The sequence below is a fragment of the Odocoileus virginianus genome, chromosome 16, assembly GCF_023699985.2.
Source record: "Odocoileus virginianus isolate 20LAN1187 ecotype Illinois chromosome 16, Ovbor_1.2, whole genome shotgun sequence".
NCBI lineage: Eukaryota > Metazoa > Chordata > Mammalia > Artiodactyla > Cervidae > Odocoileus > Odocoileus virginianus.
Genome location: NC_069689.1, coordinates 7,546,011 through 7,602,736, shown reverse-complemented (window position 1 = coordinate 7,602,736; position 56,726 = coordinate 7,546,011). Strand labels below are relative to the sequence as shown.

The 56,726-nt window shown below is 61.8% G+C and overlaps 2 protein-coding genes across 2 annotated transcripts; one reads left to right on the top strand and one right to left on the bottom strand.

The window, feature by feature from the left end:
* Positions 1–9,936: 9,936 nt before the first annotated feature.
* On the top strand, positions 9,937–17,135 carry PLD4 (phospholipase D family member 4). The gene is made up of 10 exons (XM_070477711.1): positions 9,937–10,078; positions 12,246–12,451; positions 13,295–13,478; positions 13,662–13,782; positions 14,193–14,320; positions 14,867–15,067; positions 15,695–15,834; positions 15,950–16,115; positions 16,190–16,286; positions 16,676–17,135. Exons 1-10 carry the CDS (start codon positions 10,010–10,012, stop codon positions 16,876–16,878), a joined length of 1,515 nt encoding a protein of 504 aa, XP_070333812.1. The 5' UTR covers positions 9,937–10,009; the 3' UTR covers positions 16,879–17,135.
* A 2,769-nt stretch (positions 17,136–19,904) lies between these two features.
* Positions 19,905–55,736, bottom strand: AHNAK2 (AHNAK nucleoprotein 2). Its single transcript, XM_070477710.1, is given in 8 exon segments — positions 19,905–22,874; positions 22,876–34,279; positions 34,400–34,584; positions 34,982–35,132; positions 37,959–38,042; positions 38,618–38,716; positions 38,826–38,884; positions 55,537–55,736. Coding segments are annotated over 8 exon segments (14,427 nt in total). The 5' UTR covers positions 55,592–55,736; the 3' UTR covers positions 19,905–20,484.
* Positions 55,737–56,726: the final 990 nt, after the last annotated feature.

Genomic DNA, 56,726 nt, shown 5'->3' with positions numbered 1-56,726 from the left:
CCCTGCCGTAGCCAGAGTTCAGGAGGGACCCAGGCCCTGGGTGCTGGGCGTCTGCTGCTCCCAGTCCGTCCCCCTCCTCAGGGCTCAGAGGGGCCTCTGAGCTTACTTGCTGACCCTCCCGCCCAGGAGTGATATGTGCCCACCTACAGGGAGGACTCGGAGAAGGCACTGGCACCCCACTCCAGTGCTCTTGCCTGGAAGGTCCCATGGACGGAGGAGCCTGGTAGGCTGCAGTCCACGAGGTCGCTAAGAGTCAGACACGACTGAGCGACTTCACTTTCACTTCTCACTTTCATGCGCTGAGAAGGAAATGGCAACTGACTCCAGTGTTCTTGCCTGGAGACTCCCAGGGACGGGGGAGCCTGGTGGGCTGCCGTCTATGGGGTCGCACAGTTGGACACGACTGACGCGACTCAGCAGCAGCAGTAGCCATGTCTCTTATGCTCTTTTCTATATTTCCTATACATTTTTTCTCTTTGTGCTTCAGTCTTTATTTCTACTGCCCTAAATTACGGTTCAGGTGTCCCAGGTGGCACCAGGGGTAAAGAACCCACCTGAAATTGCAGGAGACAAGAGACATGGGTTCGATCCCTGAGTCGGGAAGATCCCCTGGAGGAGGGAATGGCAATGCACCCCAGTGTTCTTGCCTCGAGAATCCCACGGAGCCTGGTGGGCTGCCGTCCATAGGGTCACAAAGAGTCGGACATGACTGAAGTGACTTGGCACAAATTGCAGTTCACCAGTCCTCTCTTAATTTCTCTTCAGCTGTCCAGTAGCCCGTCTCTTGCTCTATTTACTTTATTTATTTTATTTTTAGTTCTAGAATTTCCATTTAATTCGTAAAAAAATAATTTCACATCTCTAAGTAAAAATTCCTGACTTGTCATTTATTGTTCTGAACATATTGGTCGTGTGTTTATCTCGGAGGTTGTGTTCAATAGCTCCAGAGCCTGGATCGCCTGCTTTTATGCTTGGTTCTATTTCTTGATGTGCCTGGTGACTCTTGACATAAAAAAAAGTGAAGTAAAGTAAAACAGTGAAATAAAGGGACAGATATTGTGAGTGGAAAAAAAGCGCAGAGGGACTTGCCTTGTGGTCTGTGGCTCCACGTCCCTACTGCAGGTTTGAGCCCTGGTTGGGGAACTAGATCCCACATGCCGCAACTAAGAGTTCACATGCCATCACTGAACATCCCATGTGCGGCAACCAAGACTCAGTTCAGCCACGTAAACGTATAAATAAAAATAAATAGGGACTTCCCTGGTGGTCCAGTGCTGAGAATCTGCCGGCCGATGCGGGGGATACTGATTTGATCCCTGGTCCGGGAAGATGCCACGTGCCGTGGGGCAGCTGAGCCCGGGACCCACAACCACTGAAGCCCACGTGCCCTGGAGCCCGTGCTCCGCAAGGAGAAACCCCCACAGCGAGCAGCCCGCGCACCGCTCCTGGAGGGTAGCCCCCGCTCGGCAGCCGGAGAACGCCCTCGTGCGGCGGCAAAGAACCTATGCACCATAGCAGGGACCCAGCACAGCCAAACCGTTTTTGTTAATTTAAAAATAAAGATTTTTTTTTTGAGGAAAGTACAGCCTCTAAACAATGCTATATGTGATCAGTGAGGATCACCCTGTCCTATGCTGGAGGGACTGAGCTGGCCTGAAGCTGGATTGAGATGCACTCAGGCCGGTCCACGTCCTGATTGCCGGTGGTTCTGGCCTCACCTCCTGGGATCCCAGTGGAGAGTCAGGTGAGCGACCAGCTTTCTCCTCCTCTGACGAAGGTCCCGAGCTCAGGTTTGTCTTCCTGGAACGATAATATTACTGTGCTTGGTTCAGCTTTGCATCCACTCCAGGCTCAGCCTTGGAGCCCTGTGTGGCGGGAAAGTCAGCAGTGCCGTAGGAGGACAGCGCAGAGTGCCAGCTCTCTCCCCAGCTGTCCCTGCTCCTAGGAATCTCGGCCCGGCAAGCCCTGGTGGCCCTGGCAGGCCTGAAGGCTGGTGCCCTGCTAGCTTTGCGAGTCTGCACAGACCCAGCCTGTCCACTCTGAATCTTTGCAGCCACCCTCGCCCAGCTGCTCCGCCTCTGCCTCACAGCTTCTCTACCAACTGGCAAGCCCAGAAGTACTGCTGAAAATAAAATGAAAATTAGACACAAAGCTGAGATAAGAAGACAGAAGGGAAAGACCCCATGCCCCAGAAGTTAGGTGGGAAACAAAAGGCAGAATGGATAAAGAAACGGATAGCGCACCGCTTCCAGGGGGCCGTTAAGGTCCATAAAAACCCCTAATGTTGAAGCAGGTGATGTTTTCTGTCCATACAGAGTCAGAAGATAAGGCTTGTGCCTGGTAGGAGGAGAGTTGATATTAAGAATCCTGTTCAGAGCTGGGTGTTCAAAAGTTTGTACACAGAGGGAAAGGGACCAGAAAAACTCTCCCCATGGCCCCAGTGACAGGGCAAGGAGGCTTGTCTGTTCTCAGGTTCTGGGTGAGAGGTGGGGAAAGTCTGCAGTAAGGAGCTGAGACCTTGGGGAAAGTTGACCAGCTGATAAACAGAGCTTAGAAACAGTAAATGGGAAAGTTGGTCACTGGAAATCAGCCAGATTCAGAAAAGGAGAAGGATAGATTTAGCGTGTAACAGGAGATTGTGAGGCATGAAAGCTACAATGTAAAGCTTCTGCATACAATTAATCTGAGTTTCAGTGTGAGGGTAAAGAAAATACAGAGCAGGGATATTCAAAGAGACAGTGGCTGAGAACTTTCCAGAAATGATCAAAGGCATAAATTCTCACAGGTCCCAAGAGGGATGTATAAGAATAAACGTTGGTGACTTCCCTGGTGGTCTAGTGGTTAAGAATCTGCCTCCCAGTGCAGGGGACACAGGTTTGACCCCTGGTCAGGGGAGATTCCACATTCCGCGGGGCGACAAAGCCTGTGTGCCACAAGTACTGAACCCACATCACTGCAGTGACTGAAGGTCGTGGGCCTGGAGCCCGCGCTCCTCGGGAGGAGTCACAGTCGCGAGAAGCCCAAGCCCCACAGCTGGAGAGAAGCCCCCTGCTCTCCACGACTGGGGGAAGCCCTTGAAGCAGTGAAGGCCCCGTTAGCAAAATATACACGTATATATTAAAAATAAGTTAAAGCCAACATATTCAAACTATTGAAAGAAAAGGATTGTCAGCCAACAACTTTGTACCCAGAGAAACTACCCTTTGAGACTGAGAGAGAAAGAAATGGTTTCTGACAATAAAGCTTGAAGATTTGCTACTCTTAGTGCCACGGTGAAAGAACTCTTTAAAGATAATTTTAGGAATAAAAAACTGAGCTCAGAAGGAAGACGTGGCATACAAGAAAAAATAGTAAATAAATTGGCAAACATGCAGTAAATCTAACTAATTGTTGACAACTAAAAAATTATAGTGATTGTGAAGGGTTACCTCAAAAAGAGGAAACTAAAATACTAGAGAATAAGTAAAACGGAATCCTTGAAGAAATAGTTGGAAGAAAAAATTCCCAATCTCATTTTCTTGTTCAAAAAGGTGGAGGGATCAATGAATTCTAGACTTGAAGTCAAGTACTGTGTGAAATATTTAAGGCAGCCACAAGAAGAATAGGGGGCTTCCCAGCTGGCACTAGTGGTAAAGAACCTGCCTGCAAATGCAGGAGATGCAAGAGATGCAGGTCTGATCCCTGGGTCAGGAAGATGCCCTGGAGGAGGGCATGACAACCCACTCCAGTGTTCTTGCCTGAAGACTCCCACGGACAGAGGTGCCTGGTGGGCTAAGTCCATGGGGTCTCAGAGTTAGGCACAACTGAGGCGACCTAGCATGCACAGGATAGGACGATGAGGGAGCTTTTCTTTCAGCTGCTTGGTGGATTAAGAAAGTAGAAGTCAAGATGTTGGATCAATGACAACAAAAATATTTTTAAATGTTTCGCTGAATGCCAAGGAACATACTCAGCTGCAGTTGGCCTATGGCTTGATGACCTCTGACCCGAGGATGACCTCTGACCCAAGGCTTGATGACCTCTGACCCAAGGCTTGATAACCTCTGGCCCAAGGCTTGATGGCCTCTGGCTCAAGGCCTGATGACCTCTGGCCCATGGCTTGATGACCTCTGGCCTAAGGCCTGATGACCTCTGACCCAAGGCCTGATGACCTCTGGCCCACGGCCTGATGACCTCTGGCCCACGGCTTGATGGCCTCTGGCCCATGGCTTGATGACCTCTGGCTTAAGGCCTGATGACCTCTGACCCAAGGCCTGATGACCTCTGGCCCACGGCTTGATGACCTCTGGCCCAAGGCTTGATGGCCTCTGGCTCAAGGCCTGATGACCTCTGGCCCATGGCTTGATGACCTCTGACCCAAGGCCTGATGACCTCTGGCCCACGGAATCACAACGCAACGAGGTAAACACACTCATCATATTAACAGCATCTCACCCTCCTTCACACGAGAAAATGCTCTCATATCATTACCCATCCTACCTCTACTACTACTATCACTAAACCCAAAAATTATCCTAGGACCCTTGTACTGTAAATATAGTTTAAAGAAAACATTAGATTGTGAATCTAACAATACCTGATGGCCTCTGGCCCAGGCCCTGGCCTGCCCAGGTGGGGCGGGGGTGCACAAAGCCGGGCCCTCTGTAGGGGCGACATGCTTTGTGTCAGGCTGCAAAGGCGGAAACCCGCCCATCTTCAATGTTGAAGAAACCTCTCTGTCTCTGCCCCAGCTTTGGATGGGAAAAAACAGAAACCCGAAACGCTCTTGTGTAGATGGAGTCAGACGGAAAGTCTCAGGCCCTGCCTGGTACGTGCGGGAGACGGTGGAAACCGGGACAAACACACGCAAGGAGGAACACGGCAGCCCGTCCTGCAGGCGCCGCAGACCTGCGGAGAGGCGAGCTCGGTGGGCACTGCCGGGCTGCTGTGCTGGAGAGCGGGGTCTAACAGCCCGCGGAGGGTGTGAGCCGCACATCGCTGTCTGTGAGCTGATGCTTCTTCATCCCGCTGAGGGCCTATCAGCCATCTCTGAGCACAGGAAGACTCGCCTGAGGGTACCTGGGATCCTCACACGGCTGCAAAGTGTACACTCATCTCACTCACCTGAACCCACTTCCGGGCTGGGCCCTTGCAGACACGACTGGCCTGAACCTGCCTGCTCTGCCTCACCCCTCCGACTGCAGAAGCTGCAATCACGGCTCTTCTCACAGTTCACTCCCTGCCTGTGACTGGCTGGGTGCCCTCTGGGGCATGCTTTCCTTGCCCCAGGGAGCTGGGGGCATAGGTGCGAGCTGCTGGGTATAAAATAAGTAAGTTATGAGACTTCCTGGTGGCCCAGTAGTTAAGACTCAGCGCTCGCAATGCAGGGGGCCCAGGTTGAATCCCTGGTCAGAGACCTAGATCCTTTACACTGCAACTAAAACTTCACGTGCCACAACTAAGACCCAGCACAGCCAAATAAATACTTTTAATAAAAGTATAATAAAATGAATAAGTTATAGGGATGTAATGTACAGCACAGAGAATTATGTTACATTGTAATAACTTTATATGGAGTGTAATCTATAGACTTATTGAATCACTATGTCATACACCTAAAATTAATGTAACATTACGAGTCAACCACACTTCAATTGAAAGGTGACTGCAGCCATAAAATTAAAAGATGTTTTCTCTTGGAAGAATATCCATGACAAACCTAGACAATGTATTAAAAAACAGAGACATTACTTTGCTGACAAAAGTGCAAATAGCTATGGTTTTTCCAGTAGTCATGTAAGGATGTGAGAGCTGGAGAATAAAAAAGGCTGAGTGCGGAAGAACTGATGCCTTTGAACTGTAGTATTGGAGAAGATTTTTTTTTTTTTTTGAGAAGATTCTTGAGAACCCCTTAGACTAAACAAACAAAAGTGGGGGAAAATAATACAAGAAAAAAGAAAAAAAAGACGACCTTGTGATGTCACGTATGAGTGGGAATAATCAACAGGAACTTCCTTACAGAGGACTGTCAGGAGTAACATAGAAGAATGATAAACTCAGAAGACCAAAGGGTCTGAAGCCGCCTGACACAGCTGGAGCATGGGAACTGCGGGGCACCCGAGTGCTCACCCTCAGGATGCTCACCAAGGGCAAGGAAGGAGGTCCAGTCTGATGACCACCAGGCTTCGTGCCACTGATGGCGTGGGAGCCGGACCCCGAGGGGACGCCGAGCTCGGGGACGGCGTCACGCAGCACCTCCCGCTGGCATCCTCGCCAGGGCTCCGCCGCCTGAGACTGGAAGTGGTAGATGAGAAGTGACTTGTTGAATAGGACGCTTGTGCGGCCGGTGAGCAGGAGGGCGAGGAGTGCCGAGCCCCGAGCACTTACTGGGCTGCAGTTTTATCATCAAAGGAAGAGTGGGGAGGGGAGAAGACCGTCTTTGTCTTTCTGAGTAGACGTCATGCTTCCATTATTGGCTCTGCCTCCAGGTTGAGCAGGGGAGTTTTCCTGTCCCTACATGGTCAAGCTAGGTCCACAAATTACCAGTTTTCATGGGTGGAAAGAGCACGTCCTAGGGCTCATTAACTGACTGAGCTCCCTGGCAGGATGTGGGCCTCAGGCCACCGTGTTTTATTGTGTGAGGGCCTGTCCCGGGCTTCTGCTGAGTGGTTTTGTTGCTAAGCCAGCCTGCTTGGTTCTGTGGTTAAGAAACCCTGCTTTCTCGGTTATCATTAACTTACAGGGGTCTCTCAAGTTTCCTATTTACACTTCCCTAGTGGGAGTAACTATTTAATCACCCATTTTGTCCCTTCATTCTATCCCTGTCATAACCAGGCTTTACAACTCACTTCTTGGTAGAGGAGCCCGGGCAAGAGGAACAGAGACTCCATGAGCGGAAGGGGAGGCGGTGGAAAGGTTGTCTCAGGTGGGGTGAGGGTGAGGAAGTGATTTAAGGGACGTAAAAACCAAACTCAGTGTGGGGACCTCAGCTGGATGCAATAACAAGTCAGCTATAAATGACAACTTGGTGACAATTAGTGAAAGTTGGTGAAAGTTTTAACATCACTATAGACGGATGTCTAGCGTCCCCCCAAATTCCTGTCTTTAAAACCTAACCCCCAATGTGATGCTATTAGGAAGTGGGGTCTTGGAGAGGTGATTATGTTATGAGGCTGGAGCCCCTGGGAATGGGATTAGTGCCCTCAAAAAGAAACCCAGGGAGCTCCCTGGCCCCTCCCACCAGGAAGGAGGAAGACAGTGAGAAGTCCAGCCACCCACCATGCAGCAGCCAGAACCAGACACCAGATCAGCCAGTGTCTTGACACTGGACTTTCAGCCCCCAGAACTGTACAAGCACCTCAGTCTGTTACAGCAGCCGGGACGGATGAAGACAAGAATGAACCATGAAATTGATAAAATTAAGGAATTGTTGATTTTTTTAGGAGTGATCCTGTAGGAAATTTGTTTACTTAGAAAGGCACACTGAAGTATTTAGAAGTGAAATGTTCCCCATGTCCTCTGTTCATTTATTTACTTTTATTGAAGTATAGTTGATTTATAATACAATATTACATAAGTTATGGGCTTCCCTGATAGCTCAGTTGGTAAAGAATCTGCCTGCAATGCAGGAGACACCAGTTCAATTCCTGGGTCAGGAAGATCCCCTGGAAAAGGGAATTCATTATTCTTAGGCTTCCCCTGTGGCTCAGCTGGTAAAGAATCCTCCTGCAATGTGGGGGAGACCTGGGTTTGATCCCTGGGTGGGGAAGATCCCCTGGAGAAGGGAAAGACTACCCACTCCAGTGTTCTGGCCTGGAGAATTCCATGGACTGTATAGTCCATGAGGTCACAAAGAGTCGGACACAATTGAACAACTTTCACTTCATTATATAAGTTGCAGGTGAACAATATAGTGATTCACAACATTTAATGGTTATACTCCACTTGTGTTTATAAAAATTTGACTCTAGTCCCTGTGTTGTATAATTCCTCTTTAATTTAAAATTCCTTCCTGGGGGCTTCCCTGCTGGCTCAGTGGTAGAGAATCCGCCTGCCAATGCAGAAGACATGGGTTTGGCCCCTGGGAGGCTCCCACATGCCATGGAGCAACTCAGCCCGGGTGCCACGACTCCTGAGACTGTGCCGCAGAGCCCGGGAGCTGCAGCTACCGAAGCCCGCGCACCTTAGGGGCCCTGCTCCACAGTAAGAGAGGCCACCACGATGAGAAGCCGCGCACTGCAACGAGAAAGCAGCCTCACTTGCTGCAGCTGGAGAAAGACCCAGCACAGCCTCAAATAAAGAATAAAATAAATAAGCAAATAAAATGAAAACTCCCTCCTGACACAGAGGTGGTGTGTGTCGGCAGTTGTGGAGTCTTAGCTGCACATCACGGCTGCTCGCTACGCTCTCCCCTCCAGTGTGCGTGTCTGAGACTTTCTGCAGAGAAAAAGTCTAATGAAGCAGCAGAGAAGAGAAGACGCTGCTACACTTATAAGACTGATGACTCAGAGGATACGGCAAGCCCTTCAAACCAATGAGACAACGTCAACAAATCTTCATTAAAAACAGCAAAAATACAAGCAAGGCTTCACAGAGGAGGAGATCTCGTGACTGGCAAGCGTGCTTCGTCTTCAGGGGCCTGCAAGCTGCAGCCACACTCGATGCCACTGTGTCTCCAGATGCAATAACCAGAGAGCACGGTGGGAAACACTTCTGAAAATACCCAGCATGGTCTTGGAAAGTGAAGATATTACTGAAGGAAAATGGGCCAGTAGACTCAGGTGTCCAGTGACCCCACCCGGGAGCAGAGGCCACCTCGGCTGTGGTCTGGAGAGGAGGGCAGACCCCCAGGCTGAACTGGGACGGGGTATCTGGAAGAAAGCTCAGAGGCCTGGGGGCAGCCAGTGGCATCTTCCCCTTTCACCTCTCAGCCCACTCACACCAGCCCCAGGACTCTGCCCAGGAACCGATACCCTCTGCCTGGTCACCCGAAGGTCAGCACCCTGGACAGGGCCCCTGCGGCCCTGTCCTGCTGGGGTCTTAGAGGCAGGGCCTGGGCACCCACCCAGTCCAAAGAGGACTTTGAATGAAGGCGTGGGAAAGGGTCCTGTCCTCAGAGACTCCCAGGCAGACGGGAGAGGGGGTGGGGCGAAGGAGGCAGACACCCGCGCTGGGAACCCAGGCCGAGCAAACTACAGCCAGCCTGCCTTTTCAGACAGCCCAGGGAGTGGCCAACCTGCATTCTCCAGCACGGAGGTCCCACCTGCCTCCATTTCCCAGACTCCCTTGAGGCTAGATGCAGCCATGTGACTAGGTTCTGAATCATGAGACATGAGTGGAAGTGCCCTGTGAGACTTCCAGGATGTCTTCCAGGATGTCTGCCCTTACATCCTGTTCTGCTAGGAACAGGAGGCGATGACTGAGCTCCGGCAGTCACTGTGCGGCCATGAGGCTGCCCGTTAACCCTAGGGATTGGGAACTGAGAGCTGCAGGGACCTGGTTCCCAGTGGCTGCAAGGCCAATACCATCCCTAGGCGGCCAGTACTATGGAGAAATAAACAATGTTGCTCAAGACCTGGTTCTTTGAGTCTCGATGCATGTGTGCATGCCAAGTCACTTCAGTCATGTCCAAGTCTGTGCAACCCATGGGCTGTAGCCTGCCAGACTCCTCTGTCCATAGGATTCTCCAGGCAAGAATCCTGGAGTGGGTTGCCATTCCCTTCTCCAGGAGATCTTCCCAACCCGGGGATCGAACCCACATCTCTTAAGCCCTGGCTTTAGCAGGCAAAACACTAGCGCCACATGGTTTGCACCAAACCTAACTTGGATGCACAGGCCTGTGACTTGGGGGTGGGAGGTGGGGAGGGATTTTCTCCGGCTGTGAAAGTTCTCAGCCCCACCCTCTAGCTGGCTCACCCGGCTCCAGATGTCTGTCAAGGGTGCAGAGGGAGGTATGCAGGATGAAGAGGAAGTGGCCAGAAGGGGAAGCAGCAAGCTGCAGAGCGGAGGCAGGTGGGAGGTGATCGCAGTAATGGCCTGCAAGCTGAGGGCCTGCGTCTGTGGTGAAGCCAAGATGAACACCAAGGCGGGACCCTCGGAGGTAAGAGCCAGCGAAGCCAGATGGGAGGGCCAGACCGAGGGCCCTGAGAGGGGGGGGCTTCTGTCCACTGCCTCCTGACCGGCGCTGCCAGCTGCCTGGGCCCAAAGCACCACGAAGCTCCCGCGGGGCCTGCGGACCAGCCCTCCCTCTGCTGGTTTCTGCAGCTGGGCCCGCCAGGGTCTGGGGTCTCCCGGCGAGCTCAGCCTGGAGTGAGCCTGCCCAGCACAGGGCGTGGGGAGCTCGGAGCTGCCCCCCGGGGGTCTCCCAGCCCAACACAGCCTTGAGATGCCGGCGCTGGTGGGTCACCCTCTCCCAACAGCCAGTCCTACCCCTGGACACACGGGGTCCTCAGGGTCGAGCTGCCCAGAACCCCCTGAATGGCGAGCCTCCCCAAGCCCTTGTAGTTCCCAAGGGGGTAGGTGGCCTGGCAGGCGCCTCAGCTGGGCACGCCTTGGATGGGGCTGCGGGGGCAGGGCACGCCCACCTTCTCCTGAGCCTGGAGCCCCCCCGGCGCTGTAGCAGGGCACACGGCCCTGGGCCCAGTGCAGGACTGCACCCCGATCGCCTCTCCCGAGCGTCAGGGAAGGGTCTGGGGAGCCCACACTGGGGCAGGGAAGGGGGTGGCAGGCCCCCAAGCTCCCCTCTGCAGGGTGCAGGTGAGGACCCAGACTCCCATCTGAAGGGGCCCCTGAGTTCTGAGCCCCCTCTCTCACTCCGGGGCCCCCACCACCCGTGATGGTTCTGCTCAAGGCAGACCGCCGCCCTCACTCCCCAGGCCCGGCTCCCAAGGCTGCCCCTCCCCCATGGAGGCCGGCCGGGGGCCCTGCGGGAGGGCACCCCCAGAGCCCGGGGACAGCCTGGCTCCCTGGCCCCGGTGCCCAGCCGAGCTGTGCTCACAGGCGGGCAGCGTGACCCCAGCCCCAGGCCCCGGGCGGCGGGGTCCCCTCGCCATCAAGGCCGGGAGGGAGGGCTGCACCTGCCCCTGACGGGAGCCTCGGAAGTTGGCTGGTGGTGGGCGTGGGGGAGCGGGGTTGGGAGGACCACGTCACTGTGCACGGACCCCGCCCCGCACTCCAGGGAAGGCAGCCTCACTCAGAGCTGGGGAGCATCCCGTTCAGGGTGGCCACTGAGTCTGCTTTGGGGACCAACTCCAACCAGGGTCCAGTCCACCTGGCCCCCAGCTCCTCGTGAGAGTGACCACTCTGAGGGGGCAAGACCTCCATCCCCAGCTGGCTGCAGGGTTCTGGGACAGAGGGAGACCCCCGCCAGCCTCAAGGGGTCCTGACTCAGCCCTCAGCCCAGGGCCCAGCTCAGCCCCTAGCCCCTGGCCCCCAGAGAAACAACACTCTCTCTGTACCAGGCCCCCCATCCAGGACCAGGGTCATTGCCCAGCTCCCAGGAGGGGCCAGCATAGGGCCAGGATGGGGGGCCCAGCCCGGGAAGGGAAGCAGCTATTTATGAACCACCCTCGAGAGGACCCAGCCTGAAAGCAGAAATGACGGCAAACTCGCTGTGGTTGAAACGAGGAACTGAGATTCAGACGCCCACACGGCCCTGGGGGGTTGCCAAGAGGGGAACCAGCAGGTCATACGTGCCCCGGGCACACACCGGACACATGTGTACATGCACACGCAGTAGTGGTGGGTGACGGACTCAACAGTGTCAGGCCAGGCCAGGGTGAGGCCCCACCAGGAATGAGGTCTGCAGGGTCCCCGCGAGGTGGCCCCCCTGGTGCCCAGCTGCCCGGGAGCGTGGGGTTCACCGCGCCCAGGCCCAGAGCTGCAGGTGATGCCGGTCACCCCGCCCAGGGGCTGAGGCCTCTGCTGAGCACACGGGTGGCCTCGGCGTGGCCTGGCTCCACACTGCCCCGCGGCCTGCGGGACAGGGCAGTCAGCACTGCGAGGCTGGGGGCCCATGGGAGGGGCTGAGCCGCGGCAAAGGACCCCCGGGCCAGAGCAGCAGGGGCAGAAGGAGCCACGAGGGGCCAGGACTCCCCGCCCAGGGGCTGCTGGCGCCTGTCTGGAGGAGCCGGGGACGCGGCCAGTCCCTAGGCCATGGCCTCAGGCCTGCCCTGGCCAGCCAGGGGAGGTCTGTCTCAGCACTAGAGTGGCCAGGACCGGCTCAGGAGAGTGTGGCCCCTGGGGACCCAGGTGATGTCTTCCTCCAGCTGCAGGTGCGGGGGATGCTCGTGCTGCTGTGCCTGGGTGCTGTGACCCTCACCTGCCTCCTGGGGCTGGGGTCCTCCCCTTCCGCCTGGAGCCGGAGCTGCCTTGAGGAAGGGCCCGCCAGGCCTGGGGGCCTTGGCTCCCCTGTGGACTGGGATCCCCCAGGAGGGGAGGCCTGGCGGCGGCATCAGCAGAACGACTCCTGCCGGTGAGCAAGCCGTGCGCTCCGTGGGGCGGCAGCCGGGCAAGCCCGCGAGGCTCTGCCCCGGGCGCCCCCTGCCTTCCCAGCCTGGGTCTCCCCCGAGGGACAAGCACCGCCCTTGGTCCCCTCCTCTGGGAAGAGGCAGGTTCTGGGAGGGTGGGCTGGAGGCAGGGGGAGTGGTCTGGGAAGGGGGGGCCCTGATGGTAAGCGCGGGATGGGGATGCTCTTGACAGCAGACACAGGCTGTCACCTGGGACTTGGACGAGGTGGTCATCGCAGCCCTCCCACCCGGGGTGGGGTCACAGGGCCAGCCCCTCCCGCCCCCTGCAGGGCCTGGAGCCTCAGAGACCCCCAGCACACCCCCTGACCCAGCCCCTCCCGCCCCCTGCAGGGCCTGGAGCCTCAGAGACCCCCAGCACACCCCCTGACCCAGCCCCTCCCGCCCCCTGCAGGGTCTGGAGCCTCAGAACCCCCCAGCGCACCCCCTGACCCAGCCCCTCCCGCCCCCTGCAGGGCCTGGAGCCTCAGAGCCCCCCAGCGCACCCCCTGACCCAGCCCCTCCCTCTGGATCAGCCGTGGTGACTCCAAGGGCCTCCACACCCACAGGAGCCCAGAGCCAACAGCTCCGGAGGGAGCGTGCCGGGCTTGGGTGGGGGTGGGGACTGGGCACCAACCCCCCACTCAGGCAGGCGCCCTGGGGCACTCCTGGTGTCAGGCCCACCTGCTCCGTCCAGCCTGCGGCCCGGCCCCTTGGCCTGGGCTCTGCGTCCCGCTTGCTGACCGGGACTGCGCGGGTGACGTGAGGCTGGCCGGCCGCTCCTGCGCTCACACCCGGCCCCTCCTCTGCAGGGTCGTCCTCGTGGAGAGCATCCCCCAGGACCTGTGGTCGGCAGCAGGCAGCCCGGCTGCCCAGCCCCTGGCCCAGGCCTGGATGCAGCTGCTGGACGCCGCCCGAGAGAGCGTCCACGTGGCCTCCTTCTACTGGTCCCTCACGGGGCCCGACATCGGGGTCAACGACTCGTCTTCCCAGCTGGTGCGTGGCCCTCGCCCCTGACCCGGAGCCTGCGGGCTGTGCCTGGGTCAGGCACACAGAAAGGCCAGCAGGCTGCCCGTCTGTCTGGCCGAGCTGTGGGCAGTTGGGGCCGCCTCGGGGGAGATCTGGGCCCCTCCTTGTGGGATGGGGTAATCTCTCTCTCATCCTGGCCTGCTCTCACAGGGCGAGGCCCTCCTGCAAAAGCTGCAGCAGCTGCTGGACAGAAACGTGTCCCTGGCTGTGGCCACCAGCACCCCGACCCCGGCCAAGAACTCCACTGATTTGCAGGTCCTGGAAACCCGAGGTGGGTGGGTGCCTGCTGTCCTGGGCCCGGGGACCAGCAAGAGCTGTGGGGCTGCCTGGGGGGAGGCTGGGAGCCTGGGGCTGCAAGCGCCTCTGAGTGGGCCTCCCTGGGGGCCGGTTCCAGGGGCCAGATGTGTCGTTTCCCACGGGGCAGAGCACACGGTGGCCTCTGGGGCCTGCTGCGTCCAGCGCTCTGAGCTGTGGGTGGAGGCTCAGCGGGGAGCCAGAGGCCACGGGGACAGTCCCCACAGGGCCAGACCGACTGGGGGGGCCCTGGGCCGACTGACGCCTCCGTCTTCCCACCTGTAAAGTGGGGGTGAGGACACCATCCATGAGGAGGACTGCCGTGAGGAGGAAGGAACTGGGCTCAGCCCGCTTCGGGCTCAGCCCACCTCCCTGCACCCTTGCCAGGCGCCCAGGTGCGACGTGTGCCCATGGGAAGACTCACTGGCGGCGTTCTGCACTCCAAGTTCTGGGTGGTGGACGGGCAGCACGTCTATGTGGGCAGTGCCAACATGGACTGGCGGTCCCTGACACAGGTGAGTCCCCGCGCCCCGGGAGGGGAGGCCCTCCGGAGCTCGTCCACCCTGGCGCCCCTGACATCCCCTTGTGGGCAGTCATCCTGGGGGAACGCAGCCAGGTCTGTAACGCCCCCGCGGTAGAAACACCCAGAGACTGGTTACGGGACTCTAAAGGCACTGAACTCCCGGTGCAGAAGGTCGCTTACCCGCCCAGAAACATGGTCAGGTCACCGTGTCCAAGGGGCCCTGCGGACAAAGCAGGAACCCTTCCAGGAAAAGCAGCGCTTCAGCCATCAGTCAAAAGGCTGGCAGCGGTTGTCGATTACCAGTGAAGAACGACTTGTTTTCCTTTGAGCGTTGATGCTTTCTATTGTTTTTGGGCAATGAACATGTATTGCCCTTGGAACATAATGTCTAAGAAAAGCAGGGACCCGCTGGGCTCCCCTCCAGACTGGCTGCCCAGGAAGGCGTGTGCCTCCCCGGCAGCCCTGGGCCAGGGTGGGGTGGGGGGTCCGCCCAGCCCCGCAGAGGGCCCGTCCCGCAGCACGACCCGGGTGCACACAGGTGAAGGAGCTCGGGGCCGTCATCTACAACTGCAGCCGCCTGGCCCAGGACCTGGAGAAGACCTTCCAGACCTACTGGGTGCTGGGGGCACCCAGGGCCGTCCTCCCCAAGCCCTGGCCTCGGAACTTCTCCTCCCACATCAACCGCTTCCAGCCACTCCGGGATCGCTTTGACGGGGTGCCCACCACTGCCTACTTCTCGGTAAGGGTGGACAGGCCCGGAGGCCCTTCTGAGCCCCTGCTCTCTGGCCGGCCATGCCCACAGGAAGTCCCACCCACCCCAGCCCTGCCCTGCAGACCCCGGCATCTGCAAGGTCCGGGGCTGTGGTCCTGGGGTGACCCCAGTAGAAGACGTGGCCGTCGTAATCCATGGGAGACAGGCAGCCTGGGTGGCAGGGGATGCCCCATGGCCCTGGAGCCTCCACGCACATCGCTGGCTGGGGTCTGACTCAGGACCAGGAAGGGTCTGGGGGAGGACCAGGGCATCAGCAATGTTGTCGCTCCGCCGGAGGGGGGAGGGAACTGGGGGGCGGGCGGCCACAGCCACCAGCCGGGAACCTTCCTTGGGGTATGGGCAGCTACCCCAGGGCTCAGTTACAGTGGGGACCTGGCCTCAGAGGCAGGGGCACGTCCCCAGATGTGGGGGTCCGGCCGAGCCCCCCAGGGAGCTTCCTCCAGGGTCAGGCCAGCTCAGGGCCCCAGCCCTGCGGGCTGCGCCTCCTGCCTTCATCCTGGTGCCCGGGGCTGGAGGGTGGTACGTGCTGGGGTCGCAGGCCCAGTAACCAAGCAGCTCAGAGCCAGGCCTCTCAGGAACCTCTCTGGCCCACAGGCGTCGCCGCCTGCTCTCTGCCCCCACGGCCGCACCCGCGACCTGGATGCGCTGCTGGCAGTCATGGGGGCCGCCCAGGAGTTCCTTTACGCCTCGGTGATGGAGTACTTCCCCACCACGCGCTTCAGACACCCTGCCAGGTGGGCCGGCTGGGGGCCGGGCTGCCGTCTTCTCACCTGTGGGGACCCCCTCGGGGCAGGCCGGCAGGGCCCCCACTGGCCCAAGGACCCTGACCCTGCCGTGCCCCTCCCCCAGGTACTGGCCAGTGCTGGACACGGCGCTGCGGGTGGCGGCCTTCAGCAGGGGGGTGCGCGTGCGCCTACTGGTCAGCTGCTGGCTCAACACGGACCCCAGGATGTTCCCCTTTCTGCGGTCCCTGCAGGCGCTCAGCAACCCTGCGGCCAACGTGTCCCTGGACGTGGTGAGAACGCGCCCCTGGGCCGGGTGGGGCAGCGACCTCTCCACCCCCTGACACGCCCTTTCTGTCCCCCCAAGAAAGTCTTCATCGTGCCCGTGGGGAACCACTCCAACATCCCCTTCAGCAGGGTGAACCACAGCAAGTTCATGGTCACGGAGAAGGCGGCCTACATAGGTGAGCCTGGCGGCGGCCCGCGTCCTCCTGGGCTCCAGGCACAGCCACCCCAGCCTGCATGGGGCTCCTGTCCTTCAGGCGGGGGCCGCGGCGCTGGAGGGGGCTGGGCTCTCCCCCTCAGCGTGGACCCCCAGGCAGGGGGCCTGCATGCGGAAGGGCTCAGGACCCACGGAGGAGGCCAGCCCAGTGGTCAGCCGGCCCCACAGGGCGGGTGGGGAATCCCCGTACAGAGTCCCCCGAGTCCCGAGTTTGCAGGCGGGCAGGGGTGCGGCCCCTCCGGTGTAGAGCTGGTCGCATTCCTCAGCGGCCACAGGGGCCACCGGGCTGGGCGGGGCAGCAGAGGGACCCGTGCGGCCCCGGCCCCAGCCTCCCACACCCGCCGCCCGCAGGCACGTCCAACTGGTCAGAAGATTACTTCAGTAGCACCTCGGGTGTGGGCCTGGTGGTCAGCCAGAGGGCCCCCGGCACCCCGCCACGAGTGAGCACCGTGCAGGAGCAGCTACGGCAGCTGTTCGAGCGAGACTGGAACTCCCACTACGCCGTGGGCCTCGACGGACAGGCCCAGGGCCAGGACTGTGTTTGGCAGGGCTGAGGTTCGGCCCTTCCTGCCAGCAGGGTGGGGCCTCCTTGCCTTGCCTGGCCCCCAGCCTGGACTCCAAGCAGCTTCACCTGCACCAGCCCTGGTCGGGTTGCAGGGCGGACACAGACTGCTTGCTCTCCAAATCTAGCCCCTTTGAAATCCCCCCCCCCACCTCCTCCAGGGAGCCCTCCGGGACACCCCTCCCTGACTCCCACGGAGCCGCCACTCCTGTCCACAAGTGGGGCCTCGAGAACACGCGTGTGCCAGTCTCTTGTGTGTGTCCGCTGTGGGGCCGCGCCCGCTTCTGCTCGGCCTCAATCCACGTGCGAGGGGTCTGTGTCTGTGAGGCCACACCAAGGCGATGCCAGGCGTCTACCGTGGGAGCCTCTGACTCTCGAGGGTGTGCAGTCCTGGGACCGCAGGAACCCGAGGACGGGTTCAGCAAGAAGCGGGGGACAGGGGCCTGTGGGGGTGGGGCTGTGCCCAGGCGGGGGCCCCAGGCCTGTGGAGGCCACGCTACTGTGGCACCCCGTCCTGGTACGTGGGACCAGGACCGGTGGGTAGTCGGGAAGACCCAGGTGTGAGCTGGAACAGAGGGTGACACCAGGCTGGTTGCAGCTTGATGCAGCCCCACAGAGCTCATCCTCCCCGGGCCTCGCCCGTACCTGCCCTGCAGAGGCGGGACCGGAATCCTAGCTCGACGACTCGCTTCTGCCCTTCTGCTAGGAGTGCTGGGTCAGAGGCCTGTCTCAGCCTCAGCTCACCACCTCCTGGTTTCTGACCTTGGCTTCAGAGCCCACCTGCCCTGGCAGAGGCCCCCAGGCCGCCTGAGGCTAGAGCTGTGGGCTGGTTCAATGTCCAAGAGACCCTGGCAGCCGAGGGGGCCATCGAGGGGACGCCAGGCCCACCCCGAGCTGCCACCCCCGGGCCCTGAGTCCTCACGATCTCAGAGAGAGCCAGCGGGGTGCCTGTTGACCCGTGGGGGTCGGGAGATGATGCCACAGCTCCACGCGGGCCTCCCAGGCGTCCAGCGTGCCCGGGAGCTGGTCTGTGTGTGAGCTGCCCCCGGTGCCCGCCCCCCCGCCCCCCACCCCAGCTGTGCCCCAGGAGCAGTGGAGCCCAGAACCGCCCTGCTCCCCTGGCCGCTCGGCCATGGTCCAGGCCGTGATGGGGAGACAGCAAAGGCCCACAGCCAGGGCAAGGCCTGCCCTACATATGCCAGGTCTGGTGACCAGCTGCGGAGGCCTGCTCCAAAGCACGATCCTCTCTCCGCCCGGGAGACCCAGCGTGATGAGGCTCGAGAGGCCTGGGGGCTCCTTCCAGGTGTGGGGGACAGAGCCTGCCCCCGAGGACCCTGGACCCAGGCCCTTGTGTGGACAGCTCTGCTTCCTGGACGGGGGGCATGTCCGCCTCACTTGAATGGGTGGGATGAACAGGCGGTTAGTGGTACAGGGTGCTCACATCTCTCGCCGGGGGCCGACCCCCGCTGCAGGACACAGGAAGGTGCTGTGAGCTGTCCGTCAGCCAAGCCCGAGGCAGTGCCGCGAGAGCAGCCTCCAGCCAGTGAGGAACGGGGCCCTGAGCCACCCAGCCGGCAAGGATCTGACCACCGGGGGCTGCTCCGTGAGTTTGTGAGACGGCTCCTCCAAAGGTTGCATCTGGAGATGAGACAGGGGCCTCGTGGGACCCGACTGAGCTGAGGCTGGACCCCCGACCCACAGAGACGGGGGCACGGAGGCGCGGGGCTTCAAGCCCATCGTGTGTGGTGCTGTCACACCGCATAGGCGACACACTCACGCTGTCAGAACGGAGGCCGCCCGCACGGCAGAGGGCTCCCCAGGGCCTCCAGCACCACGGCCCCGATAAGTCAGACGTGACTGTGGGCACAGAGGCGTGAAGCCCACGAGCCAGGCTGACCCCCACCACGGTGTTTCCCGGGGGCTGGGCTCCCCTGTCTTCTCCCCCGGGGCCAGGAGAGGCTCCTGTAGCCTCCTGGACTGTGAGACCAAGTCCCCACTGAGTCCCCCCTCCCCAGCTTCCAGAGGGTTCCACATCTCTGACTGGGGGGCCCTTCCCTGCCGGCCCCCACTGGAGTTGTGACTTCCCTCCGGAGGGAGGGCGGGCGGGGGAGGGGAGCGGGCAGCGCTCTGGGCCCGGAGTCCTGCAGCTTCCCCGCCCCGCCCTCAGTGTTTACAACAGGTGTCCCTCTCGGAGCAGAAGGAGGCGTCTCCAGGGACCTCCCCGGGGCAGCAGAGAGGTGCCCAGGCTCCAGGGGCCTTGCCTGGGCAGCAGGGAGGGGGCCAGCCTCCAGGGACCTTCCCGGGGCAGCAGAGAGGGGGCCAGGCTCCAGGGACCTCCCCCGGGCAGCAGGGAGGGGGCCAGGCTCCAGGGACCTTCCCCGGGCAGCAGGGAGGGGGCCAGGCTCCAGGGACCTCCCCCGGGCAGCAGTGAGGTGCCCAGGCTCCAGGGACCTCCCCCGGGCAGCAGGGAGGTGCCCAGGCTCCAGGGACCTCCCCCGGGCAGCAGGGAGGGGGCCAGGCTCCAGGCCCCCCATGGAGCGCTGCACGCTCACGGGCCCAGGAAGGGCCTCTGAAGGCCATGGGGAGGAGTTGCGACCCTGAAGGGGTGTAGGACGCTCCCTTGACCTTGTTCTGCGTCCTGCTCCTGTGGGCAGCTGGCGAGGACGGCTGCCGTGGTCCAGCGAGCCCTGAGCCGGGCCGCTGTGGTGGCTGAGGACCAGTGAAGCCTCCGGGCCAGGGCCCTCCGCCCCTTGGGCCACCCCTGCGCTGCCCACGGCCCTGGCCTGGCGCAGCCTCCCAGCTCAGGGCAGCCTGTCCCCGGCCTCGTGGTGGAGCCCTGGGTCCGCACCTTCCTCCTCGGTCTCTCAGAGCGGCGGGCGGGGAGGAGGCCCCAAGCAGACAGGCGGTGGGGGAGCCGCCCTGACTCTGCCCGGCAGAGCAACCTAGCAGCCGTTAGGCGGTGTGTGCGGGGGAGCAGAGATGAGCTCCACCCAGAACAGAACACTCGCAGCCGTCACGGGAGGGGGGCAGCGCTTTATTTATGGCCCGTTCGGGGTCCAGGGAGCAGCCAAGTGGGTCCCATCTTCAGGCACAGAGAGGCTGGGGGCCACGCACGCCAGAGAGGGCAAGTGGATGCCCACGGGCATCTAGAGGGCACTCACGGATGGACGCCTGGACCACTCAGCGGCCTGCTGCGCCCAGCCCAGCACGGGCATCACTCAAAGCATCCCAGGGCTTGCCTCGGCGAGACGGCCCCTGAAGAGTGGGCCAGCTCTAAGCGGGCAGGGAGACGGTCTCCTGGACTGTGGCAGACTGCCGGCAACAGGGAAATAGCCTTCACCAGGAAGCAGCGGCTGTGTTCTCGAGGGGCTCGTGGGCAGGGGTCTTGAGTAACACGTGTCTAATAAAGACCCTCGGGAGCCGGGACCCCTCCTGAGGCCTTGGGAGGCAGCACACTGGGGGCCCCACTTCGGGAGGGCCGGGAGCGGGGGCCCCTCTGCTCGCAGCCGGCTCCGCTTCGTCCTCTGCTCTGGGGGTCACAGTGGACACTCGTGTGCACACGCGGGGCGCAGGGCACAGCCTCCACTTCCTCCCGTCCTCACTGGGCAGCAGGCACGGGCGCAGGCTCGTCCGGGGCCCCCGGGTCCGGCTCCAGCAGGATGAGCTCCGTCCTGGCTGTGGACGTGACCATGGCCCCGGCGCCCGGCACCCCCTCCTCCTTGTCTTCGGGGGAGAAGCTCTCGCAGGCGTCAAAGAAGGTGACGGCTTCTTCTTGGAGCTTTTGCTCTGCCGGAGCTGCCTCGTCCTCCAAGCTCTTGCTTTTCTTGGTGGGGGAGGAGGAGAACCCTAATTTGGGGAATCGGAACCAGCCCGCCTTCTCGGGTTTCTTGGGCAGCTCTGCCTCAGGCTGCGAACTCGGCGGGGTCTGGATGGGGGCTGGCCCACGGGCTTCATCTTTGGAGTCAGCACATGTCTCTTCGGAGGAAGAAGAGAAACCGATGTTGGGAAGCCAAAATCGGAACAGACCGGAAGACCTCTTACCTTCCGGCTTCTCTTTCGGAGCCTGGTCTCCTTCGGCCAGGCCCTCGGCAGCCTCCTCGCCATCCTCTTCGGGGGGAAATTCGAGGATTTCTGCGGGCTCCTCGTCGGAGCAGCTCTCCACATCCGCGTGGCCAGAGCGCAGGTCGGCGGTGAGTGCTGGGCCTCCAGGTACGCTGAGGCTGGACGCGATCACTTCAAATGGTTCTCTGGTGTCTGGCTGCAGGTCTCCAGAAACGGGGTCTTCTCTGGGGCCGGCTTCTTCGGGAGCCTCCTGCAAGCCCACCGTTGGCCGGGAGTCTCGGACCCTCCCCTGTGTGGGGGGCTCAGAGATCTTCAATTTCAGCAATGAAAATCCGTAAGAAGCGGTTTGGATCTCGGACACGGGGATCTCTGATTCCCGCACAACCTGGGTGGAAACGGCCTCGGGTCCCGAGAGGTCGGCCAGCTCTGCCGTCACCACGCCATGTACGCCGACCCCGGGACCCTCTCCCTGCGCACCGTGAATGTGCACTCGGACCCTGGAAGCTTCCGGGGAGAGGTCAAAGGCCACGGGCTGCTCCTCGGGGGTCCCAGCGCCGGCCTTCAGGATGCTGGCGCCCCAGGCTCCCGGGCTCTCCGTGCGCAAGGCGTCGTCCAGGCTGCTCCCGGCACACTGCACCTCCTGCACGGTGGGGATGAAGACGTCGGCCTCCGAGCCGGGGTCAGGGAAGGCGAACCTCGGCATGCTCAGCCGGGGTAGTCTGACAGTTACCACGGAGCCCTCCCAGGGCTGACCCACGCTGACCACGGAAACCTGGGACGGCCCGTCGGTCCTGGACACCTTCAGTTTAACAGGGCCTTCGGGCTGGGAGGACCATTTCTCCGCCCTCCCCTCTCCCTCAGCGAGGTCCAGGCCCACAGGCCCAGCAGGAGGAGCTTTTGTTTCCAGAAGTGCCCCGCTGGGCATCCGAAGCGGAAGGGAACCTTCGCCCGGGCGGACCCTGGCCTTGGAAGTGGACAGGCCCGCAGGAGCTGCCCCCGGAGGAGGCGGGTGTGGCGTCGGGCCCCTGCCATCCAGGTTTGTCTTTAGCATGCCCACACATGATGCACTCTTCTCAGCTGCCTCCAGAGGCTCGGGTGCCTCCACCTCTAACCCCGGAGGCCCCTGAGCCTTGGCAGGAGCTGGCCCTTCTTCCCCCGGTGAACGGGCAGCAGGCGGGGGACTCTGCACCCCAGGCACCCCCTTCGCCCTGGTGGGGCGCCGGATGCTGGGCAGGTGGAGGGCAGGCATCCTGAACCAGCCCCCCTGAGCGGGTGTGCTCTCCTCCATCGGGGCGTCCGCACCCACGGCTCTGCACGACTGCTGGAGGGGGTCTCCTGCTGACTGGGCCGTCCCCTCGCCGTGAGGCTGGCTGGCCATGATATCCCCAGGTGTGTGCCCTTGGCGGCCGTCTCCCAGGGGCAGGCCGCGTGCAGAGTCCAGGCCCTGAGCCTCGCTGGGAGAGCACAGGGCAGGGGAGGTCTCTGCGGCCCCAGCCTCCACCGCAGGACCTCCTGCTTCTGGGCTAAAAAACCCAAACTTTGGTCGATGAAACTTGGGAAAGGTCACCCGACCATAAGATGCAAGAAACAGCGGGTCCAGAGGGCTGGCAGGACGCTCAGGTGGGCACGGAACGTGCCCGTCAGGAGACAAAGCGGCAGGACTTTCTCTATCCTCCTGGGAATATGAAGAGATTTCTGGAGGGAACTCTGTGGGCTCGGGAACAGTTACCTGGTACTTGATCAGAGTGACGGGCTCCAGAGAGATGGACGAGGACTCAGAGTGAACACGGCTGACGTCAAGGCTGCCTGAGGACACGCCAGGCCATCCCAGGCGGGGACAGGACACGGAAGGTTTATGACTGGAACCATCTGGGAAGGCAGAATCCACACCAGAAACACTTGGGGGCAGAGAAACGTGAGGATCACCGTCATTCATGGGAGGAACTGATGAATGATTTCCCTGATGAAGAAAACAACTTCGGGAACTTAAAATGTGATTTTCGTACATGGATTTTAATATCATCTTCGGTTCCCAAGGTGCGGATTCTGGCGGCCGCCTTCTTGTCCCCCAGGGCCAGGTCGCCCTCCAGCTTGGCGCCCGCGGCCTGGGTGTCCAGCTCCACGCTGGGCAGCGACACCCCCACGTCGGGGGCGGCCACCTCGGCCTTGGCGCCCTTCAGGTCCAGCTTGGGCCCCTTGATGTCCACCTGCGGGGCCTTGATGTCCACCTTGGGCAGCTTGACGCTGGGCATCTGCACCTTGGGCAGGTGGCCCTTGATTCCGACTCCCGCCGCCCCTTCCTTGAGCTCGGCTTCGGGCAGGTGGGCCTCCGGCAGCTTGACGCCCACCTCGGCGGCCTTGACCTCCAGCTCGGCCGAGGGCAGCTCCACGCGGACCTCACTGGTCTTGACGTCGGCCTGCACCGAGGGCGCGGTCACCTCGGCCTGGGCCTTGGGCAGGGACACGTCCACGGCGGCCTCGACGGCCTTGCTGGGCGCCGACACGCCGAAGGACGGCATCTTGAACTTGGGCATTTTGAACTTGCTGTCTCGGGCGGCCACCTCCTTGTCCCCCAGGGCCAGGTCGCCCTCCAGCTTGGCGCCCGCGGCCTGGGTGTCCAGCTCCACGCTGGGCAGCGACACCCCCACGTCGGGGGCGGCCACCTCGGCCTTGGCGCCCTTCAGGTCCAGCTTGGGCCCCTTGATGTCCACCTGCGGGGCCTTGATGTCCACCTTGGGCAGCTTGACGCTGGGCATCTGCACCTTGGGCAGGTGGCCCTTGATTCCGACTCCCGCCGCCCCTTCCTTGAGCTCGGCTTCGGGCAGGTGGGCCTCCGGCAGCTTGACGCCCACCTCGGCGGCCTTGACCTCCAGCTCGGCCGAGGGCAGCTCCACGCGGACCTCACTGGTCTTGACGTCGGCCTGCACCGAGGGCGCGGTCACCTCGGCCTGGGCCTTGGGCAGGGACACGTCCACGGCGGCCTCGACGGCCTTGCTGGGCGCCGACACGCCGAAGGACGGCATCTTGAACTTGGGCATTTTGAACTTGCTGTCTCGGGCGGCCACCTCCTTGTCCCCCAGGGCCAGGTCGCCCTCCAGCTTGGCGCCCGCGGCCTGGGTGTCCAGCTCCACGCTGGGCAGCGACACCCCCACGTCGGGGGCGGCCACCTCGGCCTTGGCGCCCTTCAGGTCCAGCTTGGGCCCCTTGATGTCCACCTGCGGGGCCTTGATGTCCACCTTGGGCAGCTTGACGCTGGGCATCTGCACCTTGGGCAGGTGGCCCTTGATTCCGACTCCCGCCGCCCCTTCCTTGAGCTCGGCTTCGGGCAGGTGGGCCTCCGGCAGCTTGACGCCCACCTCGGCGGCCTTGACCTCCAGCTCGGCCGAGGGCAGCTCCACGCGGACCTCACTGGTCTTGACGTCGGCCTGCACCGAGGGCGCGGTCACCTCGGCCTGGGCCTTGGGCAGGGACACGTCCACGGCGGCCTCGACGGCCTTGCTGGGCGCCGACACGCCGAAGGACGGCATCTTGAACTTGGGCATTTTGAACTTGCTGTCTCGGGCGGCCACCTCCTTGTCCCCCAGGGCCAGGTCGCCCTCCAGCTTGGCGCCCGCGGCCTGGGTGTCCAGCTCCACGCTGGGCAGCGACACCCCCACGTCGGGGGCGGCCACCTCGGCCTTGGCGCCCTTCAGGTCCAGCTTGGGCCCCTTGATGTCCACCTGCGGGGCCTTGATGTCCACCTTGGGCAGCTTGACGCTGGGCATCTGCACCTTGGGCAGGTGGCCCTTGATTCCGACTCCCGCCGCCCCTTCCTTGAGCTCGGCTTCGGGCAGGTGGGCCTCCGGCAGCTTGACGCCCACCTCGGCGGCCTTGACCTCCAGCTCGGCCGAGGGCAGCTCCACGCGGACCTCACTGGTCTTGACGTCGGCCTGCACCGAGGGCGCGGTCACCTCGGCCTGGGCCTTGGGCAGGGACACGTCCACGGCGGCCTCGACGGCCTTGCTGGGCGCCGACACGCCGAAGGACGGCATCTTGAACTTGGGCATTTTGAACTTGCTGTCTCGGGCGGCCACCTCCTTGTCCCCCAGGGCCAGGTCGCCCTCCAGCTTGGCGCCCGCGGCCTGGGTGTCCAGCTCCACGCTGGGCAGCGACACCCCCACGTCGGGGGCGGCCACCTCGGCCTTGGCGCCCTTCAGGTCCAGCTTGGGCCCCTTGATGTCCACCTGCGGGGCCTTGATGTCCACCTTGGGCAGCTTGACGCTGGGCATCTGCACCTTGGGCAGGTGGCCCTTGATTCCGACTCCCGCCGCCCCTTCCTTGAGCTCGGCTTCGGGCAGGTGGGCCTCCGGCAGCTTGACGCCCACCTCGGCGGCCTTGACCTCCAGCTCGGCCGAGGGCAGCTCCACGCGGACCTCACTGGTCTTGACGTCGGCCTGCACCGAGGGCGCGGTCACCTCGGCCTGGGCCTTGGGCAGGGACACGTCCACGGCGGCCTCGACGGCCTTGCTGGGCGCCGACACGCCGAAGGACGGCATCTTGAACTTGGGCATTTTGAACTTGCTGTCTCGGGCGGCCACCTCCTTGTCCCCCAGGGCCAGGTCGCCCTCCAGCTTGGCGCCCGCGGCCTGGGTGTCCAGCTCCACGCTGGGCAGCGACACCCCCACGTCGGGGGCGGCCACCTCGGCCTTGGCGCCCTTCAGGTCCAGCTTGGGCCCCTTGATGTCCACCTGCGGGGCCTTGATGTCCACCTTGGGCAGCTTGACGCTGGGCATCTGCACCTTGGGCAGGTGGCCCTTGATTCCGACTCCCGCCGCCCCTTCCTTGAGCTCGGCTTCGGGCAGGTGGGCCTCCGGCAGCTTGACGCCCACCTCGGCGGCCTTGACCTCCAGCTCGGCCGAGGGCAGCTCCACGCGGACCTCACTGGTCTTGACGTCGGCCTGCACCGAGGGCGCGGTCACCTCGGCCTGGGCCTTGGGCAGGGACACGTCCACGGCGGCCTCGACGGCCTTGCTGGGCGCCGACACGCCGAAGGACGGCATCTTGAACTTGGGCATTTTGAACTTGCTGTCTCGGGCGGCCACCTCCTTGTCCCCCAGGGCCAGGTCGCCCTCCAGCTTGGCGCCCGCGGCCTGGGTGTCCAGCTCCACGCTGGGCAGCGACACCCCCACGTCGGGGGCGGCCACCTCGGCCTTGGCGCCCTTCAGGTCCAGCTTGGGCCCCTTGATGTCCACCTGCGGGGCCTTGATGTCCACCTTGGGCAGCTTGACGCTGGGCATCTGCACCTTGGGCAGGTGGCCCTTGATTCCGACTCCCGCCGCCCCTTCCTTGAGCTCGGCTTCGGGCAGGTGGGCCTCCGGCAGCTTGACGCCCACCTCGGCGGCCTTGACCTCCAGCTCGGCCGAGGGCAGCTCCACGCGGACCTCACTGGTCTTGACGTCGGCCTGCACCGAGGGCGCGGTCACCTCGGCCTGGGCCTTGGGCAGGGACACGTCCACGGCGGCCTCGACGGCCTTGCTGGGCGCCGACACGCCGAAGGACGGCATCTTGAACTTGGGCATTTTGAACTTGCTGTCTCGGGCGGCCACCTCCTTGTCCCCCAGGGCCAGGTCGCCCTCCAGCTTGGCGCCCGCGGCCTGGGTGTCCAGCTCCACGCTGGGCAGCGACACCCCCACGTCGGGGGCGGCCACCTCGGCCTTGGCGCCCTTCAGGTCCAGCTTGGGCCCCTTGATGTCCACCTGCGGGGCCTTGATGTCCACCTTGGGCAGCTTGACGCTGGGCATCTGCACCTTGGGCAGGTGGCCCTTGATTCCGACTCCCGCCGCCCCTTCCTTGAGCTCGGCTTCGGGCAGGTGGGCCTCCGGCAGCTTGACGCCCACCTCGGCGGCCTTGACCTCCAGCTCGGCCGAGGGCAGCTCCACGCGGACCTCACTGGTCTTGACGTCGGCCTGCACCGAGGGCGCGGTCACCTCGGCCTGGGCCTTGGGCAGGGACACGTCCACGGCGGCCTCGACGGCCTTGCTGGGCGCCGACACGCCGAAGGACGGCATCTTGAACTTGGGCATTTTGAACTTGCTGTCTCGGGCGGCCACCTCCTTGTCCCCCAGGGCCAGGTCGCCCTCCAGCTTGGCGCCCGCGGCCTGGGTGTCCAGCTCCACGCTGGGCAGCGACACCCCCACGTCGGGGGCGGCCACCTCGGCCTTGGCGCCCTTCAGGTCCAGCTTGGGCCCCTTGATGTCCACCTGCGGGGCCTTGATGTCCACCTTGGGCAGCTTGACGCTGGGCATCTGCACCTTGGGCAGGTGGCCCTTGATTCCGACTCCCGCCGCCCCTTCCTTGAGCTCGGCTTCGGGCAGGTGGGCCTCCGGCAGCTTGACGCCCACCTCGGCGGCCTTGACCTCCAGCTCGGCCGAGGGCAGCTCCACGCGGACCTCACTGGTCTTGACGTCGGCCTGCACCGAGGGCGCGGTCACCTCGGCCTGGGCCTTGGGCAGGGACACGTCCACGGCGGCCTCGACGGCCTTGCTGGGCGCCGACACGCCGAAGGACGGCATCTTGAACTTGGGCATTTTGAACTTGCTGTCTCGGGCGGCCACCTCCTTGTCCCCCAGGGCCAGGTCGCCCTCCAGCTTGGCGCCCGCGGCCTGGGTGTCCAGCTCCACGCTGGGCAGCGACACCCCCACGTCGGGGGCGGCCACCTCGGCCTTGGCGCCCTTCAGGTCCAGCTTGGGCCCCTTGATGTCCACCTGCGGGGCCTTGATGTCCACCTTGGGCAGCTTGACGCTGGGCATCTGCACCTTGGGCAGGTGGCCCTTGATTCCGACTCCCGCCGCCCCTTCCTTGAGCTCGGCTTCGGGCAGGTGGGCCTCCGGCAGCTTGACGCCCACCTCGGCGGCCTTGACCTCCAGCTCGGCCGAGGGCAGCTCCACGCGGACCTCACTGGTCTTGACGTCGGCCTGCACCGAGGGCGCGGTCACCTCGGCCTGGGCCTTGGGCAGGGACACGTCCACGGCGGCCTCGACGGCCTTGCTGGGCGCCGACACGCCGAAGGACGGCATCTTGAACTTGGGCATTTTGAACTTGCTGTCTCGGGCGGCCACCTCCTTGTCCCCCAGGGCCAGGTCGCCCTCCAGCTTGGCGCCCGCGGCCTGGGTGTCCAGCTCCACGCTGGGCAGCGACACCCCCACGTCGGGGGCGGCCACCTCGGCCTTGGCGCCCTTCAGGTCCAGCTTGGGCCCCTTGATGTCCACCTGCGGGGCCTTGATGTCCACCTTGGGCAGCTTGACGCTGGGCATCTGCACCTTGGGCAGGTGGCCCTTGATTCCGACTCCCGCCGCCCCTTCCTTGAGCTCGGCTTCGGGCAGGTGGGCCTCCGGCAGCTTGACGCCCACCTCGGCGGCCTTGACCTCCAGCTCGGCCGAGGGCAGCTCCACGCGGACCTCACTGGTCTTGACGTCGGCCTGCACCGAGGGCGCGGTCACCTCGGCCTGGGCCTTGGGCAGGGACACGTCCACGGCGGCCTCGACGGCCTTGCTGGGCGCCGACACGCCGAAGGACGGCATCTTGAACTTGGGCATTTTGAACTTGCTGTCTCGGGCGGCCACCTCCTTGTCCCCCAGGGCCAGGTCGCCCTCCAGCTTGGCGCCCGCGGCCTGGGTGTCCAGCTCCACGCTGGGCAGCGACACCCCCACGTCGGGGGCGGCCACCTCGGCCTTGGCGCCCTTCAGGTCCAGCTTGGGCCCCTTGATGTCCACCTGCGGGGCCTTGATGTCCACCTTGGGCAGCTTGACGCTGGGCATCTGCACCTTGGGCAGGTGGCCCTTGATTCCGACTCCCGCCGCCCCTTCCTTGAGCTCGGCTTCGGGCAGGTGGGCCTCCGGCAGCTTGACGCCCACCTCGGCGGCCTTGACCTCCAGCTCGGCCGAGGGCAGCTCCACGCGGACCTCACTGGTCTTGACGTCGGCCTGCACCGAGGGCGCGGTCACCTCGGCCTGGGCCTTGGGCAGGGACACGTCCACGGCGGCCTCGACGGCCTTGCTGGGCGCCGACACGCCGAAGGACGGCATCTTGAACTTGGGCATTTTGAACTTGCTGTCTCGGGCGGCCACCTCCTTGTCCCCCAGGGCCAGGTCGCCCTCCAGCTTGGCGCCCGCGGCCTGGGTGTCCAGCTCCACGCTGGGCAGCGACACCCCCACGTCGGGGGCGGCCACCTCGGCCTTGGCGCCCTTCAGGTCCAGCTTGGGCCCCTTGATGTCCACCTGCGGGGCCTTGATGTCCACCTTGGGCAGCTTGACGCTGGGCATCTGCACCTTGGGCAGGTGGCCCTTGATTCCGACTCCCGCCGCCCCTTCCTTGAGCTCGGCTTCGGGCAGGTGGGCCTCCGGCAGCTTGACGCCCACCTCGGCGGCCTTGACCTCCAGCTCGGCCGAGGGCAGCTCCACGCGGACCTCACTGGTCTTGACGTCGGCCTGCACCGAGGGCGCGGTCACCTCGGCCTGGGCCTTGGGCAGGGACACGTCCACGGCGGCCTCGACGGCCTTGCTGGGCGCCGACACGCCGAAGGACGGCATCTTGAACTTGGGCATTTTGAACTTGCTGTCTCGGGCGGCCACCTCCTTGTCCCCCAGGGCCAGGTCGCCCTCCAGCTTGGCGCCCGCGGCCTGGGTGTCCAGCTCCACGCTGGGCAGCGACACCCCCACGTCGGGGGCGGCCACCTCGGCCTTGGCGCCCTTCAGGTCCAGCTTGGGCCCCTTGATGTCCACCTGCGGGGCCTTGATGTCCACCTTGGGCAGCTTGACGCTGGGCATCTGCACCTTGGGCAGGTGGCCCTTGATTCCGACTCCCGCCGCCCCTTCCTTGAGCTCGGCTTCGGGCAGGTGGGCCTCCGGCAGCTTGACGCCCACCTCGGCGGCCTTGACCTCCAGCTCGGCCGAGGGCAGCTCCACGCGGACCTCACTGGTCTTGACGTCGGCCTGCACCGAGGGCGCGGTCACCTCGGCCTGGGCCTTGGGCAGGGACACGTCCACGGCGGCCTCGACGGCCTTGCTGGGCGCCGACACGCCGAAGGACGGCATCTTGAACTTGGGCATTTTGAACTTGCTGTCTCGGGCGGCCACCTCCTTGTCCCCCAGGGCCAGGTCGCCCTCCAGCTTGGCGCCCGCGGCCTGGGTGTCCAGCTCCACGCTGGGCAGCGACACCCCCACGTCGGGGGCGGCCACCTCGGCCTTGGCGCCCTTCAGGTCCAGCTTGGGCCCCTTGATGTCCACCTGCGGGGCCTTGATGTCCACCTTGGGCAGCTTGACGCTGGGCATCTGCACCTTGGGCAGGTGGCCCTTGATTCCGACTCCCGCCGCCCCTTCCTTGAGCTCGGCTTCGGGCAGGTGGGCCTCCGGCAGCTTGACGCCCACCTCGGCGGCCTTGACCTCCAGCTCGGCCGAGGGCAGCTCCACGCGGACCTCACTGGTCTTGACGTCGGCCTGCACCGAGGGCGCGGTCACCTCGGCCTGGGCCTTGGGCAGGGACACGTCCACGGCGGCCTCGACGGCCTTGCTGGGCGCCGACACGCCGAAGGACGGCATCTTGAACTTGGGCATTTTGAACTTGCTGTCTCGGGCGGCCACCTCCTTGTCCCCCAGGGCCAGGTCGCCCTCCAGCTTGGCGCCCGCGGCCTGGGTGTCCAGCTCCACGCTGGGCAGCGACACCCCCACGTCGGGGGCGGCCACCTCGGCCTTGGCGCCCTTCAGGTCCAGCTTGGGCCCCTTGATGTCCACCTGCGGGGCCTTGATGTCCACCTTGGGCAGCTTGACGCTGGGCATCTGCACCTTGGGCAGGTGGCCCTTGATTCCGACTCCCGCCGCCCCTTCCTTGAGCTCGGCTTCGGGCAGGTGGGCCTCCGGCAGCTTGACGCCCACCTCGGCGGCCTTGACCTCCAGCTCGGCCGAGGGCAGCTCCACGCGGACCTCACTGGTCTTGACGTCGGCCTGCACCGAGGGCGCGGTCACCTCGGCCTGGGCCTTGGGCAGGGACACGTCCACGGCGGCCTCGACGGCCTTGCTGGGCGCCGACACGCCGAAGGACGGCATCTTGAACTTGGGCATTTTGAACTTGCTGTCTCGGGCGGCCACCTCCTTGTCCCCCAGGGCCAGGTCGCCCTCCAGCTTGGCGCCCGCGGCCTGGGTGTCCAGCTCCACGCTGGGCAGCGACACCCCCACGTCGGGGGCGGCCACCTCGGCCTTGGCGCCCTTCAGGTCCAGCTTGGGCCCCTTGATGTCCACCTGCGGGGCCTTGATGTCCACCTTGGGCAGCTTGACGCTGGGCATCTGCACCTTGGGCAGGTGGCCCTTGATTCCGACTCCCGCCGCCCCTTCCTTGAGCTCGGCTTCGGGCAGGTGGGCCTCCGGCAGCTTGACGCCCACCTCGGCGGCCTTGACCTCCAGCTCGGCCGAGGGCAGCTCCACGCGGACCTCACTGGTCTTGACGTCGGCCTGCACCGAGGGCGCGGTCACCTCGGCCTGGGCCTTGGGCAGGGACACGTCCACGGCGGCCTCGACGGCCTTGCTGGGCGCCGACACGCCGAAGGACGGCATCTTGAACTTGGGCATTTTGAACTTGCTGTCTCGGGCGGCCACCTCCTTGTCCCCCAGGGCCAGGTCGCCCTCCAGCTTGGCGCCCGCGGCCTGGGTGTCCAGCTCCACGCTGGGCAGCGACACCCCCACGTCGGGGGCGGCCACCTCGGCCTTGGCGCCCTTCAGGTCCAGCTTGGGCCCCTTGATGTCCACCTGCGGGGCCTTGATGTCCACCTTGGGCAGCTTGACGCTGGGCATCTGCACCTTGGGCAGGTGGCCCTTGATTCCGACTCCCGCCGCCCCTTCCTTGAGCTCGGCTTCGGGCAGGTGGGCCTCCGGCAGCTTGACGCCCACCTCGGCGGCCTTGACCTCCAGCTCGGCCGAGGGCAGCTCCACGCGGACCTCACTGGTCTTGACGTCGGCCTGCACCGAGGGCGCGGTCACCTCGGCCTGGGCCTTGGGCAGGGACACGTCCACGGCGGCCTCGACGGCCTTGCTGGGCGCCGACACGCCGAAGGACGGCATCTTGAACTTGGGCATTTTGAACTTGCTGTCTCGGGCGGCCACCTCCTTGTCCCCCAGGGCCAGGTCGCCCTCCAGCTTGGCGCCCGCGGCCTGGGTGTCCAGCTCCACGCTGGGCAGCGACACCCCCACGTCGGGGGCGGCCACCTCGGCCTTGGCGCCCTTCAGGTCCAGCTTGGGCCCCTTGATGTCCACCTGCGGGGCCTTGATGTCCACCTTGGGCAGCTTGACGCTGGGCATCTGCACCTTGGGCAGGTGGCCCTTGATTCCGACTCCCGCCGCCCCTTCCTTGAGCTCGGCTTCGGGCAGGTGGGCCTCCGGCAGCTTGACGCCCACCTCGGCGGCCTTGACCTCCAGCTCGGCCGAGGGCAGCTCCACGCGGACCTCACTGGTCTTGACGTCGGCCTGCACCGAGGGCGCGGTCACCTCGGCCTGGGCCTTGGGCAGGGACACGTCCACGGCGGCCTCGACGGCCTTGCTGGGCGCCGACACGCCGAAGGACGGCATCTTGAACTTGGGCATTTTGAACTTGCTGTCTCGGGCGGCCACCTCCTTGTCCCCCAGGGCCAGGTCGCCCTCCAGCTTGGCGCCCGCGGCCTGGGTGTCCAGCTCCACGCTGGGCAGCGACACCCCCATGTCGGGGGCGGCCACCTCGGCCTTGGCGCCCTTCAGGTCCAGCTTGGGCCCCTTGATGTCCACCTGCGGGGCCTTGATGTCCACCTTGGGCAGCTTGACGCTGGGCATCTGCACCTTGGGCAGGTGGCCCTTGATTCCGACTCCCGCCGCCCCTTCCTTGAGCTCGGCTTCGGGCAGGTGGGCCTCCGGCAGCTTGACGCCCACCTCGGCGGCCTTGACCTCCAGCTCGGCCGAGGGCAGCTCCACGCGGACCTCACTGGTCTTGATGTCGGCCTGCGCCGAGGGCGCGGTCACCTCGGCCTGGGCCTTGGGCAGGGACACGTCCACGGCGGCCTCGACGGCCTTGCTGGGCGCCGACACGCCGAAGGACGGCATCTTGAACTTGGGCATTTTGAATCTGCCGTCTCTGTCTTGTCCGTCTCTCCCCTTTCTCTCAGTTTCCGTGGTTCCTGCCGTGTCCGTGGTTTGTTTTTGTTTTTCTGTTTCCTGAATTTGAGTGCTTTTGACTCCTCTGCTCTCCTTCGCTGGGGACCACCCAAATGAGGGCAGCTTGATCTTCAAGATCCGTGTCTTTCCCTCCATGTCCTCCGCGTCCTGCTCCCCTGCCCTGCTGTCCCCCCCCGCCTCCTCCGCCATCTCCTCCATCGCCCCCTCTCCTCCTCCGTCTGGTTTTGTTTGCTCTGTCGGTGGTCCTCTCGCCGTCTTTGTCTCTGTGTCTCCGTCGTCTTGCACCGTGGCCCTGGCGTCGTCTGCAGAGACCTGTGTCCACCAGGGTCCCCCGCGGACCGGGGCCGTGCCCTCTGCATATTCCGGTACTGTTTCTTTGGCAACTCTGAACTTGGGTGTCTTTAGGCTGGGTATGTGGATGCGGAATTCCGGTTGGCCGTTCCGGTAGCCGCCCTGGTCTGCGGAGCCCTGCAGAGACAGCCTGGCAGTGCCCACCTGCAGCTCCAGAGTGTCCTCCGTGGCTCCCTCTGTGGTCTGGGCCAGGGCTGTCCCCGCCTCTGTTTGGTCCTCCGCTGGAGTCTCCTCCGGGGCCGTGGCCTGGGTTTTCTTTCTTCGCAGTCTGGGTGCGGGGCCCGCCCCATTGCCTGCGGGTCCCTCGCCGGGCAGAGCGGGCTCCGTGGGGGCCTCAGCCTCCTCGGGCCGTCCTGCTCTCACGTCCTCTCTCTCCCCACGTCCGGCTGCCCCGATGGCCTCTTGTTCGGCCTCCGAGGGCCCTGCCTCCTCTCGCAGCTCAGCTGGGCCTGCCCCGCCACGGTCGCCCCTGCCCAACGGGCCCTTCCCGGGGCCCACCCTGAACCTCAGGCTGGGGAACCGTCTCCTCCACTGGCTGCCCGGCTCCTCCTCCGTGGGGAGCGGGGCCTCTGTGTCTGTGCTGGTGGGTGACAGGTCGGGCCCCCGACCCCGTTCGTAGGCCTCTGAGGAGCTGTGCGACCTCCGGGGCCCTCGCTTGCTTTTCAAGGCTTGGAACTTGGGCCAGGAAAGCCTCTCCCGCTGGGCGCGCCGGCCCCTGCCCTCCCTGGGTGTGGGGAGGAGCCTCTGCTGGTCTCCGTCCCCTTGCGGCGTCTTCGTGGGGGTCTCCGTGCAGCCATCAGCGACATCCTGGTCCTGGAACAGGGAGAGCGACCCTGTTGGCCCCGAACAGGGAGGTGGAGGCCCTGGGCTCCGGGGACTGGAAGGGGCAGGGAGGAGCCGCCAGGGCAGAGCCCCGTGGGCCAGGGCGCTCACCTGCTCCTCGCCGACCCTCGGGCCAGTCTCAGCACTGCCGGCTGTGCCCTCCTCGGCCACGCCGGCAGGAAGCTTCCGTCTGAGTTTGAACTGGACCTTGTAGGGCTCTGAGTACTGAAGGATTTTGAGAGCATCTTCATACTTAATGTTGTCGAAGAATATGGTTGCGCTGAGCAGTTGATCCCCTGGACAAAGACAGAGCGGCCTGGTGCCTTAGTGCCCCTGGCCTCACGGGAGGGGCCCACAGCGGGTGTGAGTGGAAGGCTGCCCGCCCCTCCGTTTACTGAGCCCCGGGGGCATAGGAGCCCCTCATTTCCAGGCAGAGAACTCAGCACAGAGAGTGAACCCAGCCTGGATGCGGCTGAGAGGTCTCCAGGGGGCCACCCTGCGTCCACTGGGGCCCGTCCCCCTCCCCGATGGGGCCGCGGGGACACTCCTAGGGGCCACCCTGCGTCCACTGGGGCCCGTCCCCCTCCCCCTCCAGGGACCACGGGGACACTCCTAGAGGCCACCCTGCGTCCACTGGGGCCCGTCCCCCTCCCCCGATGGGACCGCGGGGAACTGGGGACGGGCCCGCGGCACCTTCTCTCAGGCTGAAGAGCTTGGCAGCTGACGAGTCCTTCAGCACTTGCTTGACAAAGATCCCCTGGTCCCCACCGCCCGTGACACTGTAGCCGCTGGCTCCAGCCTCCACTTCCGTCTTCAGTGTCACTTCTGTCCCATCCTGTGTGGACTGAGCAAAAGCCCAGCGGGGCCTTAGTGAGCACGCACCTGTCCCACCACGGTGTAGGTGCTGGGGGCTGCCTCCCCTGAAGCCTGGGACCCCAGAGCCCTCTCAATGGGCAGCCGGACCTGGACCACAGTGTCCGGCTCTGGGGGATGCCGCGGCTGCCACCTCTGCTGACAGCAGCCTCCCCTGGTCCCTGCCCCCACTGGCCAGGACTCAGGAGCACCCTGCCCCGGCCGTCCAGGCCCAGCAGGGCTGCTAAGCAGAGGAAGAGGCTTCACGCGCGTGTGCCAGGCCTTTCTCCACGGGCTCCTGGTTCATCATCACCCTCACTCTCAGTACCGATCACTTACAAGGTGATGCTCAGCTGGTACTCAGACCAAGGAGGGTCATTTGTTGCTGCTGTTCAATAGCTCAGTCGTGTCCGACTCTTTGCGACCCCACGGACGCAGCACGCCCGGCCTCCCTGTCCTTCATCACCTCCCAGAGCTTGCTCAAACTCATGTCCATTGAGTCGGTGATGCCATCCAACCAGATCATCCTCTGTTGTCCCCTTCTCCTCCTGCCCTCAGTCTTTCCCAGCATCAGGGTCTTTTCAAATGAGTCAGTTCCTCGCATCAGGTGGCCAAAGTGTTGAAGTTTCAGCTTCAGCATCAGTCTTTCCAATGAATATTCAGGACTGATCTCCTTTAGGATGGACTGGTTGGATCTCCTTGCAGTCCAAGGGACTCTCAAGAGTCTTCTCCAACACCACAGTTCAAAAGCATCAATTCTTCAGCGCTCAGGTTTCTTTATGGGCCAACTCTCACATCCATACATGACTACTAGAAAAACCACAGCTTTGACCACACAGATTTTTGCTGGCAAAGTAACGTCTCTGCTTTTTAATATGCTGTTTAGGTTGGTCATAGCTTTTCTTCCAAGGAGCAAGTGTCTTTTAATTTCATGGCTGCAGTCACTATCTGCAGTGATTTTGGAGCCCAAGAAAATAAAGTCTCTCACTGTTTCCATTGTTTCCCCATCTATTTGTCATGAAGTGATGGGACCGGATGCTGTGATCTTTCTTTTTTGAACATTAAGTTTTAAGCCAGCTTTCTCACTCTCCTCTTTCACTTTCATCAAGAGGCTCTTTAGTTCTTTTTCACTTTCTGCCATTAGTATGGCGTCATCTGTATATCTGAGGTTATTGATATTTCTCCCCACAATCTAGATTCCAACTTGTGCTTCCTCCAGCCCAACATTTCACATGATTTACTCTGCATATAAGTTAAATAAGCAGGGTGACAATATACAGCCTTGATACACTCCTTTCCCAATTTGAAACCAGTTCATAATTCCATGTCTGGTTCTAACTGTTGCTTCTTGACCTGCATACAGGTTTCTCAGGAGGCAGGTAAGATGGTCTGGTATTCCCATCTCTTTAAAATTTCTCCACAGTTTGTTGTGATCCGCACAGTCAAAGGCTTTCGCGTCATCAATGAGGCAGAAATAGATGTTTTTCTGGATCTCTCTTCCTTTATCGATGATCCAACAGATGTTGACAATTTGAATTCTGGTTCCTCTGCCTTTTCTAAATCCAGCTTGAACATCTGGAAATTCTCAGTTCACATACTGTTGAAGCCTGGCTTGGAGAATTTTGAGCATGACTTTGCTAGCGTGTGAGATGAGTGCAGTCGTGCGGTAGTTTGAACATTCTTTGGCATTGCCCTTGTTTGGGACTGGAATGAAAACTGACCTTTTCTAGCCAGTTTTTCTGGCCACTGCTGAGTTTTCCAAATTTTCTGGCATATTGAGTGCAGCACTTTCACAGCATCATCTTTCAGGATTTAAAATAGCTCAACTGGAATTCCATCACCTCCACTACTTTGCTCATAGTAATGCTTCCTAAGGTCCAGTTCCCTTCACACTCCAGGATGTATGGCTCTAGGTGAGTGATCACACCATAGTCATTATCTGGGCCTTTAAGGTCTTTTTTGCAGAGCTCTTCTGCATATTCTTGCCACCTCGTCTTAATATCCTCTGCTTCTGTTGGGTCCATACTGTTTTTGTCCTTCATTGTGCCCATCTTGGCATAAAATATTCCCTTGGTATCTATTTTCTTAAAGAGATCTCTAGTCTTTCCCATTCTATTGCTTTCCTCTATTTCTTTGCATTGTTCACTTAAAAAGGCTTTCTTATCTCTCCTTGCTATTCTTTGGAACTCTGCATTCAGATGGGTACATCTTTCCTTTTCTCCTTTGCCTTTAGCTTCTCTTTTCTCAGCTATTTGTAAGGCCTCCTCAGACAACCATTTTGCCTTTTTGCGTGTCTTTTTTGGGGATGGTTTTGATCACCGCCTCCTGTACATTGCCCGGGAGAATGCCAGAAACGGCATGAGTGGCCTGAGCTCGGACATGACGGATCCTCGGGGTCTGGGAGAGCACTGGAATTGCTGGCCTTGAGGAAAGTACTGTCAGTGACAGAACAGGCTGCCAGGCGGCAGTGTGCCTGGCTCCCCAGGGGCCCACAGAACGCAGCCCCTCCTGTGGTCTTGGATGCAACAGGCAGTGGCCAGACCCACTGCACAGGTGAGAACACTGAGGTTTGGGCACCTGGGTCCACATGGTCAGTGGTCTGGGCCCTTCGTCCTGAGTCTTGGGAGGCCTGGCCTAGCGTCCCGGAGCCCCGCCCCCTGACCTGATGAAGGAGGTGGCACACCCTTCCCCAAATCACGGGGGCACCCTGCCAGCTTTCCTGCTCCTCGACACCTCGCTCTGGCCCTGGCCTCCCGGCTGGAGGCCCTGTCAGGGACCGGCCCACGCCCACCCTGAGGTCCACTTGCCGCATGCCCACCTCCATGTGGCTCATCCTGGAAAGTGTCCGCGAGTCCCCTGAGTCCCGCTTCCACCAGGACCTCCGCCTCCTCGGCGCGTCTTCCTGCAGCAGCAACAAACAGCGGGGTAACCGACCCTGCCGCAGCCCAGGGGACAGGAGGTACTCGGGGAGGCCCAGACGCCCGAACCTGCCTAGCACCTGCAGGGTGCGGCCGTGTGCAAGCGGAGCCAGGCTCCTCCAGGGGGCAGGCGGCTCTGGGCCTCGACGCTTCCCACGGGCCCAGCCCCCACGTCCACAGGTAGAGGGGACAGAAAGGAAGCAGCGCCAGATGGAGGCCTTTTCGGGAACGCACCGCTGCGGGCCTTCCGCAGTCGTCTCCAGAGGTGGCCGCAGAGACGCCGTCTGCGTCTCCTCGCCAGAGAGCCGCGTGCGTGCACATGTCCTGCGCCCCACCGCACACGGGGGCATGAGGTCTCTTCCCCAGCTGCTCACGTGTGCTCTCTCTCCCGGTCTTGGCTGGCTGAAGGGAGGGCCCCGGGGCAAGGGCAGAGGAGCCAGAGGAGACGGCTGACCAGACACAGCTGTCCACGCAGGGCGACCCGGAGGTGGGGTGGCCGCCTGTGCCTCTCCCCGCTGAGCCCGCCCTCTGCCCGCGCGCGTCCGTCCAGGGGGCTTACCGGGAGTCTGAAGCCAGCACCCTCCGTCACGCACTCGTAGACGGGCGAGGAGCCCTGTGGCCGGGGACGGATGAGCTCGGGCCCTGGCCCTGCAGTCACCTGGCGGGAGGACAGAAGCTCAGGCTACCCTCAGCCACGCGGCTCCGCTCGAGTCCGGAGACGGCCGGGGGGGTAGGAGCGTGCCCGCGCCCTCCCGGACCTCACTTACCGAGCGCTCCTCCTCGGATTCTGCATCTGGCTCTCCAGGCTGCAGCTGCCGACCGGACACTACAAAGGGAGGGCTGAGTCAGTGGCGCCTTGCCGGCGGTGGGGCGGATGGTGGCTGCGGGCAGGGGCCCAGGAGAGGCTGTGGACACACAGGTGGGCGAGCCCGGACACTGGGCCTGGGGGCAGTGCAAGGGTCAGGGGAGGGCCCACAGCCACTGAGCTGGGGAGGCCGCGAGACTGCGTGTGAAAGCAGGGAGCCGGGAGCGGGGTGCGCGGATCAAGTAGGTAAACTTCACAGATTTAGTCAAAGCAAGTTACTAAACAAACACACAAATAAAACACTAATTACAACCCTGACAAAGAATCAGAATCCAGAGTTACTGTAATAAGGAAAGTATAATGTCCAGCATTCAACACAAAAGTACATGACATGCAATGAAACAAGAAAGTATGATCTTTAGTGAGAACTAAAGCAGTTCATGGAACCTGTCTTTGAATGTCCACAGATGTTGGATTTGGCACAGACTCCAAAGCAAGATTCATAAATTTGTTCAAAAAAGTAAAGGAGAGCATGTTTGAAGAATTAATGAAAAATATGATGACCATGGTTTGATGAAGAATGTCATAAAGAAACAGAAATTATTTTTTCTTAAATTGGAAATTCTGGAGTTGAAAATTTACTGGAGAGACTCCATAGCAGAGCTGAGATAACAGGGGAAGTGAAAAACTGGTAGACTAGGGGAATCCCCTGGTGGTCAGTGATCAGGACTCAGCACGTTCACTGCTGGGGCCCAGGTTCAATCCCTGGTCAGGGAGCTAAGATCCTGTGAGCTCTGTGGTGCAGTCAGAAAAAACAACCACAACAGAAACACTTGTATATTAACAGAAATTGGTCATTTTAACCACTCTAATGGCAAAAAGGGAAGAGGAACTAAAGAGCCTCATGATAGGGGTGAAAGAGGAGAGTCAAAGCTGGCTTGAAACTCAACAGTAAAAAAACTAAGATAAAAAAATATAAATAAAAAAACTAAGATCATGGCATCTGGTCCCATCACTTCATGGCAAATAAAAGGGGGGAAAAGTGCAAGAAGTGACAAATTTTATTTTCTTGGGCTTCAGAATCACTGTAGAAGGTGACCACATCCATGAAATAAAAGATGCTTGCTCCTTGAAAGAAGAACTATGACAACCCTAAATAGTGTATTGAAAAGCAGAGACATCACTTTGTTGACAAAGGTCCGTACAGTGAAAGCTATGGTTTTTCCAGTAGTCATGTACAGATGTGAGAGTTGGACCGTAAAGAAGGCTGAGTATCAAAGAATTGATGCTTTCAAATTGTGATGCAGAAGGCTGTTAAGAGTCCCTTGGACAGCAAAGAGATCAAACCAGTCAATCCTAAAGAAAATCAACCCTGAATATTCATTGGAAGGAGTAATGCCAAGGCTGAAGCTCCAATACTCTGGCCACCTGATGCGAAGAGCTGACTCATTGGAAAAGACTCTGATGCTGGGAAAGACTGAACACAAAAAGGAGAAGGGGGCAGCAGAGGATGAGATGGTTGGATAGTATCAGTGACTCAATGGACATGAATTTGAACAAACTCCGAGAAATAGTGGAGGACAGATTATGGCCTGTGCACTAGATCTGTCCTGCTGCTTGCTTTGTAAGTGAAGTTTTGTTGGATCACAGTTACACTCATTCACTTGCATGTTGTCTACAACCACTGCTGAGCCACAACCATGGAGTTGCAGGAAAGATCACACGGCCCGCAAAGCTGGGGCGCTGCGGTCCATGGGATCACACGCTGTCGGACATGACTCAGCGACTGAACAACAAAAGCCAGTGCAAATAACAAGGGGGAAAGGACTGAAAGAAAATGAACAGAACCTCAGCGATCCATGGGATGACATTAAGAATGCCAATTATGTGTAGCTGAGGTCTCAGAAGGAAAAAGAGAGAGGCAAAAAAAAATTTTTGAGAGAATAATGGCTGAAAACAATCTACAGATCTCAGAAGCTCAACAAACCTGAGTAGGATAAACACAAAGGGATCCAGACCTATACAATCACATCAAAATGTTCACAAGAAAGAGACAATTTTGAAAGCAACAAGGAAAAGTGGCCCATCATATTTAATGATATGACAATGCAATAACTATCCAATACCATGGAAGCCAGGAAAAAGTGGAACAATAGATTCAAATTGCTAAAAGAAAACTGTTTTCAAACATGAATTGTATATCTAGTAAAGTATCCTTCAAAAATAAAGGCAAAACAAAGACATCTGCAAAGGAACAAAGAGAATTCTTTGCCAGCAAGTCTTCCTAGAAGAAATGCTAAAGGAACCAGTTATTAGATACTAACCCATTTCTACAGAAAGAAATGAAGAATGCAGAAAATGGTCACTATGTGGGCAAATATGAAAAGCTCAGCAAACATATCTTTCTAATGAGATATCTATAAATATATCCCATTCCATCTTTTAACTTCTTTAAAAAGATATAAGATCATATACAGCAGGGGTTTGCAAACTTTTCTTGAGACAGGTCAGACAGCACATATTTCAGGCTTCGCAGGCCATGTGATCTTTCTTGCAACTCCATGGTTGTGGCTCAGCAGTGGTTACAGACAAATGTAAATGAATGAGCGTGACCGTGATGCAACAAAACTTCACCTACAAGCCAAGCAGCAGGACGGATTTAGTGCACAGGCCGTAATCTGGCAACGTCCCATATAAAGTGGTGATTGTTGGGATTATAATACACGTAGATGTAATATATGTGGCAATAATAGCAAAAAGGAAGGGGGAGGGGAAGGATATATGTTGGATCAGTTTCTATATTTTAGCACAATTAAGTAACTGCTAGGGACTACCGGTGGGAGTAGGCACGGGCTATAAACAGGCTCCAGAGAACTGGGGTTGATGGGAATGTTCTAGAACTGGACAGGGTGATGGCTGCAAAGCTCTGTAAGTTACTGAAATGACTGAATCATGCATTTACAATGGGTGAGGTTTATGGTATGCAAATTACACCTTAGTAGACCCGTAAAAGGAAAAGGTAATTAACTGTATAAAACAAAAGTAATAAAACATAGAATTTAACATATGTAGGAGTAATGCATATGACAACTATAATACGAAGGAAGGAGTTGGGGTAATGGAAGTTCTTACTGTAAAGTTTTCACATTATACATGAGGAAGTATAATGTAAGAAGACACACTGTGATAATAAAAAATACATGGTATAAAACATGAAGCAACCATTAAGATGAAAAACATGTGTAGCTAATAAGCCAACAGCAGAAATAAAATACTATACTAAAAATATGTTTGTAAAATATACATTAATATAGATGACAAAATAATAAATATACATATATGTATATATACAATACATATGAGTGTATTATTGTATATATACATATAGAATAATTTTATATATACAAGAATGTATATAATTTGGATATATACAAATTATATGTATAATTATATGTACAATGTATATAATTTACATTACTTACATTAATATAATTATGCATGTATGTGTATAACTTACATTAATATTTGTCTAGTATATAATTAATTATATACATTTAATGTATAAATATATATCAATTTATAAATATAAACTTTATACTTACATATGTAATATGTTATTAAGCAATTATATACATGTGTATGTATGTGCATGCTAAGTTGCTTCAGTTGTGTCTGACTCTGTGAAACCCTATGGACTGCAGCCCACCAGGCTCCTCTGTCCACAGGGTTCTCCAGGCAAGAATACTAGAATAGGCCTCTGTGCCCTCCTCCAGGGGATCTTCCCGACCCAGGGATCGAACCTGTGTCTCTTACATCTAACCTGCATTGGCAGGCAGATTCTTCACCACTAGTGCCACCTGGGAAGCCATGTATATATATTTAAGTAACTCTAAAACATGGTAAGGAATGAGGGAAAGAGGAGCAAAGGATATATTGAATAAAATTAGAAAGCAGCTAGCAAGATGGCAGGATTTAAGCCACCCATATTGACAATATATTAAATATGAAAGGACTTAAAATTCCAATCAAAAAGGTAGAGACTGTCAGATGAAATTTAAAAAGCAACCCTGATTACATGCTATCTAGGCAAAATGGACTATAAATAAAAAGAAGTGAAGTGAAAGTTGCTTAGTCGTGTCCGACCCTTTGCAACCCCATGGACTATACAGTCCACGGAATTCTCCAGGCCAGAATACTGGAGTGGGTAGCCTTTGCCTTCTCCAGGGGATCTTCCTGACCCAGGGACAGAACCCAAGTTTCCCTCATTGCAGGCGGATTCTTTACCAGCTGAGCCACAAGGGAAGCCCAAGAATGCTGGAGTGGGTAGCCTGTACCTTCTCCAGCGGATCTTCCCGACCCAGGAATCAACCCGGGGTCTGCTGCATCACAGGCGGATTCCTTACCAGTTGAGCTTGGGGGACGCCCTTAAACGGAGACGACGGGACAATACGGGGTGTGCGGCACACGCGCTCAGCCACGTCAGTCGTTTCTGACCCTCCGAGACCCCGTGAACTGTAGCCCGCAGGCTTCTCTATCCATGGGGATCCTCCGGCCAGCAACACTGGAGTGAGTCACCATTTCCTTCTCCAGGGGATCTTCCCAACCCAGGGATCAAACACATGTCTCCTGCATTGGCAGGCAGGTTCTTTACCACTAACGCCACAAGGCAAGAAAAGAAAAATATCTAATCATTTCAAAATAATAAATCACTTTTTAAAACTAATCATTTCATAATAATAATACAGGGCACAATTCATAAAAAAAAAAAATCTACGTCTGTATACACCTAATAACAGAGGCAAAAAACACTGAAGTGAAAACTGGGAAAACTGAAAGGAGAACTAAACAAAGCCACATTGAAGACAGAGACTGTAACACTCTGCTCGGTGCTGATAACCTTAGGAAACAAAACAGGGAAGAAGAGAACTGGCCCTCCCGTCACCCAGCAGGCCACCCAACGGGAGCAGAGCACACACTCCTCTTCACTGAGAGGGACCATACGCTGGCCCATTTAAACGTCTCAATAAGTTGAAAATAATTTAAACCATTTAAAGTCAGCTAGGTATTTTCTCTGACCCGGAACAGAATCAAGTCAGTATGATATAAACACAAATATCAATGGAAAAGAATAGAAAGTCTACAATAGTCCCACGCTTTGTGAGATCAATTGAGTTTTGACAAAGCAGCCAAAATATTCCAATAGAAAATTAATAGTCTTTTCAACAGCGATGCTGGGACAAGTGGATATGTATTTGGGGGGGGGGGGCGGGAATACCTGGACGCTTACTTCATAGCATGTGTAAAAATTAAGTCAAAATGAATCACAGAGCTAAACGTAAAACTTACAACTGCCAGGCACTAGTGGTGGAACTCCTTTGGGAGGGGCAGACCAGCTGGGGAGGGGCCTCAGGAGGGGTGGGGTGCTGGTTACGCCCGAGTGTCCACTTTGGGAGAAGGCATTTAGCTTCCACCTTTCCCCAAAAAATGTTTAAATTCTACATAAAACTGAAATGAGGAAATTATAAACTCTATGCCAATAAACTTGAAAATGCAGAGGAATTGGACATGTTCCTAGAGACACACGGGACAGCATCACTCAAGAGAAACCGGTTATGCAAATAGTCTTGTGATGATTCAGTGATCAAAACCCCTCCTTAAAACCGGCCCACCAGCGCCTGCAAGCCCAGCGCCCCCTGAATTGTACTCAAGAGTCCAGGAGAAGCGGCCCTGGATCTTACGGAATCCGGCGGGGCTCAGAGAACCCTCCAAGGTTGTGTCCGCACTGCTGGTGAGGAGGGGACACCTGCCAACCCTGGAGTTCCCCCCGATCCCGGCCAGCAGGGCTTGGAGCAGGAGAGGCCCCTCTCCCCCGAGCCGGTTCCCCGCCGGTTCTCCCTGTCCCCATGGAGCCCCCGGGGGAAGCCCAGGCCTGGGGCGACTTCGGCTGTGGCGGCTCCTCTCTGGCCAACTTGCCGGGTGACCCGAGCAAGCCCGTCCCATTCTGAGCCTTGACTTCCCCAGGGATGCAGAGGTCCGGGCGCGGCGGGGAAGTGGGAGCCAGTCCCCGCGGATTCCGGGCCGCCCGCAGGGGCGGGAGACCCCGGCCTGCTCCCCGCCGAGCCCGCTGCCCTGCGGAAGCCAAGGGCGAGGGCGGCGGACCCCGCACCGTCCGGCTGCAGTCTCCCTTCCCGTCCCGCCCATCCCCAAAGTGGGCGCGCTGGGTGAGCGCCCGGGAATCGGAGGCCGGGGGAGGAGGAGCCACTGCCCGAAGTGCTCAGCCCGCGGGGCCGCGCGGGGGCCGGACGCGCGGGGGTCGGCCAAGGGTGGCGGCGCCCGGGCCCCGGCCCCCGGCCTGGCCCGCGCGGGGCGACCTCCCGCTCCCCGAGCCCCGCGTTCCGTGCGGGGGCGCTGGCCGAGGGGCGGGGAGCTGCGCAGACCCGCCCAGGAAAGCAGCCCGGCCGCCCCCAGCCCGCATCCTTCTCTGAGTCACAGCAAAACAAGGCCGGGACCGCCCTCCGCGCCGGGCTGGCAGGCGTGTCCCTGGGGGAGGGGGCGGCGACCCGCCCAGACCCGGATCGCAGCTGCGGGAGGCGGGGGACCCCAGGCGGTGTGCAGCGGGGCCTTGGGCTGGGCGCGGCGGTGCACGGCCCCGAAGTCGGGCGGGGATGCCCCAGGCCCCGAGAAGCTCTAGCCCCAGACCTGCTCCAGGGGAGGCTGGAGGCTGAAGGGAAAGGCCGGGGAACCTGAGGGCCCGGGAACCTGGGGGCAGGGAGGCCCAGCCTGCCCAGCTTGGGCTGCACCAGCGCCCCTCCTGCCGCTGCGGCCCCAGCCAGCCCAGTCCCGCCCTCACAATAACCCACTCGGGTGCCAGAGCCCTATACCTAAGGTAGGAACCAAAAGCGGGGGCTCAGGGAGGCAAGCACAGGCCAAGCCCAAGGTCAGGCTGCTGGGAAGGTGCACGGCTATGTTTGTAAGCTCTGGGTCCCTCTGCACCCCTTCAGGCAGAACCCCAGGCCGGCTAGAGCCCAGCCCAGAGACGCACAAACAGGAAGGAGGAAATCCTGCCTGCCCCAGGGCCAGGCAGCCAGCAGCCCTGCCAGCCTTGGACCTGCCCCCACGGAGGGGAGAGGAGGCCTCCCCGTAGCCCCGAGCTCTGTTGTGCCAGTCCCCGTGTCCTGTGGGCCCCCGCACCCTGAGTGCACGCGAGGAGTCCCGCCCGGCAGCCAGCCTGAGCCGGCCTGGGCCCTGCAGAGAGCCCAGACCCAGCAGTCGCCTGGAATAATGACTGATAACGTAAGGTCACCAAAGCCCACTCTGCGGAGGAGGATGTAGAAGTGACTTGCTGGGCCAGGCCCAGCCGGCCCGACTGCTGGCACCTGCTGCCTTGCCCAACGCCCATCCCCTCCTCCCTGGGGCTCAGGCCTGGCCATGGCCCCAGCACCCTGGGTGGGCTACATAAGCACACTAACTAGTCCACGACCTCAAACACCGCCTACTGGGGGACTTGGGGGGGTGGGCACCACATCATCAGAAAAGCTTCACTCCCAAGAATGGCAATCCTCTGGGGTGGGGCCTCCAGGGAGCATCTGCGGAGCGGGCAGAGCCAAGGAACAGCCCGACATTGGCTGGGGGTCAGCTGCAGAAAGGGGGCGTTCACCTAGATGACTTCCCCACACTCACCTGGCCCTTGGGGCCCCGGACTGACCTGGGGACTCTCCCGCCAGCCCCAGCCAAGGGGGGTTTCTTAGGGGGCCCAGCGTAGGACCACTCATGGGCGCAGCAGTTTTGCCTAAACAGAACCCAGATGTGCACCTGACTGACCGCCCCGGGAGCCCAGCTCCAGCCTCCAGCTGGGGCCGGCTGTGGGGCGTGTTTACTCGGGCAGCGGGAGGACCAGGGACTGTCAGTGCGAGGGGAAGGAGAGCGGCCAGCAGCAGGGCCCTCGATAGTGGCCTGAGTGTCCAGCCCTGGGGTGCGTGTGTGGACAATGTGCACAGTCCCAGGTGAGCCCCCGGCCAGCCCAGGCTCCCTCCACAGGGGACGCTGCCCTCAGGCTGGAAGCCCAGTGCCTACAGGGGTGCACGGGACACCCCGCCTCACCCCACTCTGGAACGTCAGGAGGAAAGGACCGAGCGCGGCTGACTTGTCACGAGACCTCCAGACTTTCTGAAGCAACGCCCGCAGACAGCCAAGGGCCCGCCCTGCCTCCCTGGGATTTCTCAAGAGAAGTGTGCTGCCTGGGATGGCAGCCTGGGCTTTGGCTCTGCCTGCAGGAAGGCCTCGGTCCCCCCCCGCCCCCGCCCACCGCCACCTCCACTGCAGCCCCGGCTGCAGTCAGGCGGCTTTCAGGCCACCTTCTCCAGCCCGGCTGTCTACCCGGCCCACCAACACTGGCGCCCTCCCCAGACCTTCAGAGCTGGGCTCCAGACCAGCCCTCTCTCCCGACCTCTGCCCTTTTCAAATGCAGCTTCCTCTGCCATCTCACCGTCCAGCTTGGCCACCCTGTCATCATCTCTGGCCATTGCCTGGTCCCTAGTTCCTGGAACATTCTCACCAAACATGGCATGCAGTAGGTGCATAGTAAATGCTAGAGCCGGGAGTAGGAGGGTAGAGGAAGGGACGGTGAGTCCCGCCCAGGCTGAGGGTGCGGCGGGGTCTCAAGGGCTAGGAGGGGCAGCAGGTGAGCCCAGCGCATCTCTTTCTGCACCTGGACACTCAGAGGCCTGAAGGCAGCTCCCAAACCACCAGCTGCACGGGCCTGGCAGCAGAAAGCAGTGTCCTGACCCTCTCGCCCACCCCAGCAGGCCCAGTGGGCCCGAGTCTGTCTGTGTCTAGGCTGAAGGGCCAGCACCCAGATGCCCAGCGCCGTGTGACTCTGGGGCACCACCACAGGCCCACACTGCCCGCCCGGCACCTGCAGATAAGCTTGGCTGAAGCGCCCTCCTCTCCCCCAGGCCTCCAGCACATCAGAGCGGGGTCACCTAAAGGACCCGCCCTCGGCCACACGGCCCAGCTGGGGGTCTGCCTTCCCTGGGACTGAAATGGCCACGCCGGCCATGGTGACCCTTGGCCACCAGGATCCGACCAGCCTGCCCCTCCCGCGTCAGCTGGGCTGGAGGAGGGCAGACTCAGGGAGATGGCGATGGAGATGCCCAGCCCAGCTCTGCCACCCCCCCAGAGCCTCCCCCTCCACCCTGCAGGGGTGACCAGGCGCCCCAGGGCTGAGCCCAGGAAGGGGGCAGGGGACAGAGGGTGCACCCAAAGACAGCTCAGCTGCTTACCGAGGCCGACGTCCTCCCAACTTTGCCCGAAGTGAAGATCCAGACTCCCAGCTCCCTGGGTCCGTCCTCCCGGCTCCTCCCCTCCAGGCCCCGCCCTCAGGCCCCCTTCCCAGGCAGGCCCAGAGTCAGCCAAGACCCCTCCCCGACCACAGGGACCGGGCGGGCCCCCTCACAGGCCCCCACAGCTGGGCCAGCCCCTCCCGCTCACTCAGGAGCAGGGGGGCCCCCCAGCCCTCCCCCAGAGTGCCCCCCCAAGCAGAGCAGCTGACTGGGGGAGGAAACACCAGCCCGCTCAGGGATGCGGTGAGTCATTGCCTGCCCTGCCCTGGCCTGGCCCAGCCGGGCCCAGTGCAATCAGTCCTGCTGGGTGGACAGACAGGCAGGTGGGTAGACTTGCTGTCACACAGGACCATCCAGGCAGGCTGGGCACCAGCCTGGGCCAGAGGCTGGGGGGCTGGCAGGCCGGGGTGCCAGGGAGGGACGTGGAGGCACAGCCCGAGGGGCACCTTCCGGGACGGACCTAGGATGGCTCCCTCTGGGGGTGCAGCGCCTCGCGGCCCCTCAGGCTCTGCTGAGACCCCCGCCCAGGGCACAGCCGGCCTCTTCCACGGCCAAGGCCACAAAGGACAGAGCAGGGCCAGATGGAGCCCGTCCATGGCCTGGCCCAGTGGCCTTGGGGAAGGTGGCCTTGGCCACTGCCCCCCGGCCCAAGCCCCTCAAGGGCAGCCTGACCCTGGCCACCCTCTAGCCCTTCAGCCAAATGCAGCGCCCAGAGTTCCAGGGCGCCTGGTGAGCTAGCTGGGCGTGGTGGTCCCTGGTACCAGCAACCGTCACCAGCCCTCCACGGTTGTGGGACGTAAGCGGCTGAGCAGCACCTGTGGAAGCCCCCCCAGCTCCCTGGAGCCCGCCCACCCGGCCTGCCAGCTCCTGTCGCCTCACCTCCCAGCCCCCCAGGACTCCCTGCCCCCGGGGACCCCTGAGGGCGTGGGAGGACAGGGGCTCTGGCTGCCAGGCCCCGCCCTGAGCCGGGGCAGGCCCAGCAGGCCCCGGCAGGCCCACAGACTATACTATCAGCCCATCTGCTGGGTCCCAGGGCCACCCCGCCCTGCACCCCACAACCCTGGGGGTGGGGCCCCGCTGGCTGCGGGCACCTGCACCCCAAAAGTAGGCTGCAGCAGGCTGGCACCGCTGAGGGGCCCAGCCGGGGGCTCAAGGGCCGTGAGGGGTCACACCCAGCCCTAGGAAGGGTCAGCCCGCACCCGCCAGCGCCGGCCGCCACAGGGCTGGGGGCACCTCGGGAACCGAGAGTAACAGTCACCGAAAGAAGCCACTGGAGGGCTAGGTCGCCCCAGAACAGGGGAGTCGAGAGCAGCCTTAAGAGAGGGTGATGGCAGGGATGGCCCCAGCCGCCCAGAAGGCTCTGGCCAGCTTGAGGCGGCTGGCACTGCCCAGGACACAGGTGAGAGGCCGCGAGGGGGACCGGATGCAGGCTGCTCCCGGCCGCCCCCCACCACCCTGCCAAAACCTAGCTGCTGTAAACGATGCTGGTTACACGAGAGGAAAAGCCGCTCGGCCTGCTGGCCCACGAGCGCACCTAGTCCGCCGGCCCACACGGTTCTCACCGGCGGACTCTTTCCTGCCTGGCGCCCAACCAGGCTGCCGCCTCCCTGCAAGGGCAGGGCCGGGCGGGCTGACTCAGCTGGAAGGAGGGCGGGGTGCTGGCCTCCTCGCCAGAGCCGGGGTGCCCCACGCCAGTCAAGCCACCCCCACCACCTGCCCTGCCCTGGACCATCGCGAGGGTGTGGCCAGCCTCCCCGCCCGAGCAGCCTGTGCCTCTCTGCGGTGCAGTCCGCAGGCTGGGCCACCTCCAGCCTCACTGTCTCCCCCCAACCCCCTGCCACAGGCCCTCCCCAGACTCCAGCCTGGACACTTGCTGCTTGCTCAGCCCCAGCCCCCTCCCGGTGCGGACCCTGTGCCAACGGCACAGTGCCAGCTGCCCCTGGGAAGTGGGCACTGGCTGGAGTGCTGGGAGGGAGCCAGCTAGAGGGGCAGGGCTCTGGGTCGGCACCACTGTGACCCAGTCAGGGCGAGCGTCCGGGGGCTGCCCCACACCCCGCCTCTGGGCTGGCATCTGTTCCGAGGAGTGTGCCCGGCCCCCCCAGCAGACAAGCATGCTGAGCGAGGACCTGCCATCGCCTTGGCACCCAGGGACCCTGCCTGCCGGTTCCCTGGCTCCAGCTGGCCAGGCAGGTGCAGGGCCAGCAGAAGGGCCGCTGGGCACCTCCAGACCTGGATGCAGGCTGCCTGGCATGTGCCCGCCGACCCCTGCCACCCAGACTCCGAGCTCTTCCTCGGAGGTCCCTTGGGAAGGGATGGGGCAGGGCTGGAGGCAGCAGAGAGCAGGTCAGCTGGTGAGGAGGTTGGGGGCGAGCATGCCCTTCCAGGGGGTGCGTCCACCTCCCAAGAGCAAGGCCTGCCCAGGGTTGGAGGGAGCCACCCCGAGGGATCCTGCAGCCAAGAGCCCAGTGGAAGGCCACCTCCTTCCCACCTAAGCTGGGCCCGGCAAGGTTGGTGGTTCCTGGGGACAAGGGCATCAGCCAGGGTAAAGAGCAGTGGGGAGGAGGCCACCCAGAGCCAGTGTGGGCGGCCCACCGTCAACATGGGGTGGGGGTCACTCAGGGCTTGAGCCCCAAACACAGAAGCCCTGCCCTGGCCCAGGGGGGCCCGACCTCCAGGGCTGCCCACCCGCAGTGAGAGTGGACGGCGGGGCTGGGCTGCCGTGACGGGGCCCAGACGCAGACACCCGCTGCAGGCGTCCCGGCCGTCCTCTCGGCGGTGGGCACCCACATCCGCTGCTGTGTCCAGGCCGGAGCCCAACTGGGATCCTTCCCAGGGCTCCTGGTGGTTCACCAGCTAAGGCAGTGGGGAACCAGCCTCTGCCTGCGGGGACAGGGAGCAGGCCCTGGGCGGGGGGTGCGGGCTGAGTCCCTCCCACAGGGCTCTTGGGGGAGGGGGCCCAGCAGGGCCCCTCGCCCTCCTGTACGCAGGGTTGGAACCAGGCAAGCAGTGGGCTCGGGCGTGCCACCACCCACCCCACCCCGGGCCCTCAGGCCTCCTGGGCCCGGCTCCATCTTTCCATTTTAGAAAGTGTTTCTATTAAATATTTATCCCAGTGAGGTGGACCTTTAGCTCCAGCAGCCTGTGCCCCCAAAACAGAAACATCGGCGAAACCTGGAGGAAGGGGGTTGCTGGCAGTGCCCCTGAGGCTCCTGGAGTGACCGGGCCCGGCCAAGAGTGGGGAGAGGCTCTGGGAGAGCAGGCCTTGCACAGCCTCCCCTCCGTCTTTAGCTCCTCCGCCGCCCCTCCTGCACCCTGCTGGGCCTCATCCCTTCCCGTGGGACCCGCCCTGAAACGTTCTGGGGCTCCCAGTGGCCCTGGGACCACAGCCCTTCCTTCTGACAGCCTTCATCCCCGCCCCGCCCCAGACCCACCCCATTAAGTTGCTTGCTGCTCCCCATCAACGTGCTTTCCAGGCTCTCCCCATCAGGCAGCCCTTCCCCCTGGAAGCCCTCCCTGACTGGTGTCAGAAGTCCCACCTGTCTCACCTTCCCTTAATAAACACCCCTGCTCCCCAACCTGTGGACACCTGAGGCCCAGGGCCTCTGGGACCCGCAGATGGATGGACGGGTGGACAGACAACCCCTCTTCACAGCCATCCTAAGAATAGGCTCTGCCTCCTCCTGTCCCCTGCAGTGCAGGAGACCTGGGTTCGATCCCTGGGTCAGGAAGATCCCCTGGAGAAGGAAATGGCAACCCACTCCAGTGTTCTTGCCTGGAGAATTCTATGGACAGAGGAGGCTGGCGGGCTACAGTCCACGAGGTTGCAAAAGTCGGACACGACTTAGTGACTAAACCACCACCTCCTGCTCCCGTCCAGGCAGAGGACCTATCCAGGGAAATCTGGGCTTTTCACCTGAAGTGGGTGATGGGGGCCCCAGATGACCCAGGCCCCACTCCCCTGTCCAGGGTTCTCCTCCCTGACACTTCCACTTCCCCATCCCCAGGCAAACCAGCCCCAGGCTGGACCTGAAACAGAGCCCGTCTGCAAAGCAGTCACAGAGATACAGAGACGGTCAGAGTCTGAAGGACAACAATCCAGGGGGCTTCCTGGAAGAGGCAGCTCCTGGCTGGGCCCGAATGGAAGCGCTTAGCCAGAGGGAAGAAGGGCATCACAACATTCCTGCTACAGGCCCAGCCATGGTGAGCCCCAGGTGGAACAGGTGCATAGCGGGAGGCAGGTGGTTTGGGGCACTGGCCCTTCCTGTCCACGCCTGGGTTTTGCCCCACTTCCTGAGGGGCCTTGGGGCGGGAGCCAGGCTGTCCAGCTTGTCTCCCCACAAGAAGTGGGGGTGTCGTCAGGGACACACACACATGCCATCACCAGGGGTGGCTTTCAGAGTCTCACTGAAGTGCCGGGAGGGTCCAGACCCCCACCCAGGACGACCGCCCCACCTCCTTCTCAGTGCCCGTCTGTGGGCCCCTGCCTGGGGGCACCGAGCAGCTCAGAGCCTGGGGCACAGTTGCTCTGGCCCCGTGGAGGCCACAGAGGCTCCACGCTGGCTCCAGGCTCTGCCTCGCCACTCCGAGACTCCGTGGCCCCGTCTCCACCGGTGCAGAGAACCAGGCAAAGTCGCCCGTTTGGACGGTTCACGGGGGCAGCCCGGGGCCTCCCTGGCCACGCCTCTCTACCCCGCCTGGGCTTGAGCAGCTGTGGTCACTGCCGTTCACAGATCTGAGACCCAGCCCAGAGCCCAGAGCCCAGAGCCCGGGGCTGGGCGGAGGCCCCAGAGGGGACGTCTGACACCGCGCAGTGCTCCCAAAGGCCCTGGGGTTGCCGTGGCCCCCGCCAGGGAGAGACCACGCAGACCCCCTCAGGGTGTCACCAGCGCCTGGGGCTCTCTGGCCCTCGCAGGGGCTTCTGAGGGTGGGGGTGGGAGGGGCCACAGCCAAGCCAGGGGTTGAAGGGCAGAGGCCCAGCCCTGGAGCTGGGGCTTCCCAGGAGGCTCTGTGGTCAAGACTCCGCCTGACAACGCAGGAGCTGTAGGAGGCCTGGGTTCGATCCCTGGGTCGGGAAGATCCCCTGGAGGAGGAAATGGCAATCCACTCCAGTGTTCTTGCCTGGAGAATCCCATGGACAGAGGAGCCGGGCGGGCTTCAGCCTATAGAGTTGCAAAGAGCGGGACACGACTGAGCGACAGCATGCAGGCATGTCAGTGGTCTAGCTGCCCAGGACCCAGCTCTGCCTCAGAAAGGAACCAGCCGTCCCTGGGAGAGGAAGGCGGGGAGGTGGGGGGAGCACCCCGGGTGACGTGGTTGGCGCCTGCAGAAGGCCGGTGCACCCGGAGGAGCAGGGGGGTCCCCAGGAAGACAGTAGTGGGGCAGGGTGTGTGACTGAGTCACTCAGCCTTGTCCAACTCTTGGCGACCCCATGGACTGTAGCCCGCCAGGCTCCTCTGTCCACGGGCTTCTCCGCGCAAGGATACTGAAGCCGGTGAGTGGGTGAGTGCCACTCAGACTGGCCGGGCCGACAGCAAAGCGGGGCGGATCCCTGCGCTGGTGTGTTCCCAACACAGCCACCAGGGGGCAGCCTCCGCGCGCAGGTTGGACCTGACACAGCTCCCACCCGCTGGCTGGGGCACAGGCTCTGAGACGTGCGAGCGGCGGGAAGCTTTGGACCGCGTAAAAAGACAAGGGAGGAGGGTCTGCCCGCCTCTGGCCTGCTAGGAGGGAACTGCAGCAGGACGATGCCTACACTGAGGCCCAGCATGCATGTTCTCTGGCCTCCTCCGAACGATGGAGAGGGTCTGAGAATCTGCATGTTGGACACAACTCGCAGGCCCTCTGAGCCAAGTCCTATTCCCTAAGAGGGGTTGGTTCTTCCGGCTGGACACAAGGAGGAACTGCCCCAGAGGCCAAAGAAGCACAGGTCAAAGTGAGAATGAGGGCCTCAGCTGGGGAGGGGCTCTCAGCACAGGCCTCTGTGAGACAGGAGGGTGGATGAGATGGCCGGAGGCCCTGCAGCTTAGGAGTCTCCAGGCAGCCCGTGAGCGAGGAGGGGGCCAGTGTGGCAGGCAGAGCAATGGTCCCATGTCCTTTGGGCCCTTCTGTCCCTGTGATGCAGCAGAGTCCCAGAGGTGTGGGCTGGGCCCACCACAGTCAGGAGGAGGGGGTTGGGAGCTCGTCATCCTCCTGTTGGCTGTCCAGGGAGAACGGGTGGGATTCTCACCTGGGCAAGGGAAGCCCACACAGGAGGCGAGCTGGGCTTCAGTGCCAGCCAGACAAACGGACAATAGGAGGGGCCACAGCAGCTCCTGGTGCAGCTGGAGGGGTGCCCCACCCTCTCTGCATTAGCACTGCCAACAGCATCTCCACCAAGCTTGCTTCCCCAGGGAGTGGGGTTTCGCCTGTGCCGATGCAGTGTGGCCCCAGCCCCCCTTGCCGCAGCTGGCCAGGTGTCCTGGGTGTGGCCAGGCTGCGGCATGACTGACCCTGAGCTGGAGGGACTGTCCCTGCCCCACCCCACTCTGCCCTCCATGCAGCTGAGACACCCAGGCCCTGAAACTAGGCCCAGTGCAGGGACAGGCAGATGACTGAGCACCCGGCTCTCATCCTGTGGCCAGAGGCGCAGAGGGAGGCACTTTCCCCTACCCAGCCATGGGGGACCCTGTGTCCGAGCTCCGATCTCACTCAGGCCCCTCCCAAGCCCCAGACCTCAGCCACCACCTAGTGACCCAGCACGCAGCAGCCACACGCTGGACCCGGCCCAGCCTGGCCCCACAGTTTTGGACCGAAGCCAGGAACCTTAACTCCTGGTTAACCTAGGCTGCTCTCCCCCAAACAGATCAGAGGGCAGTCCTGGCGGCAGGTCCCCACCGTCTGGAGACTCATGGTAGTCTCCCTCCACACACCCGTGCAGCCCTCCCCAGGCAGCTACCTCCAGGGACAGCACGACGTCCCAGAGGGCTACGGCAGGGGGACAGTGGCAGAGAGGCAGGTGCAGACAGGACAGTGAGGTTCGGGGAGGCGAGGAGCGACAGAAGAGTAGGGAAGAGTCGGCGACCCGGGAACAAAGTGAGCAGCAGGGAGAGAGAGGGGAGGCCGAAGAACAGGGACAAGTAAGAGGGGAAGAGCGGGAGCAGAGAAGCAGAGGTCTGAGCAGCCCCCGAGGCGCAGACACGCGCTCGAGACCGCGGGCCGGTCCCAGAGACGCCCCCACCCCGGCCGGCACCGCAGCCCGCCCGCACTGCGCGCCCCAGGACCCGCCCGGCGCGTGCCCGGCGGGGAGCCCACCCGCCCCGAGGGGAGCGGGCTGCAGGCGGGGAGAAGGCGCACCGCTGCCGGGGGCTCCGGGCCAGGTGGGCAGCATCACGTGGAAGCAGTCGCACATCTTGGCGGCCGGGCGGTGTGGGCCCGCGGCGGCCCGTCGCGTCCAGTCGCAGGTCCCGGCTCCGGCGCGCGGGCGGCCCGGGGGCCGGGCGAGGGCCGCACTCTGCCCCTGCAGCCCAGCGATGCAGCTGGCGGCCGGCAGCAGACTGCGGGCTATGCCGGCGCCCCCAGCCCCGCCACCGCCCGGACCCCGCCCCGGCCCGCCCAGCCCGCGCGGAGCGGCTGCGGAGCGAGCGCGGGCGGGGCCGCCGTCCTCATTCAGCTCATTGGCTGCGGCCCTCCAGGCCCCGCCCCTTGGCGGCCACGCCACGCCCCCGTCCGGGAGGAACCAGTCCGAGCCAGGCCCCGCCCCCAGGTTTGCCCCCACCCCCAAGTCCGGCCCTGCGGGTTTCCCACCTCCAGGCCGACACCCCGCGCCCGCCACTCTGCGGCCTAGCCCCGCCCCTAGCCTGGCCCTGCCCCGCGCCCTCAAAGGACCTTTCAGAGTGTTGACTTTGGGCCTCTGCCAGCGAGGGGTCCCGGGACGCTGCGCCAGACTCTCGGACTTGACCTGCTCGCCGCAGTCTTGTCTCCCAGTCTGGGGACTGACGTTGCAGTCACACAGTGGGGAGCGGGGCACCCTGGACGAGGGCCTAGGGGTAGTGGGGGTCCAGGGAGGCCTTGGCTGCGATCTGACCCCACTAGACCTGCCCTGGGGTCTCCGGGTCTGGAGTTGTGCCCTACCAGCGGTAGCAAGGTGTAACGGTGGGGGTGGGCAGGGAGTGGGCCTGGAAGACTCCACGCGGACAGCCTAAGCTCAGATTTCAGGAGCAGGGCAGAGGGTTCTGGACCGAAGCGACCCTGGAGTGTGTGTGCAGAGTTTGGGAGTAAGAGGGCAGATGCTGGCTTACGCTGCCCAAGCCTAGGCTCAACACGGCTGGGGACAGGGGCAGCAGGACTGGATCATGGGGGCTGCAGGCAGATTACCAGGTGGCCTGGGGATGTCCCGTGGGGTGCACTGCTGGAAGTCAGGAGCCCTGCAGGATGGTGGGGGCTGGACCAGGGCGGGGGTGTGATGAGGGAGAAGGATCCTCAAGCAGGCAGAGGGGGCCCGGTGAGGGCCAGTGGGGAGGGTGGGGAGTGTGGGGCCCACCCTG

Coding starts and splice junctions, on each gene's coding strand:
- PLD4 (XM_070477711.1), top strand. CDS start 10,010: ATGGCCTGCAAGCTGAGGGCCTGCGTCTGTGGTGAAGCCAAGATGAAC. Junction 13,479..13,661: donor ACGACTCGTCTTCCCAGCTG/GTGCGTGGCCCT, acceptor CTGCTCTCACAG/GGCGAGGCCCTCCTGCAAAA. Junction 16,116..16,189: donor CCAACGTGTCCCTGGACGTG/GTGAGAACGCGC, acceptor TGTCCCCCCAAG/AAAGTCTTCATCGTGCCCGT.